This window comes from Equus caballus, chromosome 19, assembly GCF_041296265.1.
Source record: "Equus caballus isolate H_3958 breed thoroughbred chromosome 19, TB-T2T, whole genome shotgun sequence".
Lineage (NCBI taxonomy): Eukaryota > Metazoa > Chordata > Mammalia > Perissodactyla > Equidae > Equus > Equus caballus.
This window is the reverse complement of record NC_091702.1, coordinates 4,934,888-5,006,976: the sequence shown is the minus strand read 5'-3', so window position 1 is coordinate 5,006,976 and position 72,089 is coordinate 4,934,888. Positions and strand designations below refer to the sequence as shown.

The window sequence follows — 72,089 nt, the reverse complement described above, 5'->3', positions numbered from 1 at the left end:
CCCTGCTCTTCTCCGTTCCCTTGACCTTGAGAAGAAAGTGTGAGCAGACGTGGCTTGATACTTTTCACTCCAACCCCATCCTATCCTCCACCTGTAAAATGAGGAGATAAAGTGGATGGTCCTTAAGGGTTCATCCAGCTTTGCTTTTCTAGACTCAGTTAATCATGACTGTGGACAGCAACTAGCTTTCACTTCTGTGTGTAATTACTATGTGCCAGGTACCGTGCACACTTGGCCGCATTAGAACAGAATATTTGGAGTCAAAATGTCTGGCTTCTAGTAGCCTTGGATTTTGGTAAGTCACATGTCTTCTCCAAGCTTCAGAGTTCTCATCATTTAAACACAGGTAATTATGCCCAGCAAGTTTGCGTCCAGGGTTAAATGAGATATTCGGTGTAATTTGCATTATAGTCTGCCAAGTTTCAGAGAGGATTTGAGATGGCTGCCCTTTGTCAGCTGCTGTTATTAGTACCTCTTTTTTTTAAAAGAGCTTTTTTGAAGGATGATTGATATACAAAGAACTCCACATATTTAATATGTATAACAACACCCATGATGCCATCAACACAATCAAGATAATACACAAATCCAACACCTCCCGGAGTTTCCTTACGTCTCTTTTGTTTTCCTGTGGTAAGAACACTTAACACGAGACCTACTCTCTTTGCAAATTTTGCAGTGTACAACACTGTGCTGTTAACCGTAGGCACTATGTTGTACAACAGATCTCTAGAACTTACTCCTCTAACCTGATTAAAACTGTATACCCATTGAACAACAACTTCCCATTTCTCCCCCACCCCCACACCCTGGAAACCACCAAGCTGCTCTCTGTGTCTATGAGGTGACTGTTGTAAATTCCATGTAGAAGTGGAATCATGCAGTAGTTGTCCTTCTACCTCTGGCTTATTTCATTATCCGTGTCCTCCAAGCTCTTCTTCCATGTTGTTGCAAACGGCAAGATTTCCTTCCTTTTTTTAAAGCTGAATGATATTCCATTCTGTGTACCCACCACATTTTCTTTATTCATTCATCTGATGATGGAACTCCTACAACTCAATAACAAAAAGACAAATAACCTGATTAAAACCTGTACAAAGGATTTGAACAGACATTTCTTCAAAGAAGACGTACAAAGGCCGACGGGTATTTGAAAAGATGCTCATCATTAATGATCAGGAAAATGCAAATCAAAACTATGAGATATCACCTCACACCTATTAGGATGGCTATTATTAAAAGAAAAAAAAGATAAGCGTTGGCAAGGTTGTGGAGAAAAGGGAACCCTTGTCCACTGTTGGTGAGAATGCAAATTGGTGCAGCCGCTAAGGAAAACAGTATGGAGGTTCCTCAAAAAATTAAAAATAGAACCATCGTATGATCCGGCAATCCCATTTCTGGGTATAGAGCCAAAAGAACTGAAATCAGAATCTCGAAGAGAGATCTGCATTTCATGTTCATTGAAGCATTATTCACAGTAGCCAAGATATGGAAACAACCTAAGTGTCCATTGACAGATGAATGGATATTATTACCTCTTTACACAACTCTGCTCTCAAAACAACCACATCAAAGCAAAAAAACACTCAAAACCAGCCCCAAAATGTTTCCCCCTGCGTCCACCATGGCAAGTGCTGGCCCACCTGGGAACACGGAGGTCGTCGCCATCACAGTTGTCAGCTTTCTGACTCCAGGTGCCAGTAAGTGGCCTCGTGTTGTAGTGTGGCCCCTGGGACTGCTGGGATCTTCAGGATGACCAAACGCAAACTGAGGAAGGCAGGGGAAGAACTTCGCCCTAGGCGCCTCACAAGTTCAAGGTTCATTCACAGCACAAGGCACATTATTCCAGACAGTATGCATGTAAATGTAGTCTTGATCTCCTAATATTTGAAACATGCTAATAAGGTGGTGTTCATGTTCAGTGGTGCTCGTGGAAATGCCACACTTTGCATGATGTTGTCCCCTCCAGACGGAGTGTGTGCCACGCCTCCCACTAAGCAGGTGCGAGTTTCTCTCATGGCAGGCTCAAATCCTCAGAGATGTTTGAGGAGAGGTGGGGTGTAACAATTTCCTAAAATCTAACTCAATTTCTTTGAGAGCCAAGCTTATTGAATCATGTCACTCAGCGGGAGATGCTGACAGCCAGGCCAAACAGGGAAGAGCAGATTAGTCTCGTTTGAGAAGTAAGAACCTCCTAAGCGTGTGTCTTAACTGATGGGATCTGACAGCCCAGCCTAGAGGCTTCAGCTGGAAAATGATAGAGAACCGAAAGCTGCTAAAAATGCTCTCCAGGTGTCGCCACCTAAAGTAGCCCCAAAGCATTAGAAATGATTTAATCAGCCCTGGTATCCAAATAGTAGCGCTGGAATTTTCCGCACATCCACGCACGTTCTCACACTTAATTTCTTTAACTTTTCCCGGTCTTTTAAGATAAGCTGTGCATGTAGACTAGGAGCGTAGGCTTTGCAGTCAGCCCGACCTGAGCTGCGATCCCTTCAGCACCTACTCGTTGAGTGCTCTTTACTTCTTTGCACCTCAGTTTTCTGATGTAAGATGCAAAGAATACCTGCCAAACCAGGTTTTCCAGAGGATTAAGAGAATGACCCCTAGAGGGTCTAGCCAAGACTCTGCCTCCCCAGTAAGTGATCATAGTGGTTCCCTTCCTTTTGCCTTTCACTGGGGCTAGAGTACCTTTTCTTGGTTGACTTTTTCCGAATATTAATGGCTAAAATAATTAATTTTGGGAGAGTGGAGTCTATTTTGACCACATTATAGAAGATAAAGAATGGTTGGAACCCAAGTTTCCCTGAAAGGTATTTGCAAAAGGAATTAAATACAAGAGGGCAAGTGGCACATTCATTATGTGAGCAGTAAGGGCTTATGTGCCACGCACAATGGAATGAGGTTTTCTTGGCCTGAATGTCAGTTTGCCTCCTGGTCAGTGCATACGACATGTGCCAGGAGTCCACCTTTCATAGGGCCATCCATCTATAGGGTCCTTCACCTGTCCTCTAGACAATTCTAAAGAGCAATCATGTGAAATGAGCCACAATGAGCATGAACAACTCCTACCAATTCTTAGACTCGAAGTATAGATACCCAACTACTGTTGATTGATTGGTAATAGAAATATCGTTCATGCTTTCTACTCCTGTCTCCTGCGGCCCTTTGCTAAGTTCATACTATAATTTATGAGACTCTCTATTGTCTTACAAAATCCAAGCTCCTTAGTAGATGAGCTCTTCCCTTAGCAGATCCTTGGTCATCTCTTGAGCCATCTTCATTGATGCCCCAGATACCCCATAGCTTCCAGTCACTCCAACCATTTGAAGGGCCTTAAGAATGCCGTGCTCTCTCTCATCTGCATGCCTTTGAAAATGTTCCACCTGTAGCCAGAGCTGGCCTTTCCTGCTTTGTCTATCTGGCTGCATCCTTCTGTGCTCATCCTCAAACACGTAAATCTTCCTTCTCTAGGATTCTTTCTTGTCTTCTTCTTTATTGGCATGTCGTCCTAGCCCATGGCTGCCTCAGGACTTATTCTGTGAATTACGGATTTTCGTTTCACTCTAGACTCTAAGGTCCTTAGTGTCAGGAACTGTGACTTCAATCTCTTATCTTCTCTGCTTAGCTTGGTTCCTGTCCTATGGCACATTAGCAGTAAATGTGAAAGGAAGGAAGGAAAGAGTAAAGAAAGAAAATTAATCCCCATTTGTCTTTCAAAAGTCCACTTCCGGTGAAGGGAATCCAAAGCCATTCTCTTGCTCATCCTTAGCTAAAGGGCAACAAGCCCGAGTTCTTGCTCAAAGAAAACCCTGCAGTGGAGAATATTTTGAATACCAAAGTTAGTTTTATGAGACAAGGTTTATGTTTAAAGGTGAGACCAAGTTTCTGATATTGGAAGCATGGAATCTTTGAGAAAGAAAGATACTAGTGAGAAGTAACACAGCCTGGGCATTAAGAACACCCTTCATGGAGCCAGACGGCCTTCATTCAAATCCTACCTTGGCCACTGAGAAGTTTTATGAACTTGGGCAAGTTGCTTAAGATCTCAGTTTGCTCAGTGATGTGGCTGGTCTGCTTTGTCTTCTGCTCAGGGAGAGTGTGCTTCTGCAGACTGCAAGATTTATATTTTAGAGCCTGAAGAAAGGGGAACAACAAATGAAGATTTTACTGTGTGATTTGCCCTGCTTTCTTTCTTTTGCCAAATATCTTAAGAATTTCCTCACCCCTAATTCATCACCAACCATATTTTTACTCCTAATTTGCTATCTTTTGAGCACTCACAGTGTCCCAAGACAGACAGGGTGTGGCCATACTCTCTACATCTCCATCTGTACTTATATCAGAAATTTTATCCTATTACATAAATAGACTCATGTGCAAACCAGCCCAGCCCTTCCTGCGGTCCCTGTTGCTCACTTGGTTGACTCAGCAGAGATATTCTGAGCAGGTTAGCATTCCTACTCGACTCAAAGGCTCCTTTACTCGTAACTGAAGTCCGCTTTGATGCAGAAAATAATATCTCTTGGTTTCCTAGAGCACCGAGTGACCCAGTAGCACACTGTAGGGCTGCATAGGCCATTTTCTCGATGAGAGAAGAGAGTTGTTTTGTATGGCTGGGTCCGGAGAACCATAATCACTGTGGTTGCAGGCTGGGCACTTCCAGCTTTCTTGTTACATGTGAGATCATGTGGAATGGTCACACAAAACCAGTCTTTCCCATGAGCAGCTGATTTTGCTAGACTCTGACCAGAAGAGAGGCCTTGGCGTGCATGTTTATAATTCCTTCGAAGATGTGCTTTTCATTACCCTTAGATGATTCTACATGTTTCATTTGTGGATTACTTGTTTTTATCAGGATGCTAGAGGAAGCTTGAACCTGTTCAGTAATTCTTTCAACAAACATTTATTGAGAACCTGGTGGTGATGACTATTGTCTCCAGGCCGTATTTTACCTTCACAACCATCCTCTAAAGTCAGCACCCCATTTTATAGGTGAGTCAACTTAGAAGGCTCCAGTAACGTGCACAAAGCCAAGCAGCTCCCCGGGGGCAGAGCTGGAATTGGAGCCCAGGGCTGTGAGACTCCCAGCCAGCACGCTGAGCCACCAAATGACAGCCTCAGGACTTACACGGGTGATGAGGACTGAAATACTAAGTGACTCACACTGCCTTTAGGGACCTCATACACACCAGTACATAGACCTGAGGAAGAGTGATAAGTGCTACCTGGAGCAACAAGCTATAAGGCCCCAGGCTAGGGGAGAGTCGAGTCTGCCTGGAGGGAAGGCAGCAGATGCAGAGGTCAGGGAGAGCCTCACAGAGGAAGGCCTTTGATCTTGGCCTTGAACTGTAGGCAAGGATTCTCAGTGGGGAGAAGGATGGTCTGCTAAGAAACAGCGTGAACAACTGTGTGACTGTGTTGTGTCCAGGGAGTGGTGATTAGGCTGGTGTGGCCAAAGTGCAGAGCGGACATGGGAGAACAGGTGAGAGCTGGGATGATAAGTCTTTATACTGAAGGCAATGGAGAGCTGTGTCAGTCAGAGCTCTCTGCTTGTACACAACAGAAACAGTCTATGGGAAGCTGAAGGAACTCCTCACAAGTACACTGGGGGTGACAGAGTTTACAGGGAGCCTGGGAACCAGCGTGGAGACTGACAGGATGGCTTGGAGAACAGCAGCTCCAGACAGCCAGCAAAGAGAAGTACCCACAGGAAGGGTGTGGTCAGGACACGAGAGCTCCGACCATGCTCCTGTCCTCTGTTGCACGTCGAAGATCCAGAGTCTAGAGGGGTAAAACCCAACCGGCAGAGCTTCGTCCCCTGTCTTCCCCATGCCTGAGAGGAAAGGGCTGTGGAAAGAGCATCCGAGGCCCTTTCACGTTTTCATACAAAAGGGAAGAGTAATAATCTAAAAAGAAAGGAGAGGGACTCTGCTGGGAGGGGAAAACGGATGTGAGGTAGATTTTTTTTAAAAAACTCTATAGAAACTCTTGGTGGTTTCAGAGCAGGGCAGCCACGTAGTCAGACCTATGAGCTGGGGCCGCAGGACAACCTGCAGCGTGGGCTAGCACGGGGTGGAGGGAGGGGACGAACTCCCAGGGAGCGAGGGGCAGCGCTCCACTGCATGGGGCCGAATGGCCACCCCGGGCAGCGTTACAGCCGTCTGATGAGGATTTTATTGATCCGAGGAGGGATTATCTCAAGGCTTGTGATTTTATAAATGAGAAAATAACACACACTCCAGGGAGACTTAGTGGCTACATTAACAATTAATAGGAAAATCTGACAAAGCCGAGGCTCGGAAGCCATGCTTATCGTCAATAATATAGAGCTGGGAGAGTCGGGCTGCGCCCAGATACACTCAGAGCAATTTTCCATGAACCTGCCGCCTCCAGCTTGAAAATACTTCACGTGTGAGACTGCGATTTTCTCTGACATGCTAGGCTAGGAAGAGGAGGAAGTTGGAAAAGTAAACTGCTCTTTTTGTAAAGGTGAAAATGTCATTACTGTGAAGAACATTAGTCTTTCTAATCAGGTATTAGATTTTGAGCTGAGATTCCAGTTCTGAAATCCTCAGTGTTATAAGCGAGCATGTTTGAAAACTCGTAAATCTGCGATAACTGCTTTCATCTCATTATTTGAATGGTATTTGTATTATTTCGGCTCATTCAGTGGAGCCAATCACTTTTCCCAACTCTGAAAACAGCAGCAGTTTCCAGGTGGAGGCCTCTGGCCTCGGGCCCGGCTGGCTCTGAGGCTCCAGCGAACTTATTCTGCCAGCCCTGCTGCCTCACGTGTCCTCTGGACAAGCCCCACCTGCTAGGACCTGCTGGCGATAATGAGGCCAGTTTGTGTGTCGGTCCATCAGGTTCACTGTGTTCCATATTCTGATACCAAATCTGATTTCCAGAAGACTGTAGGAAGAGGGTAGGGATTGTCGTAGTTTGGGTCCCCCAACTGCAGACCCTCAGACAAGAATTTGGGAGCAGGCAGTTTATTTAGGAAGCACTGAGAGAGGATATGAAGTGAGAATAGGAAAGGAGGAAAGACAATGAAGGGTGCATTAGTGTGGAGGACAGCTGTGGACAAGGGGAGCTCCATCCCACCAAGGACCCTCAGCGACACTATGTGGGACACACTTCAAAACCATCCCCCTTGAGGGGAGAGGAAGCTGGGGCATTTACTCACCAACTCCTCCCTTGTTGAGGTCACTCCTGGGGTGCTGAAGACAGTAGTAGGGTCACTCCAGTACTTTGGGCCTACCCCCATCCCAACGCAGGCGGGGCATGCCCCTGCAGTCAGAGAATGCCCTCCAGAAGCCATTTGCACATGCAGGAACCATCTGCAGGCAACTCCAGGGTAGGCCCAGAGGATACAGGCAGGGCACAAATGGCAGGTGATACAAAATGAACTGGGAAAAATTAATTGCAGTGCCTGAAAAAAGAACCAACATGGCAGGAGTGTCCTTAAAGAACTTCCCATTCTGTCAAATGAGGTGGATTGATTTCATCCTGAGTGAGGCACGCAGCGCAGATAATCAGCCATGGATCATACTCTACAGCACTTACAATTTAATAAAAGAGTTAGGATGTATTTACAAGTAAATCTAACACAAGAGACAAAGTGAGAGAGATCTAACAAGCCCCATGCAGAGAGCAAGAGGGGGAAGGGACGGTCTCCAGGAAGCAGGGGAAAAAGCTGAGAATGACTTCTTGGAGACGACTGCACTTGGCCTTGACGTTCACAGGTGAGGAGGATGGACATTCTTGCAGAGGGAACAGAATCATCACAGCACACAGAGGGTAGAAAGTGAGGGGCAAGGTTTGGGTGACCGTAACCTGACCCTGGGGGAGTGAAGATGAGCAGTTAGAGGAAGGTTAGAAAGTTCTATTGGGCCCAAATCGTGAAGAGTCTTAAATACCAGGCTCAGGATGTTGACCTTTGCCCTCGTAACTGGTGTACCCGGAACATGGGGGTGCCAGCAACCCTGAGAGGTATGCTACCTTTAAAATGAAAATGTGTTTTTGCTACAGCAGAGGCACACACACACAGAGTGTGGACTGTTCTGATGACGTCCTTCAGATAAGCCAAGTGGGTCGTGTGTCATAGTGGAGGGCAGTGTACAGCTTGCATGGAACTAGCAGAGAGCAGTGGAACGGGGGACAGGACAAGACACTACTTACTGCAACCGGAGAGTGCTGCCTGTGTCTAGATGAGCAGAAGCAGGGCAATGGGGCGATCTCCACCACCACCTCCAGCGCTAAAGGCAGCCAAGGACATAGTTCAGACATGGGATGCCACCCAGCCAATGCTTTCACCTGGGCACCTGCCTCTGCCCCAATTTTAACATCTAGACGTGTGCCAAGAAATCAAAGAAGGTTGTTAACCATCTCAAGGCAATGGAGAACCATTTCAAGGTTTTCCAGAGGAGAGTAAATTCTGACCTTGGCTCTGTCAAGAGCATGAGCGGTGACATGGGTTCTCCATAGTTCTCATGGGTGAGGGGTTTCTGTGCAAACAGACCATGTTGAGGCCATTTGCCATACTGCTTATGGATGTGGCAAAGGAGGAAAACGAATTGGATATTCTAGGACCAGAGACAAAACTCTCTTTGATAAAGGTGTAGGAGAAAGAATCCAGAGTCTTACATCAACATTCATCAAGGTGCACTGGGCAGTTACATGCTGGACTCCTGTACAAAGGGCCCCCCCAAGTGCTGGGTCAAAAAGACACTTAACACTCTGGGACCTTGGGAAGCTACTTACCTCAGTCTCAGTTTGCTCATCTGTGATATGGAGACAATAAGAGCTACCTTGCAGAGTAATGGTGTGGATTGAATGAATCAATTTGTTAGCGTTCTTGGTCCTTGGTAGAAGCTTAATAAATGAGAAATCATAGGTATTTTTCACCAGGTGCCCTCAGGAGCAGATCTTGAAAGCCATTCAAGACAAACCTCCTAGGAATTCTGGGTGAAGTCAGGATATCCCTCAGTAGGCTGTGGTCTCTCTATAAAGAAAGTTCCCGGCACCCTGCAGTTTATATCTGTCACTTTGGGTGTGGTTCTTATGGAAAATGGGATGTGTATCTAGATATATTCTTAATTGGCACTGTGTAGGACTGAAATTTATAAGAATCAGTGCACTGTGCAGTGCTTGCATTTCCTCTTTAAAGATCACAGTATATTGTCGCACACACTTACTCCTTTGTTTATTTCATCCTTTATGCTACAATTGTTTTTGAGGATATTCTATAAATGTTAGGTGTGAAGAAGACACAGAAAAATGTAAAATTTCTTTAAGTATCTTACATCTATATGGAAATACAAACTCTCTCTCTTTATACACATATATAAAACATTTCTTATTTATACATATTTATACGTAAATATAAATAAAATATTACTTATACAACACACGTATAAATTATGCCAGTTAAGTAACGTAACCAGTGTAGACTAAGAACAAAGATGAACTGTATGGTAATAAATATTGTAATTGTTTAGAAGTAGAAATGATTGTTCTGGCTTGAAATAGTTAAGAAGGGGCCAGCCCAGTGGTGTAGCAGTTAAGTTTGTGTACTCCACTTCTGCAGCCCACGGTTCACCGGTAACCAGTTCGAAAGCTCCGTGCAGACCTACACACCACTTATCAAGCCATGCTGTGGCAAGCGTCCCACATATAAAATAGAGGAAGATGTGCACAGATGTTAGCTCAGGGCCACTCTTCCTCAGCAAAATGGGGAGGATTGGCAGCAGACATTAGCTCAGGGCTAATCTTCCTCAAAACAAAGCAAAAGAAAAAAGAAATGGTTAAGAAAGTTTCATGGAGGACATAGGGCTTAACTTGACTTTGAAGAGTGGCTGAGATAGCATCATTTAGGGAGAAACACAAGCCTGGCTTCTACATGAATAAGTGAGGAAGCTGAACCAGAGAAGAGGGCTGTGTTAGTAATTAATGGGAAATGAGGCTGCAAAAGCAGCAGGATTCAGGGTGCCCAGGGTTTCAATGCCAGACCAAGTAATCTGGCCTGTAGATCAAGTTTGTGAACCAAAATGCCTTGATTCTTGTCCGACCCTGTTCCTCAATATGACCACCACCACACGTTTGCCTTGAACATAGCATATTAATTTATGAGTGAGAAGGGTGCATGTATTGTATAAATTTGCAGTTTCTTGGTACCCCCTTCCTCTAACTCACAACTGCCCACATTCAAACTTTTTTCTTTTGCACTTATTTTTAAATATGTATCAATTTTGCCCTACTATGTCCTTGGAGCTCTAAGATTACCCTTTGCTTAAAGGAATCGAGGTCTCACGCTACGCTATTCAGCAAGGAGCGAGGGATCCACGCAGGGGTAGACAGGGTTATTTAGGGCCTTGGAAAACCCATTCCTGGCTCCTCTGCTGACTGCCATGAGTGACTTAACCTCTGAGTCTCAGTTCCTTCCTCTCCCAATGGAGGTAGTCACGTTCTGCTTGCCACCTGATAATGTTATTCTGAGGACCAAATAAGTTCATGACTATGGAAAGGTCTGGCAATCCAAACTCCTTTTAACACTATTCTTCTGTCTAAAAAGATTCCTCTTAGGGACCAATCACTGGGGAATTGCAGGGTGCTGGCGGGTAGGGTAGTCCGGGAGGCAATGATCGCCCTCAGTGAGAGCTGAGGAAACCAAGATTCAGAGGGAAGTTACCCAGGCCTGGTCAGCAACAGAGCCAGGAAGTGGGTCTGGGTTTTCTGACTCCCTGTATAACCTTGTCAATTTCCTTGTCTATCTCTATCTAAAAATATTGTTCAACTCAGGTGCTGAAAGGATGATGGGAATTGGAAAGAAAAAGAAATCAAAGCATGGCCATTCCTTCCTGTGTCTTCAGCTGCCATCGCACTCCCCCATTCCAGCTGCCCTTAGCTTGCATAATCATGGCCAGCTTTAATCATGCGTGGAGAGGTGGCCCTACCAGCAGCTGACCCGATGCCCCTCTGCTGTGCCCAGATGCTAGAAAGGATGGATTTACACTTAAATCAATATTTAATCTGCTGTACCTCTCTTGACTTCATTTGTAAAATTGTGTGTAGATCTTGGATAACAACACGAGCCTGTGAGCTGAATCAAAGCCATTTATAAGACAATAAACTCAAGAAGGAGACATGGTGATACATGCAGAAGGAAAAGAGAGGTCTCCTTGGCAAGGACCAATGTATTTCCTTATCCTCCCCCCTCTTTATTAGAGATACGGAAAAGGGAGTCAATAGGGATTTAATTGTGCCCTGTTGCAAATGAGGCTCAGGATTCCAATAGGAACAAAGATGTTAGCAATACTGAAGAAAAATATCCTAGTAACAGGACTATGAATTCTTTTCAGTCATATATCATAATGCTTCACATGGTACTTTCATTATTTGAAGGAGAAAAGGCCCCATGTATGTCATTTTTCCATATCATAAAATAAGAAATAAACACATGGATACTAAATGAAACTTAAACCCAAATAATTCATTTATTATGCAGAACCTGAAATCTATGTGTACCTTTCAAAGTGCACCTGATTCAAAACGCCTCGTCCGATGCCATTTAGATTGTTAATTTCAAACTAGAAATGAAATTCTCAGCCTGATCCTTTAGAAAGATGTTGAACTTCAACTTCCCAGTCTGAGAAATAAATTATTATCTGTGGAATGGAGATGATGAAGTAAGTGAGCTTGAAGCATGAAGGAAGAATGAAAGGAGGAAAGAAGAGAAGAAAAAGGAAAAGAAGAACAGGAAAGGGAAGAGAAGGGAAGGGAAGATGGAAGGGGAGGAGAGAGAGTACCTCCAGTGACCCGAAGGAATCAGAGTCTGTCGATAGTAAGCTTTTACATCTTTCCTATTGGCAAGATCAGACACGTTTTTAATTAACAGATTTCAAGGTTTCAAGTTCAGTGAATTGGTCTACTTAATTTAAAAGTATTTTCACTCTCCCTATGCTAAAATATTGTCTCACATTCAGTAATGTTCTACACGACCATGTTTTTGACTGACAGTAAAATCACAGTAAGGACTCGTACCATAAATTCACAATTAAGCGACTCCATGAGGCGTGTGAAATGAGCAGCATTTCATCAGTGGATTCTATTGCCCGCATCTAAGCAGCAACAAAGTGCCTCTAACCCTGCGATGCCTTCAGCATCACTTGTTATGTTGATAGAACACTTTAGTTACATGCTTCTAAATGCACCACTCATAACTAGTATTTTCAATGTTACTCACGGTCACTGGGGCTTTTGGAAGTCAAGTCAGACTTGGGACAAGGAGCACATTTTGATAGCACATCTGTTACAAAGCATGAGCACTGGATTTCTATGGTGGTGAAACGCCTTCGCACGATCTCCTTCAGCCTCTGCTCCCAAAGCCCCCTCAAATAGACTAAGTGGAAGCATGGTGCTTGCTCCATAAATGCAGCTTCAAGCCAAGTGTCTTTCTTCTCTTCAGTCCAATGACCCCCGCTAAGCCCATCCTATATCAGAATTTTGGAACTCTTTACTAGAACAAAATCATTACATTTGAAAATGTGCAAAATACCTAACTTTTCACAATTAGTACTCTTATAATGGCTGTGAGTCCTTGAACTGCTATTAATTCATTGTAATGAGCTGAGATTTTGATATAAGCATACAATTAGGAACACCATTCTCTGTCTCAAGGGCAAATGTTATGGTACACATGGGTGGTCATTTGTTTTTAAATTAGTGCTTACATACCCCTCTTAACCCCGATGACACTTGTCTGATTATATAAATGGGGGAAGACAGTGTTGGACAAAGCCACTGTGGTCAAAATAACGAGGAGAGCACATGGATAAACCACATGAGCATCACAGCCATTCATCTATGTCCTCTCTAAGAGCACACATTTCCACTGTGAATGTCTGATGATGTTATTTACGTTGTCATTTTAGGTTTAACTAAACAGTCAATTAGAAAGGCATGAACTATGCTTTAACTGACCTTCGGTATAAATTAGATTATACCATTCCGGTTGTATTCATCTGAAGAGATTAAATCAATACTTTCTTTAAAATTCACTCCCAAGAATTTTTGTTGACATCTGAATCCACTCACAACTGTTTAGCACTTAGTCAACGCATGTTTATTGACTGAATAATATGTCTGGTGCTACAGAAGATGCAAAGATAAATAAGACTGTCCTTGGGGAGTTTATAATCTAGAAGGGAAAATGAGATGCACATAGAAACCCATGATATAAAGCAGAGCGTGCTACAAGAAAGACATAAGCAAAGTGCTGCGAGAGCTGGGAAGAGGGCTTGGCTGGTGCCCGTCAGGAGGCAGAGGTCAGAGAAGGCTTGAAGGGCAGGGGGCTTGTGGTGGATGTGGAAAAGAGGGCTGGACTTTGATCCCCAAGTAAACTTGCTTCTTTCCCCTTCCGGAAACCATTTGGGCAGGACCAAATATGTTCACGGATGTTTTGGACAGGGCCAAATGTCAAGGACCTTTCGGCATGGATCAAATGTCTTATGGACATCTTAGACAGGACCAAATGTCTGCTAATCACATGGAGACAGCATGGAACCAAGAAGGGAGCACTCACCCAGACCTGGAATCAAGGGTCTGCTTTTCAACCAGTTGTGTGACCCTGGACAAGCAACGTCTCATCTCTGAGCCTCAGTTTTCTCGTCTGCACGATGCCATGCCGGTATCACAGGGTTGTGGTGAGTTTCCAGTGAGATAAGCTACATGAGAGAGCTCTGTAAACTGTAAAGTGCTGCCTAAATATCAGTGAGTGTGTGTGTCAGCACCAGCAACATTAGCAGTTGGTTTCTGCCCTAAACGAGAAATCCCCCTTGATGCAGCAAAGCTCTTTTATTTTGTCATCAAGGCTCTTCTTGCTGCTACTTCTTGGCTATGTGACCTCAAAGAAGTCCTTAGACCTTTTTGAACTTCATTTCTCTCACCTACAAAGTGGGCATTAAAATTATGCCTGCCTTGCCTATCTTAGAGGGTTCACTATAACAATCAAATAAAACAAAGAGATGTGAAAACAAATTGCAAACTTAAATCATCCCATAAATATTCATTGTTATGACCATACAGAGGCTCCAATCCTACAGTCCTAACCCGGGCTCCTTGATTGAGTGCCTAATCCTTGCTCCTCGGGCCACTTTCCTGGATGTAGCTTGTCACCTGCTCTGACCTTCCAGCTGTCAAGCCTTCTGCTCATCCTTCAAGCCTCGCTTGCCTCTGGTTCTAGCTCACTGAGTACTGAGACAGTACACGCCCCTATGCCGGAGTGCCCTGCTCTACCCTGCCCATCATTTCAGCAATCCTACTTCAGAATCAAGCTACTCCTACTCCGTGGCCCCAATCCTGAGCTCAACCAGGCCACAATATTGTCAGGTCTAGGCAAGTCCAGGTCTCTTTCCCCTGGGCGTTTAACTCTCTGTTCTGTAGACTTTCAAAATTCCCAGCTGTTTTCATCTCACTTCACGCTTGGAGGGTTCATAGAGGGCAGTGGTTCTCAACACTGACTGCACACTGGAGCCACATGGGTGCCTTGAAGAAACAACAACGCCTGGGGCCCACCTCTAAAGATTCGGATATCATAGATTTGGAGTGTAGCCTGACCATCAGGATTTTTCAAAGCTACTCGTGTGATTCCAATATGTAGCCAAGGGAGAGAAATACTGAGACAGGAGGTTGTTCCCAGCCAAGCTGTAACTGGGATAGGAGTGAGGGCCTTCCGCCTGCATTGGGTGTGAGGCCAAAATCTACAACAAAAGTGAGTCCTAAGAAGCGGCGTGTTCTACACTTACATTACCAATCCTGCAGCCAAATCTTCGGGAGACTGATTCAGAATGTCAGCCTGGGACAACTGCGTCTCCAGGTCTCAGGTGGCAGAACTCAGTAAAGACAGGGATGGTCATGGCAAGGCTAAATCCAGACCTCCAGCTGAGTGTTGTTTATATTCCATCCTGGCTTTGAGAAGAGGGCCCTCATTATTAAAGATAATGGGTATGGTGTTCCCTATAGCAGACAAGAATAGAATTTTTATGAGCCCAAAGGTCGATTTTTAGCTTATGCTTATTCGTGCGCATCTACAAGTTGGGGCCCACTTTGGACCCAGAAACTCTTGGTCTTCCCCATGTCCAAAGTCTTTGATAAAGAATCAGAAATGAAGGCGGCAAGGGCCACAAAAGCCAACTGTTCATTTTCCACCTGTGGAAGCTGGGGCCCAGAGAGGGCAATGGCTTGTACAGGATCAGACAGCGATCAGAGGCTGAGTCAAGAGTAGAGCGCAGGGGCTGGCCCGGTGGCACAGCAGTTAAGTTTGCACGTTCTGCTTCTCGGCAGCCCAGGGTTCGCCGGTTCGGATCCTGGGTGCAGACATGGCACTGCTTGGCAACCCATGCTGTGGTAGGCGTCCCACATATAAAGTGGAGGAAGGTGGGGTGTTAGCTCAGGGCCAGTCTTCCTCGGCAAAAAGAGGAGGATTGGCAGCAGTTAGCTGAGGGCTAATCTTTCTCCAAAAAAAGAGTAGAGCGCAGGGCTCCTCTCACATCCAACAACAAGCATGGAGTTGCCTTGGGTATCACATATTTAAACAGAAGTCAAGAACTATGTAGCAAATTCTCTTCAAACGGATTATGTTGTTCAGAAAATTTTTAAGCTCTTCCTCCATTTTGAGACGTAGAGCAAGATACTTGATTAAGAGTCGGGGCCCAGCAGGTGAGAGCCAGCTGCTTGCCACTTATTTAAAGGGTAAAAAGAAAAGGAATCGGAGTTTTTCCCTGGATTTTTGTTTTCAGATAGCAGGAGAGGAATCAGTGAGTTCCAACAGCTGTGTCCTGTGATTTCTGGGAAGCGCAGTCAGCAGGCTGGGACGCGTTTCTCACCAGATCCAGGGTATCGGTCTAAGGACTCACACTAGAGTCATGCTGACTGCAGCAGATATTTAATATTTCCCTGTTGGTGAGTGTCAGGCCAGGGGTGAGCCACCAGAAGACCCATGTCCCTGGAAGACTTTGGTCGAATAAGCAAAGCAGTAACAATAATGCATGGCATTGCCCTTTACAGTTTATAAAACACTTCAAGGCATTGTCGTAGCTATGTCTTAGAAGTATATAAATCTTGTGAGAGTCAAAAAGTAGGTAGAAACAACTCAAGCTATTTTAAGAGGGGAAAAAAAGACCCTTTATGAATGCCCTGTGATTTGGAGATACCCATTTCTTAGGTGTCAAAACTCAGTTCAGCAAGATCATGTGACTGTCAAGGCGACACGAGAGTAATGACAATGACAACGGTTCTTGTGTCCCATCCAGAGCCTATTTTACTGCCACACCTCAGAGGCTTGAAGCAGAGCAAGGCAGGTGGGGTTGAAGAGGCCAGGAGGCCGAGTTGGCAAGAACAGCCCTAAGAAGCAGGTTTGCAAGCCCCAGCTGCAGGACTGGGTGCGAGGCATCCTGGGCTCCTGGGTGGTGAGGTGGGTGGAGATAGGGCAGACCCTGGGGCGGCGGGCAGCCTTAGTGGAGGCAGAGGGCCACTACTAACAGTGCCTCTGGCTCCTCTGTGGGCCTAGGGTGTACCTGCACTCAGGGCATCTAGCCAGCTGAGCTGAGTCTGGCTCTGAAATGACCACTCAAATATAGCTTTGACCCAATAAAATAACTTAATGGGATTTCTCACTCTGACCAGATGGCTGCTGGCCCGGTTGAGGATGACAGACCACACCCCTCTGCCGCAGCCTCGTCCTCCCCTCGCTAGAGCGCAATGGATTGGCTGGTGGCAGGATTTGGATGATGCTGCCTATGGTTTGTGCCTGTGTTAAACGCGGATGAATATTGTGAGACTCACATAAATTGTTTAACATAACGAATAAAAGTGTTTCTGCACCTTTTCTCTGTGTTGAGAGAATGGTAAGATAGAATAATGGACCTCGCTTTAGGGAAAATCAGATATATTGATCTTTTCATTTGTTTGGATGCTGGGAGCTTTCATACTCTGAATAGGAAAGATGAGCAAAACTCATAACCAACTCCATGCCTCGTGCTCGACAGCATTCTCCTCCAGGGCCCAGTGATCTTGGAAGAAGCCTGAAGCCAGCTCTCCTGGTCCTGTGGAGATGGGCCCTTCCCTCACATTTAAAACGAGTCGTTATACACCAATGATACAAAGGCTCTGATGTAGAAAACGAAACCCTGCATTTGTGAAAACGGGACGTTTCTTTAGTGCAGACTCTCGTGCCTGACTGTCTGGGTTCGAATTTGACTCGGCCGCTTACCATCTGTGTGCCTGTGGGCACGTTCCCTACCCTTCCTCTGCCTCAGTTTCCTCGTCTATAACGTGGGAATTACCTCACAGGGGGGTTGAGAACACTAAATTCATTAATTCATGGAAAGTGTTAGAGGGCCTAGCACATGGTATATACTCACCAAAAGTCAGCTTTCTTACTATTGTTACGTGATAATTCCTTCATTCTGGATTATTTTCGTGGTCTTCTCCCTCTGCTTCTGTTTGGTCCCCCTCTGTCCAAGTCCTTGCTTATCCAACCTATTCCGTGTCTGCTTGCTCGCGGAATCTCCCCACGAGCGGCATGCAGTTCCCTACCCGACAGTTCACACCGGGAAGGTCCTGGTGCAAAAGGAAGTGGACATGCTTATCGCTCACATACGATACCTCTCCCAGACCACGGGTAGCTGACACACTGCCCGTGCATGAACTGTCTAGATGCGGGCGGCGGGGGGCACAGAGGAACACACAGAATTTGGCGGAAGTTATTAATAGGTTTCAGAATGAAATTAGAGTGTAACAGTTAACAGACTTCCACTTCATAAAATAATTCATCATCTCGATGGGCATTTTTCTCCCAAAACCTGTGGGTCATCCCAACCTGGCCTTGGAAGTATCGCAGAGTGAGGAGCCCCCTGTGGCCACTTTAGTGTGTGCTCATAAAAATGAGTGGGAAATTTGAAGATCAGGATTTTTAATAAAAACTTTTATGGAAGCACACAACAATACCAGGAAGCATTGTTATAAGCAAAATAACATCGTCCTCACATGGTATCTATTTGTTGACCTGAATTTGTATAATTAAAATGGCAAAATAAAACTCTCAATATAATTATGATTTGGATGTTTTTAAAATAAGAATTTCTGCCAAAAATTAAATAAGCTTATAGGCATCATATTTCTTTTGTTTCTATAAAAAATATTCACTTATACATGATATTTTTATAATAAGAGATAATGAGAAATTCTGGACACTGGTACTGACATGGGTACATGCCTGTAAGTCACTCAACTTTCTAGTTAGGGAATGCTGCTTTAAAAAAGTAGAAGATTGCCAAGAATAATAGCTTATCTAATTGAAGATCATTAGAAACAAATGAGAGTAGATTTGTGAGTTGGGCTAATGATGCATGTGTGATGTGATATCCTGGTGTTGAAATATGGTGAATAGCTGTCTTTCACATCCCTAGTAGTTGTTGTTTGCTATTATGTTTATACTGTTTCCATTTTTTTTAATATGTATATGTCTTATTGGGGGTAGTGAGGTTGCAAAATTGGTTCTGTGCTTTGGGAGAATTAATCTAATAACCAAGTATGAGTTGATTGAAAAAGCAAAGGAAGATCTTGATAGAAGATGTTTTGATAAAGGGAAAGGAAAAGCCTGTAAAGAGAAGGTTTAGTTTGTTTAATATCTGATTTAAAATATCAGGTATTAGGTGTTGATTCAGTGGAATTATGTCGTTACGAAAAAGATGAAATGTCAAAGGAAATATATTTTTAAAGAATGCTAGAAAAATATATTAAACTTCAAAGCTGGCTTAACAATTAATAAAACTTTTGAGGATGTCTTCTACATAGGGAATTTAAAGCACTTTATCATGTGTATATTTGCAAGGTGATGCAGTCTGAAGAAATAATCCAGGAGAAATCTAAAAGAAAAAATAATATGAAATCATCATGAGTGATTTTCATGCAAATGTGTCCGCCTGTGTGACCCCGTAGCACTGATCCAGTGACACTCTCTTGTCCCACCGCTGGTTGTCCTTTCTCAGGAATAAGACCAAGCATGCCCCACATGCATCTCTCCCCTGTGAAAGTCCATCTTCTGCCCAGGACCTCCCTCTGGCCCCCACGTGCACTCCCACCAGCATGTGCTGGGCTACAGCCTCTGCAAGCCGAGAGAGAACCACGGCCCAGGAGGGCAGGCTCTCAGAAGGCATTCAGGGCACAAGCGTGGCCTCTGGGCTTCTTTTCTTCTCTGGCTCCTGGAACAAAGAATAAAGGAATAATTGGATGATAGTTAAAAGTTCCACATTTAGTTCAGCCTCATAACAAATGAACTGACATTTTTTTTTAAAGTTAATAGTTTGGGATGGTTGTAATGGCTCCTTGTAATAGGCAGTAAAAGAGTTTTGTGGATTGAAGCCAAACTCACCTTCAGTGGAAAGCACAGGAAAGTAAACGCTCAGAGAACTTGTATACTGGAGAAGAACGGTTCATGACATTTCAACATGATGAAGGATGGTGAAATGCCATTTGGGGATTAATTCTTAACCCATATGAGCTAGAAAGTCAAGAGAGAGAGAAAACTAAACCTGTTCTTTTATCTGGCTTTGGAATGGAAAAACAAAATCCTAGGGGAGCTGCGTTTTCCCTGGAAAGTGAGGCCCTTTGCTGAGATCATGCTCTGATTAAAAAAAAAAAAAGAGCTTTTTACAAAGTGAACTTTAACATACACCTTCATGTGCACTTCTATGATTCTACTGAATACCTTTATGCTATTTCTGCAAGTATATTATTCACGTTGTTCTAAACTTTGGCATCTAAAATTACACATATTTTTGACAATTCAAAGAGGATAATTGTAAGTTTCTCTTATCTCCTCTTTTTATTAGGCAAAATGTAGTGAAGGCACATTTATTATTTCTGCAAACACGATAGGTACTCAATCATGTCTGCTGCTCCTGCACACTCTGCTGCCCCCGTGAAGTCCCCATGCTTCTGATTGCTGCTCTCCCCGGTAGGTTGTCTCCAGGCCCCAGGGGTGGCTTTATAAGGCTTGGATGGAAGCTCGGTGATTTAATTGCAGCCATTTTAAGGTTATGGCCCAGAAAATGCTAATCAAAAAAGTTAATAAAATGAATAAAACGAAGGTCGAGAGGAGCACTTCTTAGGTCAACTCTTCCTGGCTTCGTGCTCAAAATGCTAATCAGTGTTTATTCATTTGGCAAACATCCCCAAGTACCTACTATGTGCAGAGTCTGTCTGAGGCTGGAGACACAGAGATGTGAATAACATAGTCCTTGCCTGAGGAAGTCTACACGCAAGCAAGCGCAGGAGGTCAACCTCTGAACAAGTTATCATAGTGCTGTGTGAAAAGTGCTGTGTCACAAACAAGTGTGACAAAGTTACATCAGATAGGAATATTCCAATGCAAAGGACAGAAAGAAAAACGCAAACAGCAAAGCTGATTTATTAGCTTACACAACTACAACAGGTACTTCTGCTCCAAGGTGAAAATGGATCCAGCAGCTCAGTGTCACAAGCTCCTGGTTTCTCTTTATCTTTCTCTCTGCCATCGACAATTATAGATAAGTTATGGGCTGAGTTGTGTCCCCCAGAAATGTGTGCATTGAAGTCCGTACCCCCAGTACCTAGAATTTGAGTGGATTTGGAGACAGGGTCTTTAAAGAGGTAATTAAATTAAAATGAGGCCATATAGGTGGGTCCTGATCCAATCTGACTGGTGTCCTTAAAGAAGAGGAGACGAGGACACAGACATATACAGAGGGAAGACGAAGCGAAGTCACAGGGAGAAGATAGCCACCTACAAGCCAAGGAGAGAGGCCCCAGAAGAGCCCCACCCTGCCCACACCTTGATCTCATACTTTAGCCTCCAGATCGTGATAAAGTTAATTTCGGTTGCGTAAGCCATCCAGTGTGCGGTACTTTGTTATGGCGGCCCTAGCAGACCAAAACAAGGTACCATCTCAGGCTCCGTGGTGGCCCCCTGTCAACCTTGGCACCACCGTTGGGGCTATGAAAGTCCATCGGCAGTTGCAGACTTCACAACTTCTCACTCTTACCCAAGTGCAGTGAGAGGAAGCTTCCAGTGGCTCTCCACAAGTTGTAGGATTCTCACTGTCTCCTGGGCCTTTGTGTGAACAATTCCTGTGCTTGGGGAAAGGGATTCATGGATTGGCTTACACCAACTAGCACCCACCCTTGAAGGTGGGTGGCGTCAATTCCATCCAAACCACATAAGGCGAAGTCACTAAAGGAAAATCAAGGTATGTTGGTGAGGTGTGGCTATGGAGACAACCAACAAAGCTCCACAGAGGCATCAAGTCAGTTCACCCGGACAGGCTGGGCAAGGGGGTCTTAGAGAATGACTAGACAGTCACGTGGTAAACAAGATCTCCAAAGACAGTCCAGACAAAGGAAACAGCACATCTGAGGACACAGATGGCACAAAAGGGCCTGTTGTATTTGGTTGGGTCATCAGCTCGTCCCAGTTTGCCCAGGACTTTCAGCTTTTAGCACTGTAAGTCCCACAAGCAAACAGGTACAGGAAGTCCCACATCCCAGCCCCTCAGTCCTGGACCAACTGGGATGGTTAGAGAGTTATGAGCAAGGTTCACGGGGCAAAGTGGCTGGAGATAAGATTGGGAGGGTTTTTGAGGCTAATTTGGAAGAACCTTTCATGCACATTAGTTTGGACCAGAGAGAAGAGCTGTAGTGTTCCTCTGCCACGTTGAAAACATAAGTTAGTAGCTTGTTATTCTGTGGAGGGTAAAGGGACTCTGTTAACAATCGGAATTCCATAGACATTTTGCAACTGGACCCATTTCAGGAAGTTCATGGAACTTGAGGGCTAGAGGGCATTCAGGAATAGCAGAAAGTCCCAGGGCGACACTTCTGACTTGGAGGCACTGATCCCTGGAGTCAAAGGTCAGCACTGTGCTGGGCACATCCTGAGGCTCCATAAATGCTGCTGGATTCTTGGTTACCAGACTTCCCTTAGGAACTGGAATTCTGTCTTCACCCTCAACTACCCTCTCTACATAACTGTCTCTTAAAACTGTCTCTTTCTCTTCTTTTAACTTCTTCATGCCTTTGTTTCCACCTGCCCCCGGGGGCTTCAGACTCACTACACCTCCCGTGGACTGCTCCCCTCCCCTCCACTGTTAGTCTTCAGCCCACGGCCGGACGTCTGCGGAGGGTGCTACCGGTCTCCCAGCTCTAGCCTGCACCGTGGAGCACACTGCAGCCCTGATGAGAGGGCCTGGGAGCAGAGTGCAAATCCCACACTTAGAAAAATTATGTTTATGTATTTCCACATGTATGAAAATACAGACACAAAGTTTCTAGAAGTACATACACCAGACTCTTGATAGTTGTTATCTTGATGGTGTCTGGTGGGAAATGGAGGGAACTGTTACCACTGTTGGCAGTCTGGGGAGCAGCCCACCAGACCTCTCCACTAGCCCCAGTGCCGATGCAGGTACAGCGACAGCACTCAGGGCTGCCCCAGCCTGGCTCCCACCCCACCTCCGCCCAGCCTGCCTGTAAATTGCAAAGCCATCCTACCACTGCGGCATCTGCAGGGTCTCTGGAGCCTGTCACTCTCTATTTCCACTGCCGTCACCCTGTCGAAGCTCTCATTAACTTGCCCCTGCTCTGCTCAATAGCCTCCTAACTCACTCTCACTTCTTTCCTCTCTCCCTCTATGCATCTGATCTCCCACAGCGTCCAGATTAATCATCCTAAACCCTAGATCTGATCGTGTCATTGCCTTGTTCAAAAACCTTCAGTGCCTCCCCATTGCCTATAAAAGGAACGCCAAACTCCATGATCTGGACTGAAACTAAACTTCTGGTCATTCCCTTGGGAACTTGTCTTCCCCTGAGCTCTAGTTCGTATTGATTTCTCTAACAGGAATGCCATCCCACCTAGGCATTTCCATCCATTAACATTCCTCTCCTCCAGATATTTGCACAAGGGTGAGAAAATGTTCACGCAGGATGTTCGTTGTAGTCAAGTCAAAGGCAGGGAAGAAGCCAACTCTAGTGTCCACTGGTAGGGGACTGATTGAGTAAGTGGTCAGGAGCCAGCGGCCGCAGGATGCAGCTCAGCTGTGGAGATGACAGAGTTGTGGTTTAGCATAGAGGCCTGGGGAAAAGTCTACAGGATATTGTCAGCCAAAAGAGTAGGCTACATAATAGTTTATAAATTTTTTTTAGAGCACACATATTGTAGAACTTTCTGGAAAGACATCATCAAATAATAACAGAGGTAAAGTCTAGGTGGTTGAATTTCATTGATGATTACTTTCTCCTTGGTATTTTTCTATTTACTTCAAATTTTTATAAACACAACCACAATTATAGAAGTTACATTTATTGAGGACTACTTGCCAAGTATTGTGCCTGGTGTTTTACATCTCATAATTCAGTTAGTCCTTGCATCCAAACTTTGAGGGCAGTTACTATCACCCTCAGATTACAGGAGAGGAAACCCTGGGTCGGGGGTGGAGAGATGTTTCCAAGGTCACGTCACCAGTGAGAAACAGAGAAAGGATTCAAATTTCTGTCTTTCTCACTCCAAAGCCCACATTCATAAACATTATGTACATAATAATGACGCATCCTTTTTACAAAAGAATAAAGCTGCTACAATGCGTTCTCCCAGTCTTACAAGGTCACATTCAGTTACTCCACTGCCCAAAACCTTTCCTCATATCCAGAAGTATGACACGGTAGGAAGATGAGAATAAATATATATATATATTATTTTTTAATATAAATAACATCATTCTATATATTAAATTATATTATGAATATATCTGGTTGTTTATATTTCAAAGTGCATCCTGGACATCTTTCCATGTCTGTCCATGTCAATAATTCTCAATTTATTTAACAGTTTCATAGTAATCTATCATAGAGATGTGCTTTGATCATTTAACTGGCCCCTCTCAGATGGTCCTTTATGTTGTTTATAAATTTTGCCATTGTAAACAACATCAGAATGAGCATTCTCATCTACATCTGTGTCTGTGCACATGTAAGACCATTTGTACAAGATGTATTCCCAGAAACGGATTTGCTGAGTCAAAAAAATGTGATTTTTTTCCTTTTCCTGTACCGGAATTAACAAAAAGTTTTCACTGTAGTGAAAGAATCTGTCTAAGCACCAGCTGGTTGGACTCTTGTGTGGCCCCGTTTCCCACTGACAACCTCCCCAGGTGTTGACAACTGTCTGCACACTTGTCATTCCATTATCTCCAAACTGACTTGTGGAAAGAAAGCACACTGTACTGTGAATTGGCTGAGTTCTGGTGAATTCTTGGCCACCAAGTTGCTGTGTGACCCTGAGCAATAAATGATGCCTCTGGTGACTTCCATTTCTTCTTCTATAGATAAGATCTTTCCAGCTCTAACATTCAGTGTTTCTTGTCTCTAAAGACAAGCATATGTTTTGTTATTCTGACTCAGATTTTGAAAACTAATATACGTATCATAAAGGGTTATCCTGCCTCATTGGAAGTTCAAATGGTAGGTGAGAAGGCCCTATTAAAAGCATTTACAAAGGTCTGCAGTAAAGAGTTCATTATGGTTCATTAAATCCCCTCCCGCCTTTATCCACTTCAGTTACTGTATTTCCTGTAAATGGGATTTGCGCCAGGGTCACGTTAACACCATCCCACATTCTGCTGTGCTATTACCCACTGAGCGTGAATCAATTGAATGAAAGAGGCCTTTCCAAGTGTATTGATTTTCATTTATCTAAACTCATCTGTTTGCTTTACTGCATGCTCACACGTAGGACAAGGCACAGCTAAACTTCTCCACAGAGTTCCTTTTGTCCCCTTAACATTTAACACTAGAATATGCGTATGATAAACACTGGCATAAGAATTTCAAAATATTCACTGGAAATAGTTTTCTGTAGGTGATGTAAGGGCCGGATCTCTTTCTCACATCAGAAAGAACCCTGCCTCAGCAGGGTACTACAGCCTTTCTCGCTGCATGAGCACCCTCCACCTCCGCGCCCCCGGGGCTCAGTGCGGGCCCCCACCCCCTCCCCCCGGAAACCAAGAGTGTTGTCAAGACAGTGATTCTTCTGGGCTAAAGCTTCGCTCACTGTCAGGAAACTGAGTATTCTACTGCTGCTCTGTGTAGAAACATTCCTGCTGCTTTGGCAGAGATCAGACCGAAACCGGAAGAAAGGAAGTGCGCAGTAGAGAAACAAACACTTCCAACGTCTTACATTCCAATGTCCTTTTGCTACAAGTCTGGGTTGATGTGTTTGACTGTGTGTGTGTGTGTGTGTGTGTGTGTGTGTGTGTGTGACAGAGAGAGAGAAACCCTTCATCTTGACCCATAGTTAGGATTTGGGAGGTAGAAAGCATCTTAACAACTTTGATTGAATTGTTGTGTTCGTCACTGGATGACGTGTGGCTATCTGGTGCAGGATTAAATGAGATGTCCTAGTCTTATGGTAAATAGGTCTTGATTTCTGCTCAGGGAAATACTGATATTTATTTAACTGGGGAATAGATGCTGGTTAAAGCAAAGCCAAGGTCAATATTTCCTTTGAGTTGCAGTAAACATTTCTATTCATTGAAATAAGATTTTCTGTTATAGCTAATGATGAAACATTATCCAATGGCAGACCAGGAACTACGATTATCAGGATAATTCTAAGGCATCTTTCTTTTATGCTTAATGCTATAAAGGATGATCACCGTGGGTCTCAGCAAGATCTGATGGGAGATATTGGCATAAAGTCCGGCTAAGCCTGAGTCCTCGTTGTGAAGCAGAAGATAAATGAAATTCAGTCATGAAAAGCAGGTTCTTTAAATACACCAATGAGCAGATATTATTGACTTAAATAAAATGAAAAATTAACGAGAGTTTAAATATGAGCTAATTGTTTTCCCTCATGCATTTCCGTATCACTTTCAGTGTTACACAGTTTTGAGAGATTATTTATAGAAACAATTCTTTAGAAAAAAATTTTCCTTTCAAAAATAACCATATCATAGTAAGTAAAAATATTTAAATGTCACTTGGTTAGGAACTAGGAACAATATAGAGGTAGATCTTCAGGAAGATTATAACCTAATTGGAGAAAACAGCAGATACATGCAGACACAGTATTGCGCGGCTGTTAAGAATATGAGAGTCGGAATCTTAATGAGGTGGAATCCCAGCTCTGGCACTATGACCTCTGACAAGATTTTCTGTGACTTGGTTTCCTCATCTATAAACATGGGATAGGGGCCGGCCCTGTGGCCAAGTGGTTGGGTTCGCAGGCTGTGCTTCGGCGGCCCAGGGGTTCACCGGTTCAGATCCTGGGCGTGGACATGGCACTGCTCATCAGGCCACGCTGAGGTGGCATCCCACATGTCACAACCAGAGGCACTCACAACTAGAATATACAACTATGTACTGGAGGGCTTTGGGGAAAAGATGGAAAAAAAAGAATGGGATAATACAAATGACCTCATAGGATGATAGTAAGAATTAAAAGTCTGCAAAGCACTCAACAGGTGCCTGACCAAAGGAGAGCCCTCCGGAAGCGGCAGCTTTGTTAATGATGTATTACTGAAGTGACAGATGAAACACTCTTACGGAGGCGACTCAAGGAGCTACACAATTACTGGATTTGGAATAAAATAGATTATTTTGTCTTAATTTCAGAGAAGAGAGCTCTCACAGCTGGGTTGCATGGTCAGTCAACTCTTTAAAGAAGACGTAGGATTTGAACTAGAGGATGACAGAGGAATGGGATCTTCTTGGTAGATAACACTAGAGGTGATGTGCATTAAAGCTACCAATAAAATAGATCACTGCTGTGTCATCTATTCAGCCACGGCCCTGCGCACATCCGCCTTGATTTTCTCTTCTTGATTAATGACCATAGACATTTCCTGAAGGTTTTTCTAAAATTTTTGCAACCATTTCTCCTGCGTCTCCTTTGTTGGCACCTCTGCTGCCTGTTTTCTTTTATTTCCCCTAAATGAAAAATAACTTTAAATAATAAGTAAATAAAATAAGAAGAGTGAAAATCACCCAAAATCTAATCTTCCAGTTAATACATTTAATATACAACCCTCTGTTAATATTTTGAGGAAAATCCTTCCAAATATTTCTGTATGTCTCTGTCTTTCTATTTCTCTCTTCCTCTCCCTGTGCATGTGCACATGCACGTGTGCACGTGCACACACGCACATGTCTAATATGATCTAAACCAGGTCATACTGTACATGCTTTTTGTAATCTCATTTTTTCACTGAAAAATATGCAATATGCTATAAATATCTTGCCATGTCAAAGAACAATTTCATTATATTTAAATGGGTTTATCACATTGTTGTAAAAACATTTACGCAATTTCAAAAACTCTTCAATGGGCATTTTGGTTGTTTCACACGATGAAATGAGCGTTTGAGAGATAGAAGAGCCATGAATTATTTGCTTTCCTGGATGAGATGACTACATGTCGGAAGACGTCATTTTCCTCTCCCTCAAATATACATATATATCTATAGGTGTGGGGGTATTTAGGTAGAATTCAATCCCAATCAAATTCTTAATAGGATTCTTGTCAGAATTGAATAATATCTTCTGAAAATTCAACCGGAGAAAAAACAGTTGTCTACACAAAACTCAGGATGCAAATGTTTGTAGCAACATTATTCGTAATTGTCAAAAGCTGTAAACAACCCAAACGTCCATCAGCTGGTGGATGGGTGAACAGATTGTGGTATATCCATATAATGCGAATACCGCTCACCAATAAAGAGAGACAAAGCACTGATACATACAGCAAAGTGGACACATCTCAATAGCATTATGCCAGGAGAAGGAAGCAAGACTCAAAAGCCTACCTAATACGTGACTCCATTTATGTGACACTCCGGGAAAGGAAACTGTAGAGAAAGATATCAAACCAGTGTTGCCGGGGTTGGCAGCCGGGGGAGGAAACTGGCTACAAAAAAGGTGCGAGAGAACTTTGGGGGTGGTGGTTGCTATAGGACTGCAGAAGTGTATCCAAATTCATAGTACTGTCGACCTAGAAAGGGAGAATTTTACGTAAATAAACAACCAAACAAAACACACACATATACTTAAAAAAAAGGTGAACCATTAAAGTTCCCTCTGGAAAGGAGTTGTCTCTAGTCCTACAAGATATTAAAATGTATTTGAAAGCAAAGAGTTAAAGCAGCGGTTTATGTACAGGAGGATAGACTGATCCCCAGCGGAGAAGATATGAGCGCAAAGCCGACCCAATTCCACATGGAAATGAAGTGTGTGGGGGAAAGAGGCCTCGTCCCAATAACAGGGAGGAGTGCTTCAGGAAGTTGTCACATGGTAACTGGTGATGCGCTTTCACTTTAGATCTGTCCCTCACATGCAATAAAATGTTTCATAGAGATTTTTACATGATCAGTATCAAATTTTAAAAAATAAAATAATTGGCCAGGACTCTAAAATTTAGAAATATTATAAACAAGTGACAAAAATAGATCCAACTGTCTAGAACATATATTCCTATATAAACAAGATTTTAAAAAGAAAAGCGATGAGTAAGTAGAAGGTATTCCCAGTGAAGACAGCAAAAGAGTTATATATTTGTACCCTACAATGCAACACAATTAATAAGAAAATCTTAAAACTCTGCAATAGAAAATTGGGCAAAGTACTTCATCACATCAGCCACAAAAAGGTAAAAACTACCAAGCCAAACTTATTGAAATATTTTAATATGATAAATATAAAAATGCACACTATTTTGATCATGGCACGCTATTCTATGTGCACAATAACATCGATGAGCTCTTTCCTTGGTGCTGATAGTAGGAATTTGTACATCCCATTCAGAAAGACACTTCTGAAATACAAAAGCCTTCCTTCTTCTGGTTACTTTTTACCTTATTAATTATTCAAATAAAAGAAAATGATACCTACGTAAAGGCAGTCATCGTATTTGTAACAATGAGAAAATGGAATCAACTTGAATGTTAACCTTTGTCCCAGATAGAATAGCGTGCAGTCACAGCAATTTTAATTATGCAATCTATAAAACAGCATGAGAAGCGATTGTTATAATCCTCAATGACACATGCAACACTGTGTGCACATTATCTACACAAGTGTGTTTTTAAAGAGATGTAGCAGAGAAAGAAGACGGAAAATACCGCTTAAGGATAACAGCAAACGCATACAGAGCTCACACTGTGCCAAACAGTATTCTAAAACCTTATGTGTAGTAGCTCGTTGAATCCTCACAACTCTATGACTTCCATTTTTGCCAGTTAGGAATTCATGCTACAGGGAGGTTAAGTAACTTGCCTAGGCTACGCAGCTGTGAAACACAATTGCCAGTGGTTGAACGCAGGCAGGTTCTTAACTGTTCTCCTCTGTTGCCTCAATGTGCTGTACTCCTGAAACACAGAAGCAGATGCGGTTGTGTTGCTGCCACCCCTGACTTTTATTTTCCAGTCTTTCTGTAATATTCCTAAGTAAACATGCACTTTAAAAATGTTTTCCTGGGAGACATTTGACAGCTTCAGGGGAAGGATGGAAAGTGTGAAGAAGAAAGAAGGAGTGACAAGCACCAGTCTATGCCAAAGGAAACCGCCCGCAGGCCCCAAGGCTGAAGGGTCCGCCGGGTCTTCTGATGTGAGCAGCTGGGAAGCCAGCAGGGGCTCTGAGTGGTGTGTCAGGGCAGGGGACGGGGAAGGGCTGTGCTGCCCTTCGACTAGGTCTCCCGCTGCAGGGTGAACGGGGAACCCAGTGGAAGACCAAGTGCACCCTATGGAGTCCTCTCTTACTCGCCTGGGCTCACCCCGTCAACACCATAGGCAGCGAGGATCCTGAGTCACTGCTCCCAACGCATGGGCATTATTTTTATCATATAGAAAAATAGAAAGAATACTGGGGGTGGTTCTGTTTTCTCAGTGGACTCAGTAAAAATCATATCACCCCAGGTCCACTTGGAATAGTTACACCAATTGTATGTACGGCTATAGGCCAAATTACTTAGTAAAGTCCATTACAAAAGTATTGACAAAAATTGTGTAATTTATCGCCAGTTATTGAAAAAGATGAGACAATTTGCTGTCAGTGCTTTAGGCTGCAGTTGAAGAAAAGATCAGAATTATAAAAATTGCCCATATTTTTAAAAATACCATTAGGGAAAAAAACATTGACTCTCTTACTTTGTTATCTAAATATAAAGTATGCTTCTTTTTTTTGGCAGAAAAGCCAGCAATTCCTGTAATAAAAGTTACCCTGGAGGATATGTAAGAATAAGCTTAGAAAAACATGAATAAAAGAAATCATAAAGAATTACTTGGAGCTATAGTTGTTGATCACGAGGATTAGGTTTGACAGGAAAACACCCCTTTGGGAAACCCTATTAATTCTCACAAGCCAATTTTGCTGCACCTGTACAATTGTTGCAGTGCTGAAAACCTATTTTTATTGAATTTGGGAAACAGGCTTCTAACGCCCCAAGATCTACCCTACAGGAACCGTGACTACAAGATTCTGAACACGCAGACAAGAAAAAAAACCCACCACGAAAACATCAAAAATCTAAAAGTTCATAAACATCGAAAGGATGAAGCATCTGGATTTGCAGATATTTTACTCTTGATTTATCCATATACTGAATTTCAAAAAGAGACTTACTGAAATCGAGAAGAAACTGGCATGGTTAATATTTCAAGTGCTAAGTAATTGATGTAACATATTTTGAAAAGATCATCTATTTTGTGAAGAATTTGATTCCCTTCTTCTCGCCCACCCCAATTGTCTTCCAAGCTTCAGTACAGATAGCCTCTTATTCCAAAATATAGGTTAGAATTGTCTCTAAATAAAAAATGTCTGGTAGCTGATGGACACCAATTCACTCTAAAAGCAGGCTATTCCTTATCTCTTGTTAAGTGTATTGATCTCCTTTGAAACATTTTTCCGTAATCACTAGCCTCCACTCTCTGATGTCCTAGAGTCCTGTTATTACAGATACAAAATCAAAATACCCCAGTTCATAAAGGACCTCTAGCACCTCAGCGATTTGGTTTTAGGAATGTGATCTCAGCTTTGCCTGGTTTCTGACTATTTCATAGACTCTGTCAGACCATAGAGCCTTTTAACCTCAAGATTTCTGAAAGCAACAGTATTAGGGAAGATGGACTGTCTGCAAGGTGTGCTCCTGGCGGTCTTTGATCAGTAGGCTTGCATGATCCCAAAAATGATGTGCCAGTACATGCTGCAACTGGAAAAGCAGTAAGGCCCTGATTCATAGAATATCTTTAAAAATTAAGTGTATTTGTATTGGAAAATTGCAAAATTAAGTTTTGCATTTCAGAGAGCATAATCTCCAACACTCACTACTTCAAAATCTTTCTAAACTATATCCAGATTCAGTGTTTTAACAGTAATAGGATAAAGATGTCCAGATACAGAAATAGAAAGTATAAATGGGGTCCAAGACTTGTGCTCACAGAGCCAGACAGGTAACATGAAGGAGTGAACCCAGACAGATGTTAGATAAGATAGAGGGGGAAGCTCTAAGACACAGGAAGAACAGGAGCATTCTTGCCCACCTAATGGCCAAAAGAAACCCATCCACTGGACAAGTCTGGCCCCTGAGGATGCCAATCAGAGACCTCCAGTGCAGACAATTAGATCGAATGTGTCCTATACCCATCCTGGGATGTCTTTTGGCTGTTACTTTTGAAATTAAACCTTGACCACAATGAGATACCATTTCACACTCAACTAGGACGGCTATGATAAAAAAAAAATGGGCAATAACCGACAAGTGCTGATGAGAAGGCAGAACAATTAGAACCCTGACATATTGCTGGTGGGAATGATGCAGCTGCTTTGGAAAACAGTTTGGCAGTTTCTTGAAAAGTTAAACATGGAGATACCATACGACCCAATAATTTCACTCCTAAGCATATACCCAACAGAATAGAAAGCATACATCCGTGCAAAATCTTGTACACTCATGTTCATGACAGCATTATTCATAGATAAAATTCAGAAACAACACAAATGTCCATCAACTGATAAATGGACAAACAAAATATGGTACATCATACAATGAAATGTTATTCAATCCTGAAACAGGAATGAAGTACGGCTATGACATGGATGACCCTGAAAACATTATGCTAAGTGAAAGAAACTAGACAGAAAGCCACATGCTGAATGATTCCATTTATGGGAAATGTCCAGAATACGTAAACCCATAGAGATAGAAAGTAGATTAGTGGTTATCAGGAGCTGGAGGAAGAGATGAATGGGAGATGACTGCTCATGGGCACAGCGTTTGGGGGAGTGAAGAAAGTGTCCTGGGATCAGACAGCAGGCAAGGGTGCACAACTCTGTGAATGGATTAGACACTGCTGAACCATATACTTTAAAAGAGTGAATTTTATTGTATTTAAATTGCATCTCAATAAAAACAACTAAGCTTGGTATGAGCTTATTTACTTTGTGGTTTGACTTTCTCTTAAAAGCTTCTTGCTGACAAATATAGAACACCGCCCTCCACAAACCCAACACGCATCTTTGAGTTTCTTGTTCTTAAATTTTCATACACGTAGTCTCACTTCTGCATCTGTTTTTGGCAACTTCAAAAATGTTTCATTATCTGGGAGTCACTCCAGTTGAAGGTAATTAGGAAAAGAAGAATTTGAGAGCTGGGAATAGAAACAGGAAGGAAGGAAAATGTTATGGCAGGAGTTGAAACTTTTATCATGAGGTCTCAGGAGAAATAAAGGAAGCTGTGGGCAAGCAAACCGGGCAGCGGTCCACACTTCTACATCTGTAGGAAAGCAGATGTGGAGCTGTGTAAGCCGGAGACCTGGGGCTGTGCTCGAAGCTGCACTGGGCGCCTGTGGACGATGTGAGAGGCCTCTGGAAGTCCACAGGGCAGAGTTGGAAAAACTCAAAGAATGTTGGAGTGAAGGGCTGGTCAGAGAACAACTCTGCCTCTCAGTGGGCAGTTCAAAATGACTTTACAGGGGCCAGTCTGGTGACACAGTGGTTGGGTTCCCACATTCCGCTTTGGCGGCCTGGGGTTCACTGGTTCGGATCCCAGGTGCGGACCTATGCACCACTTATCCAGCCATGCTGTGGTAGGCATCCCACATATAAAGTAGAGGAAGATGGGCATGGATGTTAGCTGAGGGCCAATCTTCTTCAGCAAAAAAGAGGAGGATTGGCAGCAGATGTTACCTCAGGGCTAATCTTCCTCACAAAAACAAACAAACAAAGAAAATGACTTTACAGGCATTTTAATGAGACTTCAAGGGAGAATCCAAGATGTTTCATGGCAGTCAAGGTCTGGGCAATCACAATTGGCTGTGTCGTACTCACTAGGATTAATTTATGATGTATAGCATGCTGTCGATATGATCTTGAGGTGATAGTGGCTTGAGTTTATTGTCATTAATATTTATAATGTCTTTAATCTCCATCCCTCTTCTAGAAGGTCTTAAATTCCTCAACTTAAGATTCCCTTACAGAGGGTGTTTCGTTTGTGGTTACGGAGCAAATGCTACCTTTGGTTGACAGAGGCTCCAGATAGCTGACTACAGAGAGTTTCTACAGGAGCAAACCCAGTGATTTAATTTTTATTGAAGGTATCACTATGCACTGTGATGCATGGACCACACTGCAGAAAACAAAACCGAGCAAAACAAAAACTAAATCTATTTATATAAAAATATGGAATTTTCTTAAAGTCTCAACATAAAGCATTGTCATAAACTATGGTAAATATAGATATAGCAATTTTAAAAGTTATTTTATTTGTCATATTGGTTTATAACATTGCGTAATTTCAGGTGTACATTATTTATCAGTTTCTGTATAGACTGCATTGTGTTCACCACAAATAGTCTAAATTTTATCCATCGCCATATATATGTGCCCCTTTACCCCTTTACCCACCCTCCAGCCCCCTTCCCCTCTGGTAACCACTAATCTATTCTCTTTGTCCATGTGTTTGTTTATCTTCCACATACGAATGAAATCATACAGTGTTTATCTTTTTCTGTCTGGCTTATTTCACTTAACATAATACCCTCAAGGTCCATCCATGTTGTTGCAAATGGGACAATTTTGTCCGTTTTTTATAGCTAAGTAGTATTCCATTGTATAAATATACCACATCTTCCTTATCCATTCATCAGTCGATGGGCACTTGGGTTGCTTCCATGTCTTGGCTACTGTGAATAATGCTGCAATGAACATAGGGATGCAGAAATATCTTTGGATTGTTGATTTCAAGTTCTTTGGATGAATATGAGGTAAAGGGACAGCTGAATCATATGGTCCTTCTATTTTTATTATTTTGATAAATTTCCCTACTGTTTTCCATAGCGGCTGCATGAATTTGCATTCCCACCAGCAGTGTATGAGGGGTCTCTTTTCTCCACATCCTCTCTGACATTTGTTATTTTTTGTCCTCGTAATTATAGCCATTCTGACTGGTGTCAGGTGGTATTTCATTGTAGTTTTGATTTGCATTTCCCTGATGATTAGTGATGTTGAACATCTTTTCACATGCCTGTGGGCCATCTATATATCTTCTTTGGAAAAACGTCTGTTCATATCCTCTGCCTATTTTTTGATCGAGTTGTTTGTTTTTTTGTTGTTGAGTTGTGTGTGTTCATGATATATTTTGGAGATTAACCCCTTGTCAAATATATGATCCACAAATATTTTCTCCCAGTTGGTGGGTTATCTTCATTTTGTCTCCTTTGCCTTGTGGAAGATTTTAGTGTGATGTAGCCCCATTTGTTAATTTTTTCTTTTGCTTCCCTTGACTTAGTAGACATGATATTTGAAAAGATGCTGCTATGACCGATGTCAAAGAGTGTACTGACTATATTTTCTTGTAGGAGTTTTATGGCTTCAGGTCTTACATTCAAGTCTTTAATCCATTGTGTACAGTGCAAGATAATGGCCTACTGTCATTCTGTTCCATGTGGCTATCCAGTCTTTCAAACACCATTTACTGAACAGACTTTCCTTTCTTCATTTTATGTTCTTGTCTTCTTTGCTGAAGATTAACTGTCCAGAGATGTGTGGTTTTATTTCTGGGCTTTCAATTCTGTTCCATTGATCTCTGTGTCTGTTTTTATGCCAGTACCATGCTATTTTGATTACTATAGCTTTGTAGTATATTTTGAAGTCAGGGAGTGTGATACCTCCAGCTTTGTTCATTTTTCTCAGGATTGCTTTGGCTATTCGAGGTCTTTTGTTCAATATAAATTTTAGGATTCTAAGTTCTATTTCCATAAAGAATGTCATTGGGATTCTGATTGGGATTGCATTGAATCTGTAGATTGCTTTAGGTAGTATGGACATTTTAACTATGTTTATTCTTCCAATCCATGAGCATGGAATATCTTTCCATTTCAATGTATCATCTTTAATTTCTTTCAATAATGTCTTATAGTTTTCATTGCATAGGTCTCTCACCTCTTTGGTTAAATTTATTCTTAGATATTTTATTTTTTTGTTGTGATTGTAAATGGGATTGTATTCTTGACTTCTCTTTCTGCTAGTTTATTACTGTATTGAAATGCAACTGATTTTTGTAAATTGATTTTGTACCCTGCAACTTTGCTGTAGTTATTGACTATTTCTAATAGTTTTCCAATGGATTCTTTAGGGATTTCTATATATAGAACCATGTCATCTGCAAACAGCAAGAGTTTCATTTCTTCCTTTCCAGGTTAGATTCCTTTTATTTCTTTTCCTTGCCTAATTTCTCCAGCCAAAACTTCCAGTACTATGTTGATTAGGAGTGGTGAGAGTGGGCCACCCCGTCTTGTTCCTGTTCTCAGAGGGATGGCTTTTAATTTTTCACCATTAGGTATGATGTTGGCTGTGGTTTGTCATATATGGCCTTTATTATGTTGAGGTATTTTCCTTCTATACCCATTTTATTGAGAGCTTTTACAATAAATGGATGTTGGATCTTATCCAATGTTTTCTCTGCATCTATTGAGATTATCACTTGATTTTTTTCATCATTCTATTAATGTGGTGTATCACGTTAATTGATTTGCTGGTGTTGAACCAGCCTTGCATTCCTGGTATAAATCCCACTTGATCATGGTGTATGACCCTTTTAACATATTGCTGTATTCAACTTGCCAATATTTTGTTGAGGATTTTTGCATCTATGTTCATCAGTAATATTGGCCTATAGTTTTCCTTCTTTGTGTTATCCTTGTCTGGCTTTGAAATCAGGGTAATGTTGGCCTCATAGAATAAGTTAGAAAGCATTCCATCTTCTTCAATTTTCTGGAATAGTTTGAGAAGGATAGGTATTAAATCTTCTTTGAATGTTTGGTAGAATTCTCCAGAGAAGCCGTCTGGTCCTGGACTTGTGTTTTGGGGGAGGTTTTTGATACTGTTTCAATCTCTCTACTTATGATTGGTCTGTTCAGATTCTCTATGTCTTCTTGATTCAATTTTGGGAGGTTGTATGAGTCTAAGAATTTATTCATTTTTTCTAGGTTATCCAATTTGTGGGTATATAGTTTTTCATGGTATCCTCCTATAATCCGTTGTATTTCTGCCATTTCCGTTGTAATTTCTCCTCTTTTGTTTCTAATTTTATTTATTTGAGCCTTCTCTCTTTTTATCTTGGTAAGTCTGGCTAAGGGTTTGTCAATTTGTTTATCTTCTCAAAGAATCAGCTCTTAGTTTCACTAATCCTTTCTACTGTTTTTTCAGTCTCTCTTTCATTTATTTCTGCTCTAATTTTATTATTTCCCAACTTCTGCTGACTTTTTTCTTTGTTTGCTCTTATTTTACTCTTCTATTAGGTGTAGTTTAAGATTACTTATTTGGGATTTTTCTTGTTTGTTGAGGTGGGCCTGTATTGCTATGAATTTCTCTTATAACTGCTTTTGCTACATCTCATAAGAGTTGGTATGTTGTATTTTCATGTTCATTTGTCTCCAGGTATTTTTTAATTTATCCTTTTATTTCTTCATTGATCTAATGGTTTTTCAGTAGCATGGTGTTTAGGCTCCACCTATTTGTCACTTTCGCAGCTTTTTTCTTTTTCTTTTCTTTTTCTTTTTTCTTTTTTTTTTTTGTTTTTGCTGAGGAAGATTAGCCCTGAGCTAATATCTGTGCTAATTTTCCTCCACTTTATATGTGTATCACTGCCACAGCATGGCTGATGAGTGTTGTAGGTCCACATCCATGATTTGAACCCTCAAACCCAGGCCACTGAAGGAGAGTTCACCAAACTTAACCCCTGCACTATGGGACCAGCCCCTCCCAGCTTTTTTCTTATAGTGGATTTCTAGTTTCATAGCATTGTGGTTGGAAAAGATGCTTGATATGATTTCAATCTTCTTAAATTTATTGAAGCTTGCCTTGTTTCCCAACATATGGCCTATTTTTGAGAATGTTCCATCTGCACTTGAGAAGAATATATATTCAGCTGGTTTTGACTGAAATGTTCTAGATATATCTATTAAGTTCATCTGATCAAGTGTTTCATTTAAATCCACTATTTTTCTGTCTGGATGATCTATCCATTGATGACAGTGGGGTGCTGAGGTCCCCTACTATTATTGTGTTGCTGTTAATTTCTCCCTTTAGGTGTATTAACAGCTGTTTTATATACTTTAGTGCTCCTGTGTTAGGTGCGTATATATTCGCAAGTGTTATGTCTTCTTGGTGGAGTGTCCCTTTTATCATTATATACTGCCCCTCTTTGTCTCTCATTGTCTTTTTTATCTTGAAGTCTACTTCGTCAGATATAAGTATGGCAACACCTGCTTTCGGTTGTTTGCCATTAGCTTGGAGTATCGTCTTCCATCCCTTCACTCTGAACCTTTGTTTGTGTTTAGAGTTGAGATGTGTTTCCTGGAGGCAGCCTATTGTTGGATTTTTTTTTCTAATCCATCCAGCCGTTCTGTGTCTTTTGATTGGAGAATTCAATCCATTTATGTTTAGAGTGATTATTGATATATGAGCACTTAATACTGCCATTTTATCTCTTGTTTTCCAGTTGTTCTATATTTCCGTTGTTTCTCTTCTTTGTGTTTCTGGCTGCCATTTTATTTTGGTGGTTTTCTGTGGAGGTTTTCTCAGGTTTTTTTTTTTTTGTACTGTGGCTCTGCTCTGGTGTTTTTGTTCAATGGTTATCTTGAGGTTTGTATAAAAGATCTTGTAGATGAGATAGTCCATTTTCTGATAGCCTCTTATTTCCATTAGCCTGAGTAAATTCCATCCTTTTCCTCTTCCCCTTATGATTTATTGTTGTCATAAATTATTCTGTTTTGCGCTGTGAGTTTGTGACTAAGTTGAAGAGTTTATAGTTACTTTTGAGGCCTTCCTTCCATTTACCTTTTAAGTTATAATTAAGTATCTGCTACCTTGTTCTGAAAGGGAGCTGAAGTTTTCTGATTTTGGCTATTTATCTCCTTGCTCATAGCCTTGCAGTCCTTTGCCCTTTAGTTGCAGGTATGAAGGCATCCTTAACCATTTCTTGTCGGGGTTGTTTGTGGCGATGAACTCCCTCAGCTTTTGTTTATCTGGGAAAGCATTTATTTCTCCATCATATCTGAAGGATGGTTTCACTGGATAGAGGGTTCTTGGCTGAAAGTTTTTGTTTTTCAGTATTTTTAATATATCATTCCACTCTCTCCTAGCCTTAAGGTTTCTGCTGATAAATCTGCTGAAAGCCTGATAAGGGTTCCTTTGTAGGTAATTTTCTTCTGCCTTGCTGCCCTTAATGCTTTTTCTTTATCATTGGCTTTTGCCAGATTTACTTTTATATGCCTTCAAGAAAGTCTTTTAGCGCTGATGTAATTAGGAGTTCTCTTAGCTTTGTGGATTTGTAAGTCTGGTTCCTTCCCCAGGTTTGGGAAATTCTCACCTATTATTTCTTTGGACAAGCTCTCTGCTCCTTTCTCCCACCCTTCTCCCTCTTGACTACCTATAATCCTTATGTTGCTTTTCCTAATTGAGTTGGATATTTTTCGAAGAACTCCTTCATTTTTTAAAATCTTAGTTCTCGCTCATCCTCCACCTCAAGCAAGTCTATATTTTTATCCTCTAAATCGCTAATTCTTTCCTCCATACATCAGCTCTATTTTTCAAGAATTCTAGATTACTTTTTATTTCATTAATTGTGTTTTTCATATCCAGAATTTCTGCTTCATTATTTTTTTATAGTTCACTCTCTTTTTTATAGTTTCAATACTGAGAGAAGTATCCTTCTTCTCATTAATTTTATCCCTGAGCTCATTGAACTGTCTTTCTAAGTTTTCTTGTAAGTCACTGAGTTTCTTTATGACAGCAATTTTGAATTCTCTGTCACTTAGATTGTAAATTTCTGTGACTTCAGGGTTGCTCTCTGGAGAATTGTCATTCTCCTTCTGCTCTGAACTGTTGCTGTAATTTCTCATGGTGTTTGATGAACTAATATTTCTCCAGGGCATCTGTGGTAGTTTCAGGTCGCAGATTCCTCCTGCTGCTGCTGCAGGAAAGCAGGAACTGTGTTTCTGATCCCAGCTTCTTTGCTGGGAGTTGTGGGGTATTGTGGGGTATCGCTGGTGCCAGCCAGGAAAACGTTCACCTGGGTGCGTACATCTGCCACCGCCTCATCTTCCAGTCCCGCCAGCCACTGTGCTTGGAGAGTGGGGCTTCTTCAGAGGGTCTGAGCCTGGGCCACTCTGTGGGACTGCAGCAGCACTGTGCTCCCCTGCTGGACAGGAGAGCAGCCACACGGGGGCTCAGGGCTGCTGCTGCCTGCTCCACAGTCATGCCAAGATGCGCTCCTGCCTTCGGGGCCACAGTGGTATCGTGGGCACTCACGCCAGCTGGGAGAGTGGTCATGCATGTGCACAGGGCTACCAGCATGCAAGGCAGTGCTCAACTATCTCTACCCCCTCCCCAGGGATATCCCTCCCCCTTCAGATATTTAGCTATGTGTCTCTCAGGCGTCCTGTTGTGTTGTGTGGGGGGTCACTGAACAATGAATTTCCATTTAGTTGTAGTTCAGTGGTGGAGAGATAAAGGGAACAGCCACTCTGCCATGTTGCTGACATTACTCCATATGTAGCAATTTTTTAAATGATGGTTACAAAGGTTTTAAATGCTTGAGGAAATGCATACATATTAATATAATGTTAAGCCATAAAAACAGATTTTCAAATTTTATATAAATGCTAATGTCATAAAAAGTTAAGAATAGAGACTAGAATTTAGTGTTGAAGTTTTAATAGTGATTATCTCTAGAGAGTAGGATTACTAATGATTATTGTTCTCTTTTAAATTTTTCTGAATTTTCCATAGTTTCTCATGTATTATTTTTCTAACTTGGAAAAAAACCCCCAAATATATGATAAATAAAATTCAAAAAATCTAAAAGCTGAATCAAGCAATGCTGAGTTTCCCAGGTGCCATTGTCATGGTTGTGGTGCACAGAGAAGAAGGCTAAGACAGCAGGATTCTGTATTCAGGAAGTGGAATAGCCTTTATGTCATAAATTTTGCAATATTCCAAGAAGGCTGTTCTTTTTTCCCCCTACATATGGTCAGATTGAATCTGTATATGGTTAGAAAAGTTGCTTAGCTTTTTAAAAATCAAGTCATTTATTTTTCATAATAGTAGGCAAGGTTGCCTAGCTTTTAAAAATTTTTTATTCAATTACATTTAATAGTGGATATTTAGACATGGGAGCTGTATCTTAAAAGAAAAATTTCCCAAACATCAGGTCGCCCCTCTACCCACATTTTGCAAATGACAAAACTAGGGCCCAAGAAGGTTAGACCACTGGCTGGAGGGCAGAAGTTTGCTCAGTGAGAGAAGGAAGGCTAGGCTCAGCAGTCCTGATCTGGCAGCTCACAGGATCCATGGAGCAAAGGATGACAGATGAAAAGAGATTCATGGGGCTGGCTCAGTGGTGTAGTGATTAAGTTTATGCTCTCTGCTTTCATGGCCTGGAGTTTGTGAGTTCAGATCCTGGGCATGGACCTACATACCACTTACCAAGCCATGCTGTGGCAGCATCCCACACACAAAACAAAGGAAGACTGGCACAGATGTTAGCTCAGGGACAGTCTTCCTCAAGCATAAAGAGGAAGACTGGCAAAAGATTGGCTCAGGGCCAATCTTCCTCACCAAGCAAAGAAATAGATTCATATAGGGGCCGGCCTTGTGGCCTAGCAGTTAAGCTCAGTGCGCTCCACTCGGCAGCCCAGGTTCAGTTCCCAGGCGCAGACCGAGACCACTCAGTGGCCATGCTGAGGCAGCAACCCACATACAAAATAGAGGAAGATTGGCATGGGTGTAATCTCAGGGCAAATATTCCTCAGCAAAAAAAAAAAAGATTCATATAATTTAAAAGTTAGTTTCTCTATTCATTGCAGATTGCTTGGAACAACTTGCTATTTTCTGGTAACTAAAACAAAAGCCTACAAAAAAAGGCATGTATTTTTTTTGTCAGAGTAAAAGCTAGGCAGGAAAAGACTCAGCAGCTATGAGGGTATGTGTGGAGGAGATGAAAAGTGCTCACAGCGCCTGTGACTCAGGTTCCAAGTGCTCCCGTATGTTGGGTTGCGTGCTCCATATGGGCTGAAGTCACTGAGCCTCTGCAGTGCGCCAGCCTCTCTGCGAGTCTCCCTTCTCGATACCGTCTCCCTGAGCCTCACAACCACACTGTACAGAAGATGTTTCCATCTGTGTTCCAGAATTGGGGAAACTTATTAGGCTCATAGAGGCTTTGGGAATTTCTCACGATCACCTAGCTAATAACTAGCCAACCCGGAATTCCTGTGTAGACCATGCGACTGGAGTCCACCACCCTCCTGAACAGAGAGAACGATAACTGCCGTTGGCTGAGCTCGCAGCCTCCGATCCCAGCACCCTTGAATACGGCACATTCCCCACTTGTAGCTGCTTTAGGTGGATTGTGGTCAGAATGAATTTTCCTTAGAGGTTAGAATTAAAGAAGGCTCCATCCTGAAAGAGACAAGAATGGACGATATCTCTGGTTTGGTACAGTATATGTGTCTGTATGTATAATAATCTCTTGCTTCACTTTTCTCACAAATTTCTAGAAAATGTTCCTCCCTCAGAAGATGCCATCATTAGTATTTGGTCGTAAGAGTTTACCCAGTAACTCTTTCACATGTTTCTTCAGTGCCAAAACAAAGTGAGATAAATATAATTTTCTTACTGTTTCTAGGCTGACAATTTCAATCAAGGCTTATGGAGAAGGGGTAAAATGGATGACGGTTTGGGAGAATCTACTCATTTCTGTATAAAATACCATATACCTCTCCTTTCAGGGAAAAAGAACAGTACCGTCTCTCTCATTTAACAAGAACTGCTTCAAACAATGCCCCCTTTCTCTTTCCCATCTTCTTCTCTGGCTAAACCAAGCTCTTTCCTTGTGTAAGGTTGCTTGTGGTGACCTGGCAAACAAAATCCACCCTGACATCTGTTGTGACCCACAGCCACAGCAGCTGGGATCTTATTAGAAATACAAATTCTCAGGCTTCTCCCCAGACCCTACTGCTTCAGGATTCTGGAGATGGGAACCCAGAAAATTGTGTTTTTAAAAGTCCTGCAGAGGATTCTTATGTACCCTAAGTGTGAGAGCCACCCACATATAAATTATTTCCTTTTTTAAAAAAGAGTTTTAGGTAATATAGACCAGAGCTCTAGAAAGATCACTAAGAGTGAATCTAGTCATATAGTTCTTGCATATTCAATAATTAAGCTTAGCAGGTAAAATGCAAGATGCCCAGTTACATTTGAATTTCAGATAAACAAGACTTTTTTCAGTATAAGTGTGTCCCATACAATATTTGGGACATAGTTATACCAAAAAAAAAAAAAAAAATTGGTTTATCTGAAATTCAAATTTAACTGGGTGTTCTGTATTTTTATTTGCCGAATCTGGCAACCCTATCACCAACACATGCTTCTTCAAGGGGGCTCTGCTCTGCTCTCTTCAAGAGGCAGGAGTGGCTGCTGGTTGGTGGGCCCAGTGGCCTCTCTGGTTTTGGTTCTGCAGCAGGTCATGCTGGGAAAACAGCACTGTGTAATCCATGCCTGTGCCTTTTATAAGCACCTGGCTGCAGGCTGTGACGTGAGAAGACAGTAGCTGCTACACTTAACATTACTTGTTTATTTTGTATCACAGAAAAGATAAAACCTTTTCTCCCTTTTAACCTAATAGCCTATTAGGAAATCACAAGATGTCCTCCCCATTAATCCCTCCAGGGAATTTCAGAAAATCAGGCAAAGTGAGACAAAATAAGACGGAGGTTGGGGAGTATGATTTGTACCACAGCAGAGTAGCAGCCAGCATGCCCTGACTGAGCCAAGGCTAAGTTTCTGGCGAAGCTGCATGTGCGCATAGATGCACATTTGGATGGGCGGGTGGGATTCATAAAAGCTTAGAAAATGAATACTTACCGTATTCCTACTCACGTCAGGCATTGTGCATGAGTCTTTACATAAATTACATTTCCTCTTGATGTTATTACAAGAACATTCTTCGAGAAAGAAATGTTGGAGACGAGGGAGATCAGCACTGAGGTCAGCGTCGCTCCTCCATCCTCTGTCTCGCCCACCCAGGCGAAAGAAGGCAGCCAGCTCTATTTACTGCCCATGCCCTTCCTCCAAGGGGGAGGCAGGAATACCTTTCAAAAAGAGAGAAAATCCATCCTAAAGCGTAAGGAGTTTGGAATTAAGTTAGGAGGTTGCCCTGAGCAGGAATCCTGGAACAACGAGCTCCTGGAGCCTTGGATGACTCCATGAGATGCAGCAGGAGTCAAGAGAGACTCGGCTGAACGTGGCTCGTGAATTTAATCATCCTGTTGAGTAGCCCAGCCTACAGGCACCAATCATAAAGCACTGGGAAAATTATGGCACACGTATTCCTTGTTAGGTAGTTCACATAAATATGTACTTCTTTTTACATAAATCTGTACTTCGTAGCCAGTAATAGAAATAGTTGACATTTTGAGTTTGTTTTTCTAGTATATGTACACTTTCGCTGCTAAGGATTATGGAGAAAGACATAAACAGCCAAATGCCAACACCCCTTTCCCCACCTCTGAAATTCGAGAGAATTTGAATGGAGACATGCATGGGTTGACATGGAGACCAAATGGCCTCTTCTACCCTCCAGCCCCCACCTCGGGGCAGGTGTAAGTGACAGTGGAAAAGGGCCTGCAGTCACATTTCTGGCAGCGCCCAACAGTGAGTAGGACATTTTTGTTCAGTTACAAATGAGCAAACGGCCAGGCAGTGGGATGAGGGGCAATGGCAAACAGAAGGGGAGAGGACGGGAGCCTCGGGGGTCTGGACTGGCTGTGTGGATTTAAGGAGGAGCAGGTCAGGACTCCCACACCATTTGTCACTTACCATAAAACTTAAGCAATATATTTTATCCGTCTTCAAAGCAGCCTCCCAAGCAATTAGTTTAACTGCAATTTGGGGATCCCTGACAGAGCTCCCACAGTTTTTCACTAGCCATTAACCAGGCAGCTGTTTTGGGGGTTTTTTCCCTAAAGAATTCAAATTTAGTAATCACTTTTATGGGTACTTAAATTGCCCTTGTTATTTCCGCTTCCCTATGAGAGATGCTGTTTTTGTGTTTTCTAAGTGAAAGACAGAGGGTTGATTGACACAGCGATCTCGCTTTCTTCACTGCGTCTAGATAGAAACCAGTTCAATCTGCAGCGAGCAGTGGGAGAAGTGAGAACAATCCAAAGTTTCCAGAAAGCTTGTGAAGCATGAATTACTTTGTAACTTCTTGCCTCCTACTTCTACCAGATCGAGACACGCTGGTATTCAGAATTGATTGGAAATAAATTTTTTGATAAATTTGATAATGGTTTTCAAATATACTCTGTACCAATAACAGTCTTGACGTACTGTATGTGCACGGCTGTATGTAGATTTACATATGTAAATAAAAGCAAGTAAATGTATGTACAAAGATATATATATACGTAAGTAGATACACACATACGTATATGTGTTGGTAATCTTCTGGCACATTGTAGCTGCTCAATAACTAATAACTATTACTATTACTGAATACAACAAAGCCCCATCACGATGTGATCAGTGGAATCAGAAAACCCAAATGTGGGGTCACTTTCTTGTGCAGTGAATTAAAAAACACAGTATTTTCAGCTGGTTTGTAATGTCCCCAGAGGCGTGCAAAATGAAAAGAGTGAAGCTTCTGTTGTACCTAAAGAGCATGCTGTGCACTAAGACAACTCCAGAGAAGTCCCACTTGCTCTTGCATTCAAAAGTGGGGGTGGGGAAGAGGCCAGAGCCCATCGCTAATCACAGTCCACGCGAGCCGGCTTAAGCACAGGGTTTATACTGCATCCTGAGTAGTTGAAAATTATGATGCATGCAGGTTATATGTTAGCTGATAAACCAAATCATTCAACTAACTAGTTACCTCATTTCTCAAATATTTAATACAAATGAAAAACTTACTATTAACTACAGTTAATAATACTGTATTGCACATTTGAAAGTTGCTAAGAGAGTAAATCTTAAAAGTCCTCACCACAAGACACAAAAAATTTGTAACTATGTATGGTGACGGATGTTAACTAGACATTGTGATGATCATTTCACAATATATACAACTACCAAATCATTATGTTGTACACCTGAAGCTAATATAATGTTATATGTTAATTATACCACAATTTTTTAAAAGTATATTCTAATGTTTACCCTTAGGCTATATCAATATGGCATCATTAAAACGGGCTGAAAAGTGAAAATTCAGTTAAAGAGGGAACCGGTGCAGTTAGACCTCCTGTGGCAGGGGTAACGGTGGCCAGAGGTGCATTTCTCATGGTAGCCGGGGTGTTCCAAATGCACAAATGGCAGTGGCCGACAGATGCCAAGAAGCTTTTCTAACTTGGAATCAGAATTGGGTGGGTATGTCATCATGTGGGGTGAAGGGACCTCATCTATATTTTGTTGATATAACTCAAAGAAAAGTTTCTGTTTTCTTAAATACAGACATTTATCTTCTTTGAAAAATAAGATGAGAGGCTCTGTTTAAATATTGCTCATGTTACAGCTTCTGTGGATAAACCCTGCATAAACAGTTGCCTAGGCTGATTAAAATCACATATTATATACGAATTAAAACTATTGACCATTTAGGGGAACCATCACAGAGCTCGACAATGCACTGGCACAGAATTCCATCAGTGTTTTCTGCCTGAGCCAGAACAAAATGACTCCGATTCTTACAGCTCATTAATTTCCAAGCTGGGTTATTAAAGATGATAACGTTTAGTTTTTCAGTGTGTTGGGTTCTCCTCTCCCTTTTGGTTTCTAAAGAGTAAATGGACATTTTACATCCAGGACGTGGATAGTAATTTCACAGCTCTGTCTGTAACACCCTATATATTTGACCTTGAGGAACAAGCCTCAGCCTTCTCTCTCAGCCAAACAGAAGCAGAGTTCTCAGAATCAACACTTGGTTCCTAAGGAATTTCAGGAAATTCTTTTTCCCTTGCTCCCTCACGCTTCCTGGGTAACCAGCCTTTCTCCTCATTGTCTCAGAATGGTGTGAGTGTCTGAGAGGCAGGGAGCAGATGAGACAGGCTGAGGAGCCAGCCCGCCTGGGCTCAGATCCCCAGTCACCCACTTACTTCTCTGGGTAACTTTGAATAATTACTTCATCTGTAAGGGCCACGTTCCTCATCTATAAAATAAGAAAAAGTCACATAGTACCAGGCACCTAGTAAGCATTTAATAATTATTAGTAGGAGGAAAACATTCCAGAAATCTCTGAAGGGCTACATTTTGGCGGAGTAGAAAGAATGGTACTTTGAGAACATAAAGTGATTTGTTGTGAGATTTGGGGCCAGTCACCAATATCTCTGAACACTTACTTTCCTCTAGGTAAAATGGGAAATGTAATTACCTTATGGGCTTGTTAAGGGGGGAAATAAAGTAATACACTTATAGGAAAACTTGCTGAAAGAGCACGGGCTTCGGCATCCGAGAGAGGGTTTGAATCCCGGCTCTCCTACTTACTAGCTCTGCGATCCTGAGCCAGTTACTCTCTTTCTGTCTCCTTATTTGTGAAGCAGGCATCGTAACACCTCCACTGCAGAGTTGCCACGTGAATTTAGGGTTAATTTTTATGAAGTTCCTAATGCGTAGTAGGGACTTGATAAATGGCAGGTGCATTATTGTGTGAAATGTTTTGTAATCTATTAGCACTATGCAGATAGAAGCTGCCAATTTCATCATGACTAGTTTTGCTCTTCTGGAAGATGGGTCAATAAGCTCGTACCTCCAGCCCCCATCTGTAGCCTGCAGAAACCTTTAACAGTTACCACTTCCCAGGAATGCCAGGTGTATGTACCGTGAACTTTGAAACTTTAACATCTCATTACTTTTGAAGTCTCAGAAACGCAATGCCAAAAGAAGACATCACCTCAGGAAAGCAGCCGTGTCAATGATCTGCTTTCTGCAGCAAGAATCAGAAATCTGGGCTAACGACGTGAGGATTTATTTATCTCACACAGGAGAAGATGCCAGAAGGCAATCCGGAGTGGGTTCCATCGCTCCAAAGCACCATCGGAGGCAGCAGGTCCTTCTGTCTACCTGCTGTTGCTTCTTCTTCAGGGCATAGCTTCCATCTTCGTAGCCGCTGTGCAAACACATTCCAGGAAGGAAGAATGTGGGCAGGGCAGCAGCTTCTCCTTGTATCTCATGGACCAGAGCCAGGTCCAATAGCCACTCTAGCTGCAAGGGAGTCTGGAGGAAAGGTTGACTAGGACGTACCGTTGTCCTGGATGAAACTGGGATTCTAGAAGGAAGCGAGCAGCTAGCACTGTCTGCCACAGTGGTCTGGACTCCTGAAGGGTGTGCTAGTGAGGACGAGCACTGGCCCTCCAGGAGAGCAGGTGTCTGCTCAGGCTGCTTCAGAAGATGACTTTGCACTGAAGACTCTGGTAATTCAGAGATTCAGACTGTCTTCCTTTTTTTATGGTAAGAGCAGATAGCATAAGATCTATCTTCTTAACCAGTTTTTAAGCATGTAGTGCAGTATTATTTCACGTGGAGTAAGGCGCTGTTTGCTTTTCTTGCTTTGCTTAGTGGGAAGTGGGAATGCAAGTCTACAATTGAAAGAAGCAGTTCATATCTATGGTGATTATTTTGTTTTGGTTTGGTTTAATCATTTTTGCTTTTCTGAGGTTTGCAACTGCCCCAGATCTCCCGGCTGACACCCTCCTCACAGTGGCTCTGTCCCCCTGGTCCATGGCTAGAGTTCTGTCTCCCCAAGGGAATTTGTGGACATTCCCATGGACACCAGCCTGGACCTCTTCAGGGCTCTCAACTGCAGTGTGTGGAAATCCTGGGGGGCCAGGCATGGCTCTGGCAGAGCAATGAGCAGTGGCCCTGCACCTCACGGTCGGAGCCGCTTCCTTCCACGTGAAGAGGGGGGCACTTGACTGAAATGTAAATCCTACTCAAATAAACGTGGCCCAACCCCATACAGGCCATAGGTATTGCTATGAATTCTCTGAGAAGGGAAGATAAATCAAATACATAAAACTGAGATTGGAGCCGTAAATACAAAAAATAAATGTTAACATCAGGAACAGGTCTGTGTGATATAAGCGTTCCTAAGAAAAGTGTCTATTCCTGTTTGCTAGAGGGATCTCAAAGGGAGGGGGAGTCACCTTCTCGGTGCAAAAGTATCCCTCAACACAAGGGAAAATAAGAAGTGTGCTCTACTGCTCTTGACCCAGTGGTTGAAGTTTTCGTATTACTTCATCTTTTAAGGTCTCCGTTAAATTATGGATGCTATAAAGAGTAAGTGACATGTTGATTAGACTTTATATTCCATAACATTTGATCTTAAGTAAGCTTATCAAATTAACTCTAGGAAATTCCACAAAGTTGACGTTTTCCTGGGAGTGCGGATCGGGCTTTCTTCCTGCATCCAAGGACCTGGCCTAATATGGGCAGCCTGGCACAGAGTGGGCATCAGTGCTTGTTGGCTCAAATTGGTGGAGGGGATGGGGGGTGGGAATGAAGGAGGGGAGGGTCTGAGGAGGCCAGAGCTGACAAGGCAGATAGCTCCCTAGGGGCAAGTATGGCAGCTAGGAGGAAACTAGAACTATCTGGAGAGAAAGAAGGCTGGAGCAGCCCCGTAGAAAATAAGCATCTATCGCGTGTATTTGGCAAGAATTATACTGCCGCTTGGTATCATCAAAGTGGAGATCAGGAACCAATTGTGCAATGCCACACACAGACACAAACCACCATGAAGAGGATAAATATGGGTCATCAGGTCCAGTTCTAACATCTGCCTTGGATTTATTTTTAAATAAAGCAGGTCTTACTAAAGTAATTAGCCTAGCTGTGAGAATTTTGCCACTGATGCTGGAGTTCCCAAGATAATAGAGCACATGTTGAATAAGAAGATAGCTCTGAGCCTCCATGTTGCCCTGGGGTCCTTTTTTAGGACATGCTTATTGCCCAAATTCATAAGTTTTGAGCTAATTTCACATTTTAGTTGCTCTTCCTTGTCTGTGCACAGTGACAGAATGCAAGCCATAATACTGATGAGTTTCACATTTTGATAAACAATATAAAAGTCCTTTCTGTCTTTTATTCTAACCATACAATACTTTTAGAGTATGTTCTTTTTAAACTCTGTTTAAAGATAGAGTGCTGACACTCACGTCTTAGAGAATAGGAAACAGTTTGCCCTGCCCTTTCCTTCTGCATGTCCAGCCCCTCCATCTCTGTGATCTGTGTCCTATGGAATGAGACTACTGACTCAGAAACATTTATTTATTTCCGGAGATTTGTAATGTAAGTCTAATATAAAAGAGTCAACATCCTGTGCTAACTCATTGCATTACATACACACACGTAGACAATCAGTAAATTTATCCAGCAATGACTTGTGATAAGGAGATAATTAACCATCCTCCTCTTTACAGTGGAAATGCCTTGCTCTCGGCACTCGGAAAAATAATTGGAAAGAATAGAAATAATTGGCTAAGCTTTTTGGGAAAGCAAAGTGGTGGATGTATCAACATTGTAAGTATGTATGCTCTCTGACCAGCATCACGCCCAGGAATCTGTCCTACTGAATTGCTAGCATGTATGTACAACAATGAATGCTCAACCCTGCAGTACAGCTTATAACAGCCAAAGGTTAGGAACAAAATCTAAATGTTTATCATGAGCAAAGTGATCAAATAAACTACAAGACAGCCACACTCTAGATTATTCCAAAAAGGATGGTGAATGGTACAGAGGTAGTAGAAAGAGCGGCAAGACACATCGATAAACAGGGTGGTACTATAACCGTGCACATGACGTGGGCTCCTTTAAATGAGCAATCTGCATATTTGTGCATTTTTGCGTATGTTTGTAATCTTGTAGGAAGGAGGTTGGAAAGATGCACACCAGGTCATCAACTCCGGTTCGTTCTGGGGATTCTGGGGAGTTGAGGGGTTGAGTGTGAGGAGGACCGTCCACATTTTGCTGAGATAACTCTTTGTAATTTGAATCTTTTACAATGAGAATGCAATGCCAAATGCTTTTGAGTAATTTTTAAAAACATCTTGGATCTTTGCTTCTTCAGGTTTAAAAATAAAACAGTGTGCACTATTTTTACTTTCAAATAATAACCAGCACCTGTGAGTACTATGAGTTGATGTACAAAAAAATAATATCAGGAAGATCAAACAGAAGTAAGAGTAATTAAACAAATTCTTAGAGCTGGGTATGTTACCAAACAGCACACACACACATGCACACACACTTACACACTTTGTTCGACTTCATTCAATCACTTATTGAAGTGATATTTAGAATGTGCCTACAACTTGTTAGTGCTAAAATAAATATACAAGTGCTAAGATAATGCTGTGCTAAGATAAGTGTACAAGTACATACACAACAAAAATATAAACACTGGGAAATAATGAACCTGAGATTGAACTGATGTCTATTAAGGTCTTCCAGAGTGTGGATATAGAAGGGAGCCCTCATGTACAGGAGGAAATGAATTGTGTCTGAGATGCGCACTGCAGATTCCACAGGAGAGGGTTTGGGTATCCTAGGGTGGACTGAGAGAAATGACTCTGGGTTATCTACAATAAAGCTGGCGCAGTGACCAGTGACACAGAGAGATGCCACCAAGGGAAGGGGGATAGACTCAGTAAGTGGATATGGCTCCACGTCAAGAAGTTTAGAATCTGATTTTTCACATATTTCTTAGCTTTACCAAGTAAGATCCTGGCTTAAATTTCAATTTTAAGGGAGTCATTAAATAAGAAGAAGTGCCATTATTAAAATTAGTGGGAGTTTAGAAGTAGACATTTTGCAAGTTCTGGGCAGGCAGACAGAGAGCAGTGTCACGGCTGGGCCCCAGGCACCACACCTTCAGGAGAGGCAGACTGAGCAAGCCACGCCGGGGCTTAACTCCTTCCACACCAAGTGAACGTGGAGAAAGAGTGTCTGTAAATGTGCTATCACGTGCTCTCCACAGCTACATTATGAGATAGCACTTATCATATAGTGAGGCTCTAATATGTGATAACTAATATGTCACACCAGCTGCTTACACAGACTATCTTACTTAATCTTCAAATTACTCTGGAGGTACGTATTATTACCATGTTACAACGGAAGAAACTGAGGGCCAGAAGGGTTGGGAAAATTGCTGATGTCAGCACACAGCAGAAATAAGATGCCAAACAATGTGTGTCTAATTTCAAAGCCAGTGTACTGTCTCCTAAAAGAAGAAGATGAAGAAGACCAAGACGATGGGAAGGAAGGAGGGAGGGAGGGAGGGAAAGAGAGAGAGAGAAAAGAAAGAAGGACGGAGGGAAGAAAGAAAGAAAGCACTATTTTCAATTACATTGTTTTACGTGTTAAAAACTGAGGACCAGAGAGGTTAGTTAGTTTGCCAAGGTCAGCTAGCAAGTGGCAAAAGCCAGACGGAAGCTCATGCCCCTGAGTGCCCTGCCCACCGCGCGGCGGCTGGCTCGCCCATGTCGGGAAACAACGAAAGCATGATAAATCTGACAATTCATTACGTGCTCATTTTACATCTGCATGTTTTCTCTAAACCAGTGCTGGAAGGGTAGAAAACTGGTTCAAAAATATTTTTTTCTCTCTCCCTGAGAGAAATAGTTTTTTCAATCAAGCTATAATGCCAAAGTAAACAAACTATGTATTACACGTTCAAATTACACAGAGCAATAAATAATTCTCAAAGGTAATAGCAATGATTTCCAAAAATTCAACTGACATCCCAAATTAGATCTACAGAAGATCAGCCAATTAACTCTGCCAACAGCTCTCTCTATTTTGCTATCCTCACTTGTATTCTAAAATTTTGTTTATATAATTACTTCAGAACCATTGGGGAAGTAAACTCATTTCTATCTTTTTGGGAATAATTGTCTTGTTCAAAGGGCAGCAATTCTAGCTATGAATATGAAAAAGATGCAAAAGAAGAATAACCAATAATTTGTTTTACCAAAAGAGAACGCTGCTTCAGCTTGCAAGGAAAGAAAGGGTCTGGAAGGCTAACCGGAAATCATCGCAGCATTTCACTCAGATGATTGGCAGAGGCAAAGGAAATAGCATTGGCCTCTGGGTTCTCCTTCCTAAGGCGATAACCCCCAGGTCTGGCTGGAGGAAGAGTCTGCGACGCGATGGCTTCCCTATGTGGAAATTCAGGAGCATCTCCCTTTCCGCACTGGGGAGAAGGACAGTGTTGTGTTCTTACTACACAGCTTCAAAATTCCCTTTCCTCAAGACTAAATCATACATTGCCTGAAGAAATAATCAGTTACAGAAAAACATCGAGGGACCAATATGCTCACAGCAATCCTATTTGTCCTGGCAACAATTGGAAATTACTAAATACAACAAGAGAACGACTAAGTAAACTGTGGTGCAAACGTGTGCCATGTTTCTTTGATCCTTAAATGCCACTGACTGCAAGGTGCAACCTCATTTTGGAGCCTTCGTTAGGGGAAAAAGACACAGTATATTATATATTCACCAAATATTTTTGATTAACCAACACTGCACTTTATCTGTACAATTACATCCTCTCAGAATTGAGGTTGGCGTCTTCTTTATTTACTTCTCTAGGATGAAGTTCCGTCTGAGTCCCGTGGCCCTGGGCTTGTTATGTTATGGAATATAAAGTCTAATGTGGCTCAGCAGAGGCACGCAGCTTTTCTCCCCCAGGCCCTGTCTCTAGCCCACCCCGTTAATACGTCCGTGATTGACCATTTAACTTCTAGGCATCTGGAAAGGTCTCCGAGTTCTGTCTGCGTTTCCTCTTCGGTTAAACTGGTAGTTCTTTCCTCTCCTGAATTACTCACATCATGTATTAAATAGCTTCCCTTCAAAGCAATCTGGAAATTTTTGACAGAAGTGTTCAGTGACCGAGGGGCAGAGCATCACAATGCATAAATCAGGCACGTCTATTCTCCCAGCTTTTAAAATGCCATGATCTGCTCTAAAGAATTTGGTGATTCCCATTGCCTTTAATGCACCTGAGGGTGCGGCAGGCTCTCTCCTGTGTAGGCAAGAACTTTTCCTTTCAAAGCCCTGTCACATTATGATAGTTTTGAAGTCATTAGGAAATCACTGGGAATCATATTTAAGTTAAAATTTCAGTGCACCTGGTGTTGTGAAGTCGGCTGAGCTGGTGCTCAAGTGGGCAGGTGCTTCTCCACCAGGTGGGGTCACAGTCTCGGCTAAGGACCACTGTCGACCGTGCACTCCTCTGCCGGGCCACCTGCGTGTTCCTTTGACCTAATCACTCTGCATATTCTAATTTGAAAAGCATTAAAATGCTAATAAAAAGATTCTTAGAAATAAAAAATATCAGTAACAGAATCTCAGTCAGCCATTTAAAAAACTTGTGTTTAAAGAATTTTCAATCACAAGTGAAAGTGTTCACTTACCAGGTGTTGGCCCTGGGATGAGTTACTTAACCTCTCTCTTGAAATGATATTATCTACAGCAGAGGGCTTTGGTGAAGACTAAATGAAATGAAGCAGTGGTTCTCAAAGTGTGGCCCCTGGACCAGCAGCATCAGTGTCACCTGGGAATTTGTTAAAAATGCCCATTCTTTAGCCTCACCTCCAGGTGACTTTGAGGCATGCTAAAGTTTGTAAAGCACTGAGATAAAGTATTCAAGACACCTAGAGCGCAGTAACAATCATAGCTACCGAATTCTAAACATATAGCACGTGAAGGGCACCATGCTAGGGGTTTTCCGTGCCTGACATTACTTACCCACCACAACAGTCCAGCGCGGCCCCAGACGCTCTCTGTAGGTGAAGGACCTGAGGCTCCCTCAGCTGGGGAGCTTCAGGTCGCCCTGCACTCAGCTTTCTCGTCTCCAGACAGCGACGTCATAGGCCACAGACTCAGTCACCTGGTCAATCGCATGCTTATTGGTCTCGTTTAGTTTATCCCCTCATTTTATAGATTTAAAAAAGTGATTCCCAGAGAAGGAAAATGACTTGCCAAGAGTCAAATAGTTAATGGAAGAGCCTGAAATAGAACTAGAATCTTGAAGTTTCTACTCCGGGACTATTTCCATCCATCACACCACACTGCCTCTGATTTCAATGTGGACGCTCTGGTTTAAACCATCAAATGGATATACATGAAATGTCACTCTCAGAATATGTGTTTCGTTCCAGGAGAAAACACTTTTTCCCCCGAGAATACTCAAGGCCCTCAGATATGTGCCACGGCATTTCAAACACTTCTCTCCAGTGCCCACTTGTATTAAGATTTATATTGTAGACATTCCTTAAGTATTTAGCATACTGACTGTATCAGAACGTTCTTGTTTCCTTGAAAACAAGCATAATTATTTCATGCCCTAAAGAAAAAAGACCAAAAATGTTGTTGACCCCAGTATCCGGTAATAAGTTGCAAATTGTTGGCAACTTTTTAGTAGTAGAATATTTACCTAAAAAGCAAAATGTTGTTTGGAGGTTCCCCTCAACCCCATTTTTCATAGTTTTATCATATACTCATGCACTCAATTGCTTATTTACAAATTAAAAGCTGGGCTACTTGTGTGGGCTATTTCAGGTTCCAGTCATAAATTAGGTCTTTAATTTTTCCAAGAACTTGTTTTAATCAGTAAATTATTAGTTATGTTCTTGATAGAGATATACAGAGGCAGTCATCTTATTATAAAGTTTGAGATTGTACAGAAAAACAGTCTGTAAATTCAGCGTTTTCCTGGCAAACCTCAGCACTCAGAGACTGGGCCGAGGCGCGTGGTACTTTGCACTTTGGGGAGGCAGCTGTGCGGCTCAGTGTTCAAACCAGAGACTCACTCGTGGACCAGGACACCTGAGAACGCAGCGCGAGAGGCTGCAGTCTCGCCCACTGCTGTGACTTCACATGGTCTACTGCCCCTAGCTGGGAACATTTATTTCCTTATCTATTAAAAAGGACGGTCAACAGTTGCCTGATTCTAAAGTTGGAAACTAAAGAAATTCTGTAGCTTCAGTAGTTTAGGATAGATTCATTTACTTTATAATTCCCGTCATCCCAAGCCTTCTCATTTTCCCAAAAAGCACATTCACATTTTGTTGCTGATAAAGAACACAGAGGGGCGTGTTTACTTGCCGCCTGCCCAGGATAAGCAGATAAACGGTGTCTGCGTTTGAAAAATAGCCCAAGGCTGTAGACTTCCATTTTATGTGTTAGTTACTTATGTGGTGTTCTCACAGGTTGTGTAAATACCATATACTCTGACCAAGTCTTAGAAGCTCCTGCTAGTAAACCACGTGGTACAGCAAAGTCATTCTTTTTTTCACTCGAGTTGTGCTGCTTTCTCAATTTCATATATAGCAATTCTAAAATTTAATCATCACACATTACAAGAGCAGTAAACGACCTTCTTTCTGTTTTTCCTAGTCGATACCTTAATTCATTTGAAAACTAGTCATATCAGTGTAGCACTTGACGTTTCTAAAGCATTTCCTACACATTGTTACTTGGTCCTCACGTGTACCCTACAAGCTGGTGTGATGGATACAGGCCTTCAGGGCTCCAGACTTGTTCACAGCCCCACAGAAAGTTTTGACTCAGGTCTCTGGATAATGAGTCCTTTTCAAACTTCAGCAATCCATCATTTTCTATATGTCAGGTCACTTTTCCTTCCACTAATTATTCCCACTAACAAACTTGATAAAGAAAATTTTCAGTTTGTAGAAAGCCAATGAATGTGAATTTGAGAAAAATTTAATAATGGAGTTAATGTGAAATTACAAAAGGGAAAAAGAAATCTCCTAGCCACCTACCAACCCAGTCTCAAATTTGTATGAGATGAAGACACACCAACCAAGTTCCTGGGAGGGGGAGGAGAGGAGATGTAGATTTCAGGTTTATCTGTAATGCTGCTCTCTTGGGGGTGTGGGGAGCAGATCCTAAATGCGGGTCTGTCACGTTTACATATGGGGGGCCTAAGGGTGATTGTTCTGTTGGGAATGGAAGCGGTGAAGGACCATAAGTGACGTCTCTTATTCTCCTCCCAAATTTCTAACCAATTGAGTTATAGAGGGCAGACATACTGCGACCAAAATCAGCTTTATTACTGACAAGACCTGGATGGATGCACGTGCCTTAAATGTGTGGCCAGCCACAACAGCCTTTCTAACATTTACCTCTTAATTAGACAGATTGACTTGCCCAGGTGCAGGTGCGTTTGGGCAACTGCAGGCTCCCCACACAGGGGCAGACGGGTCCCAGCAGGCTGATGCAGGAGGGACAGAGAACACTAGCAGAGAGGCTGACTGTAGGAAGAGACGCTCTGCAGGGGGCTGAGGGGAGCCTGGGCAGTTCCTTCTCCAAACTCCCCAACCAGAGAAGTCATGTTTTCACCCCTGGGGAGACACTGGAAGTGTCCCCGTACTTGTCCTTCCTGAGGAGTGGACTAGTCATCGCTCCACAGAAACACGGAGCAGCACTGGAAATGAAGTGCTCCTCCCTGACGTTAGGCAAGATCTGGGGACAGGTGAGCAGCATCCCTTACACACAGGTGGCTCCCCTAGGCTTAGTGCTACTTGGAGGTGCCTCCCTTCATTTGGGAGGCGTGGTGACATGTTTTCTTCTGACAGCTCATAGACTTTTTGTTTGCTTGCTCCCTTCCCTTTGGCCAAATCCCAGACAGATGAAGCAACATGAAACTGCAGCCTCTTCCAGTTTGAATCCCTGGAATAGATTTTGTTGTCCTTTTGTTGGTCTTACTTTACGTGATGAACAATAGTAAAGACTTAGGGACATAACAATATAGATTTGAAGCCGTGGAATGACATCTTGCTTGATATTTACAGATGCTATTTTTCCAAGGCATGTACATATTCCTCTGGCAATATCATAAAATTTCGGTCACCACTATCACCACATCAGGAATCATGGAAGCCACAAGGGGCTCCCCCTGGCCTCCTGGACTCAGTGCTGCTGGCTCGGCCTCAGCCCAGCCCTCACCTACGATATTCTGAGTGTGTAGCCACATGAGTGCCTGTTAATGGCAAGGCTCTCAAGAAAAAACGATAATTGAGAATTTCACTCCTGAACTTCCTTTTGACCAAATAGCACCAATTATACCCTTTCAAAATTCAATTAAGAAATATGACCTTCTCAATTTGATGTCACCAACAGCCATTCAGAATTGACAGAAGCCTCTCTAGTTGCATAAAAGTAATTCACCTAGCATTTACTGAGTAACCTGGAGGTGCCAGGCACCACAGATAAGAGAGGAATAACACAGGCTTCCTATCTTTGAGGAACTCAGAGTCTAGACAGGGAGAAAAATAAATATAAAACCAAATAGTTAGGATAAAAAGTGAAAGATAAGTTGGTGCAAGAAGTGAAGGACCTTCTATGCTGAATTAGGAGTTTGAACTTGACCCTTTAGCCACCAGCAATTCATCATAGGCTGTTGGGAAGGGAGTGACTGCTCAGATTTGGGTTTGGGGACCCTTAATTTAGGGCCCTGGAGAACCATGGACAGACGAGAGAGACAGGAGTAGCACAGCAAAACTCTGGGGGAAAGATGACAGGAGCCCAAATTCAGGCAATGAGAAGGTGAAATGGCCACTTTATTTTCAGATTGTGTTTAGTGAACTTGAAGTTCTGTGCAAAGGCTACAAGTGTCATGAAGAAACAATGTGAGGAGTCTTCAGCCTGGGGGCTGGTGAAAAATTGTTCTGCCCAGGTTCCTCTCCCATAGCATATCTCACATCTGGAGCCAGAACCAGTTCTTTCCTGCTGTGGAATTAGAGGTTTCTACAGTTTTAACCCGTCATGGTGGTTGCTGAAAATATCAATATAATTTTAAAGTATATTTGCATTTAAAATAACTTAAAACACCAGAGATTATAATAAAACTATATACATTCAATAGGAAACTGATTCTAATAAATCTGGGAAGGCAGCTTAACACACTAGCACTTTATATGCTTATTTTTAATCCAATGATTCCTACATTTTGCTTTGTATTATAGCTTATGCATACAAGTCTGATGAATTTTTTTGTACCCCCCCAAACTGCCTGCCCCAGGGCCTTGCTTCTAGTAGAGATTGTGTACCAACCAGGTGCCAGATACTGGGAATCCATCGGTCCTGGGGAGCCTTCCGTGAACAGCATGAAATAATCCCCATCTTCCCCGAGTTAACAGTCCGCTGGGGACGTGGGAAATTTCCATAAGTGTGAGGAAGCTGGTGACAAAGGAGGCATGGGAGATGCTAAGGAAGCCCAGAGCACAGCGTCTCACCCGCAGTGAAGGGGCAAGGAAGGCTTCTCCAGGACGTCAGACTAAAAGCAAGCAGAAGTAGGGAGAAGAAGAGGGAGTGAGGAGTGTGCCGTGCAGAGGGAGAGTATCTGCAGAGAGAGGAGGACGGAGGAGGGAGTGGTGCATTTGCTCCCTGGAAAGAGGCTTCTGATGGCTGAGGTGCAGAGCCAGATGGGGATGCAGTGGGTGAGGGCAGCACGACGAGTCAGGTCCAGATCACGGAGTCCCCTGCATAGCGTCAGCACAGGGGCTGGCACAAAGTAAGCACTAGAAAATGACCCAATAAGTGAGTCACTGTACTTCAACTCACTTTAATATTCTGTCTGCCCAGATCAATCTATGAATTCCAAGCAGTATGATGGAAATCTCAGCATGATTTTCCAAATAATTTGGCAAGATGATTTGAAAATTTATACAGAAAAGAAAAAAGCTCCAACCAACAATTATGAAGAAGAACAAGTTTGAGGGATATGCCATGTCTGAAATCAAAGCTTCTTATCGGGGCTGGCCTGGTGGTGTAGTGGTGAAGTTCATGCACTCCACTTCAGTGGCCTGGGGTTTGCAGGTTCAGATCCTAGGCGTGGACCTACACACCGCTCATCAAGCCATGCTGTGGCAGCATCCCATATACAAAATAGAGAAAGATTGGCACAGACATTAGCTCAACAACAATCTTCCTCAAGCAAAAAGAGGAAGATTGGCAACAGATGTTAGCTCAGGGCCAATCTTCTTCACCAAAAGCAAAAACAAAAACCCTTATTATTAAGCCGTAGTAATTTTAACGGTGCAGTTTTGATACAAGGTTAGATAAATTGGTTGACTAAACAAAATAAAGAGTCCCAAAGGAGACCTACGTGTAAATGTGGACGTGGCCATTGACAAAGCCTGCACTGCAGACCAGGAGAAAGGAAGGGCTCTTTAGCGAATGGTGCTGGACCATTGGTTTTCTACAAGGAAAAGATGACGGATCTTTATTTCTCATCATACACATAAAATCAATCGCAGAAGCATTAGAAACCAAAGCGTGAAAAGCAAAACCTTTAAATCTTTTATCAAGTAAATTGAATGTATTTATGAGCTAGGGCTAGAGAAGAATTTCTTAAATACAACACAAACAAAAAGCTCAAATGCAAAGGACAAAATTGATAAATTTGACTATGTTAAAATTTAAATTCTACGCATCAAAAGGCACCCTTTTAAAAAGTGAAAACACAAGCAACAAATATAACTGACAAATAATTTCATATCCAGAGGATAGAAAGAACTCCTGCAAATCAACATCAACAATAAAATATAGAGAAAAAGGACAAGCGACAGAGGAGAGAGAAGGAGGAAGGAAAGAGGGAGGGAGAGGAGGAGAGAAGAGTTCAGGAAGGACCAGAAGAAGTGTGAATGCCAGAAACTGAAAGGATGTCAGCCTCACTAATCAGGGAAATATACATTAAAACCACAATAAGATAGTATTTCACACCTAGTAGATTGGCAACAATTTAAAATTCTGACAATACCAAGCGCTTGATGAAAATGTGGGTCATCTAAACATTGCTGCAGGTGGCGTAAATTCTTACAACACTTTGGAGAACCATTTGGCAATAAAAGCAAACTTTCAAAGATGCATATCCCACAGCCCACCCTGGGGCCATTCAGCCACTACCTAAGTGTCCTGGAGAAACTCTCCTGCTCGCCCACAGAGAGGCACGTGCCAGATGGCCAGGAAGTGTTGTTTGCAATAAAAAATAATAGAACACATCAATTGTAGTTTAGTCATACAGTGGAATACAGCAGTTAAATGGATGAAACACTTGCTTGTATCCAACTAGACAACTCTCAAAAGTATATTATTGGACCAAAAGTAAGTTGCAGAATCATACAATAAGACATGATTTATTTAAATTTAAGATATGCAAAAATAGTACATATTATTTAGAGGTACTTAAATATGTAATTCCAGTTTTTAAAACTATGCATTGAATGGATGAACTACAAATTCACAATTGTAGTCACTAAGGCAGGGAGAAAGAGGGGAATTTGTTCGGCAGGGAGCGCACAGTAAATATATCTACTGTGTATTTATTGTTTTATTTTCAAGCTGGGTGATGAGTGGCATATGGATGTTTGCTATATCATTCTTAGTATCTTTTTATATGCCTGAAATATTTCATTATTTTGTTAAACCTGATAAGCTCAATTCAGATAATCTTCTGTTTGAATCACCGGTTGCTTAAACACACTTACTCGCATTTCACACAAGATGGATTTTCACATTTCTTATTTCATTTTACCCTCCTAGTAGCATTATTTTAGATAGAGGACAAAGTGAGACTTAGATTAAGTGACTTTCCCAGGCCAACTAATGGAAGGACAGACCAGGCCTGGAATCAGCTGCTCCACACTCACCATGGCTGCCACCAGCCCGGCTGCCCCCAGCGTCAGAGAAAGAGCTGGTGCCACGGAGACAGGCGGAAATGCTCGAGTGAAGGGAGAGAGGGGCTCCAAATAGCGCCCTCCACACAGAGCCGAGCAGAGATAATGTTTCCATGGCAGAAGCTGTTGGTCAGTAGGGTGAGACTGTCTGCCCCACAAGTGACTGCGGAAATACAGGGACGGTGGGGCGGCCTGATCGCCCCCTCTGCTCACATTTCAAGGCGCTAATCCTAACAGTCCTTGTCACCAGCATTGCAACGCTCCAAATCCCCACTCAGAGCGTGAACAAAGATTGATCTCTATTTGCAAAATATTGCGCCTGTTTGATGACAGCATCCCACAAAAACAAATTAGGTGAGCTCGGTAGTAATTCCTGTGTGAGATGTGAAACAAACCTGGCATTAGGCAGAAAGACGTGATAATGGTTTCAAAGTGGAATAACTTACGGATGTCTGGGAAGCAGCCCCTTTTTCCAGCCCAAGCACCTTTCACAGGCACACCGGTGTTCCCACAGGCAGGCCCAGAACATGAGGGATCAGAAGACGGCCATCATCATAGAGAGCTACAAATGTGCATGAGAAAGGCCTTTTTACTTCTGTTTAGCAAAGAGAAATGCACACAATATACCAATTGATGATACACTGAAATTCTTATTTGCTGACACACTCTCATGACTACTAGGCTCGTGGAATTAGTCACCAGAATGCATTCAGCTAGTTCAAATGAACTCCTGAAAGGAACTGCACGTTCGTTCATAAAGTACTTTATAATGAATTATTAACGAGGCTTCAGTCCAGCCAATACATGGTTTATGAGCAAATGGAGATCGCCCTGCACTGAGCAGTCAGCACGGCTCCACCTGACAGCTGTCCCATTCTGAACGAAGGGACAAGCCACTGCTTCGCTGCCAAGGGGGAAGCCCAGCAAAGCTGTGGCTCGCTTGTCTCGTGTGACTTCTCTGAGCGTCGGTGCTTGTTGATCTTCTATCATAAAAAGGTGAGAATAGCCAGAATACTTTGCGTTAAACATTATTTTTATTGAAGACTATTTGTTCATTGCTTCTAAATATAACTGGAATTTCACCCTGCCCCATGGCCTCATGTACAGCTAATATGCTGCACGTTCCCCTGAACTCCAGGCTCGGGTACCCAGTGGCCTACTCAGCATCTCCAGGAGGATGCGCAATGAATGCCTCAATCTCACCACATCCAAAACAGAGCTTTCCACTCCTACCCCCCAATGCCTTCTTTAGCGGCCTTCCCCATGTTGGTTAACAACAACTCCATCCTTCTCATTGCTCAGGCCAAAAACCTCGGGGCTTATCCTCCTCAATTCCTTTCTTTTCCTCACATCACATCTGCGTATCCTTATATCCAGTATTTCAGAAAATCTTAGGTATCTTCAAACAGCGGGTATTTGACCACACCACATCTCAGCACCTCCTCCACTGTGACTCTATTTTAATCCACCATCATTTCCTGCCTGGATTATTTCAGGAGTCTCAACACTCCTGCCCCTCTTTCTGCCCTTGGCTCCCCTTCAGCTTATTTTCAACACAGCAGTCAAAGTGTCCCTTCAAACAACTAAGACAATCATGGGACTCCTCTGCTCAAAACCCTTTCCACCTCTTTCAGCACGCAGGCCAGATCTGAGCCCCCATTACCAGCCCCACCTCATCTACTTCCGTTCTCTCCCCTCACTGGTCTCTCTGACTAAACCTGAGACTGAATGAATCATGGGCTCTGTTTCTGGGTTTCAAGGTCAGCGCAGGCCTGTGGGAGGGGCACAGGCCCAGGTTTCACCCAGTCCAGCCACTTAATATCTCACTGAGCCAGATTACTTACTTTCTTGATTTCCTCACCTGTGAAAAGGAACTAACACATACAGTGGTTACATGATAAAATAAAGAACATAAACCACCTGCCAGGTACTCTGTGATCAGTACAAGGGAGTTGCATTTATTATCATTTCTTTGTCTTCAGTGGAGGTATTTGTTTATCATAGTATAGTTTTGAAGCTTATATGGAGCAAAAACTATTTTAAAACCTTTGAAAAGCAGCAGTGAACACCATTGAACATTTCACCTGTCATCCAGCCTCTTGGTATCTGTGATACAGTACGCTTGCTAACTCATCTATTCATTCATTTGGCAAACATTTCTGGAACACTTACATTGGGCCAGGCACTGTTCTTAGCACAGGAGACATGGGAGTGAGCAAAACAGACAGAGATTCCTGCTCTCCCAAAGCTTGAGTGTTAGTGCAGGGCAACACAAAATAGTTAAGATAGATGAGAGAAATATATAGAATTTGGAGGTAAGCGCCAAGTGAAAAAGATAAAGCAGACAAAGGGGATACAAAGAGTTGGGGTGAGATCTTGGGCTGGAGAGTCAGGCACAGCCCCACTGTCTCCCTCTCAGACCATTGCTGGGTCCCTGGGGTGGCCCCTCACCCTCTTCTTCTGGAATCCTAAACACCCGCAGCCCCCAAGGCTCTGCCGCAGCCCCTTCTCCGGTCCCCTCCACTGTCTGCAGGTGATCTCAGGAAACACTTTGACAGCTTCATTTATTTCCTCCCAGGGACTGGCTTCCAAATGTTCACCTGCTCAGGGCAGACTCCCACTGCTGTCACTCCTGGACATCTCCACGTGCACTTCCATAGTCCACTGTCTGCAGTGAACTCATTCCTCTGCCCCTTTGCCCAAGCCTCCTCCTGACCCTGCTCCCAAGCTCGACACCTCAATGGACTCCAACTCCTCCCTCTGCTTTACTAGCTTAGGAGAATCAGACATGTAGCCAGTCAAACCTACTTCCGTGAAGTCTCTCCAATCCTTCTCCTCCTTTCCAGCATCTTCACATCCGCTAACTCAGCATTACCTCTCTCACAAAATTGCCCTTGAAAAACGTTTCTCTGTCTCTACCTCCCCTACTCATCTTCCACTCTGCTGCCAGATGAATTTCTTAAAAGTGGAGTTTTGATCATGTCCCTCATTTGTCCCACGATGTTCTCCTTTTGCCTTTAATATAATCCCTAGTCCTGGCAATAAACATCCTCCACAATCCACCTCAATCTTCCTTTCTATCTTCATCTCACGGTCCACGTCCTCCCCAGTGCTCAAACTCCACTCTTTGTTGCCTCTCTCACACGCACTGCTCATTCCAGCCCAAGCGTCTGCTCACAATGACCACCGTCAGAAAACCCTCACCCTCCCTTCAGTCTGTGCGAACCCCACTCATCATGTTAGCTGGTGGTCCCCAAAGTGATGTATGTGTACTACTGGGGCTACAAGAGATAATCCATTTAGGGGCAGAATTAGAAAATAAAATTCCATTTCCGCTTATTTTTTATACTGAGCTTTACTAATATGCGATATGCAAAATGATGCTGATGCCTCATCAGATGGTATGTTAGACAGGAGGTGTTCTGAAGGCAAGAGGACGTTGCCCAAACAATACGTGTTGGGGTGCTCTCACTCTTTCCCAGTTCCAGCAGATGGTGGGAAATTTCAGTCTAAATGGGCCCGATTAAGTGGTTTTATGGATTATATGATCAGAAAAAGGAGAACATTATTATTCTTGACTCTGAGCTGAGCTATGATGATAAAGTCTTTTTACCATGCAAAAGTTCTGTAAAAAGAGTTGGCAAATTTAAAGCTGACTTGGCATTTTCTTCTTTCAAAAAAGATAAGCGTTCTGAATTCTCTGGCCTTTCCTGTGAGGAACAATGGCTGTGGGGACCCCACTCCCCTGCAGATATTTTAAAATATAAAAATACACACCTTCAAAAAAGGTGGTATTTGGATCATGAGTGAAAAATTAGCTGTCCAGAAACATTTTGCTATGGAGAAAGCCTTTGAAGAATAGTGGTGCAGTGGCACTCTCGTTACTACAATATGCCATTGCTACGGGTGTGTGTCACCTATTAAAAGGTCTCATCTGACACTTCAACATCTTGGAATTTAATTTTCTGACCTGCTTTAAGATTTTCTAAATAAACAGTTCCAATGGTTTTTTTGGAACCCATTTGTACGTGTGTGCGTATGTATACGTGTGTGTGTATATATACGTGTGTTTGTGTGTATACATGTGTGTATCCCACACCAAAACCTTCTAAATAGTTTCCCAGAACAACTTTGGGCGAAAGTACATACTCAAGGAAGGTAGCCGATTAAAAAAAAAAACAAACCTTCAGTCTAACTGGTGAGAGGGATGAAAATAGACTTGGTAAGTGCAGCCATCAATACACTTTCCCATTTGGAGCCATACATCTCGAGCAAATGTTCAATGGCGCGTTGTTGGTAATTGCAAAAAAAGATGAATTAACCTAAAAGTACACCACTATGGAAATGGAAAAATAAATTGTGGCCTATTCATACAATGTAATTCCATACAACTGCAAAAATGAGGGACTAGAGCTGAGTGCAATCATATGGATCATTTTGCAAAACACTTCTTGAGCAAAACCAAGACGCAAGTTGCAGAAGGATACACAAACATTGAGAGACCATATATATGTCATTTAAAAACCTATAAAATAATATCAAATGTTGAGTTTATTGTTTTAGATAAGTCCATGTGTGACAAGAGTAAAGACACAGGCGTGGGGTGAGACCCACCGCATTCAGAGAGCAGCTGCTCAAGGAGGAGACAGGGAGGGCAGGGTGAGCGGAGGTGCCACACGGCGTCCATGGTTATCTGCATGTTCGGTTACTCACACTGCGTGGTGGATGCATAGATTTCCCTTTTATTATTCTCTGTGCTTTTACATACCCCTGAAATATTTCATAATGAAAAATGTTTTCTGCTATTGAAGATGGTTTTCTTTTAAAATTCCTTTGAGAAAATTACAATGACAAACTTGTAGACTTATAGCCATGGCAAAAACATCTTGAGATGCTCTATTAATTAGGGCAAGTTGGCATGAAACTGCTGTGGCTTTCTGAAAGAGTGGGTTATCATATTTTTCTAACCATTGAGGAAACTCCCTGAGAATGTTAAATATAAAATAACAGAAAGCTAGACAACCTCCAGGGGTATAACCTCTCAGGATGTAAAAGCAGGTAGAAATGCAGGGGACGGCGTAGGAGCAGGTCAGTATTTTCTACTGTGGACTTGAGGCATCTTTCTATGTTCCTCCAACAATTTCCAGTACCACGATGTCTTCCATATCCGTAAGAAAATCAAACAAAAATACAGTGGTATTGATAAAGCAATCCATTCTCATTAAATCAGGTCAAGGTTGATTTCAGATTAGATTTTCCAAGAGACCCAAGTGAAAATTTGGTAGAAAATCCACGTCTGAGCCAAGATAGTGAAAGCTCTCTGTTTGTTTAACTTGGGGAAATATTTCTTTTCAATTTATTTAATAGATGACTTTCATTTAAGAAACCAAACTCTATAATACTAACATTGTTCACCTATGTCTTAGAACTCAAGAAGCAGTATTTAATAAAACAAAACGTGACCAACTTAGCAGAGTTAGGACAGGTTTAAAAGCTTGTGATTGCATTTCCAACCTAAAGATGAGGTGAAAAAATGAAGAAAACGTGGATTCAAAGTCTACCGAAAGAGCCCTGTTGGCCTCTGTCAAATAAAGGAGGAAAAGTAATTAAAGACAGCTTTCAGCGTGGTGTGGAGAGGAGAGGCTCCGGGTCAGAAGGACCCGATTTCGTGCACGACCAAGACGAGTCATTATGACTTTGCCTAGTTTCACTTGCCTCACTTATAAAATGACAATAATAAAATTATTTTGAGGATCGAGTGAAAAAAAAACCATGTGATCTCATTATTATATACCAGTATTCATTTTTTAAAATGCCAATCTGCCCCAAATGTCCAAAAGACCCCAGCATAAGTTCAAGAGACCCCAAGAACTCAATGTCATTTTCTGAATTACTATACTCATCGCCAAATGATTTAGAAAAAGAGATCACAGAAGACTCACTTTTCGTAGATAAAAGACTAAAAAAATACCTTTTTAGAAAAAACAGTTTTTGTTGGAAAAAAATGACTAGCTTATTTCTGCTAATGGCTTTTTCTTTCTTTTGTAAAAGTAAAATTATAAAGGCCGTTAGTGCCCCAGGTTTTAAAAAATTTGCGTTTATATGATAAAAATATATGGTCACTTAAAGAAAGAAGCTACATGGGGCTGGCCCCGTGGCCGAGTGGTTAAGTTCGCACGCTCCGCTGCAGGCGGCCCAGTGTTTCGTCGGTTCGAATCCTGGGCGCGGACATGGCACTGCTCGTCAGACCACGCTGAGGCAGCGTCCCACATGCCACAACTAGAGGAACCCACAACGAAGAATACACAACTATGTACCGGGGGGTTTTGGGGAGAAAAAGGAAAAAATAAAATCTTTAAAAAAAAAAAAAAGAAAGAAAGAAGCTACAAGCCTTGAGATTGTAAAAACAATATCTTGGGCGATACCTCGAGTCTTAGGGTCTAGACGGAAGGTAATGGGGATTCATTCGCTGCAAAGACAGAGAGCAGACCCTGGAGGAATTTTCAGTCATATAAAAAAGACGACTACGTACATGAAATTAAAAGCCGTTGGGTCCAGGGCCACCACGCACTGTTGTGCAGTTGGAGCACAGCACAGCGCCAGGCGGTGCAGCTCACATAGATATGACAGGGACAGAATGGAGCTCACTGCTGGTGTTGGGTACTGGATACTGTGCTATTGCCAGATACAAACATGAGGAAGGCACAATCTTCCTGATCCAAAAAACCCCAGTTCAGTGGAGAAGGCAGTACAACAGACACACAAGCAGCTAATTACAAAGGACGGTGGGCGTGCAAAGACAGAGACAGGCCCAGAAGAAGAGAACCTGACCCAGCCAGCGAAGGCCTCTGCTGAGACTGCCTCCCTGAGCCGGGAAGCATGAGCGGCAGGCAGTGGGCAGACGTAGGAGAGGGGCTCTCCAGGCAGATGGGCAGTAACAACGGAGGCATAGAGGTGACAAAGGCGCCTGGCGCATCCACCCAGGGGCAAGCAGTTTGGTGTGACTGGAATGAAGCATCTGACTGCTCAGAAAGCCAGACTGCCTTCGCTATGGTCTGGGATGATAGCCACAGATACGACCGCCAGCTCTGGAATGCCCAGTCGGTGAAGACGTGTCCTTCCCACACGCCTGTGCAGACCCTTAGCCTAACCTGGAGCTCGATGGCTGCTCAGGACCATTTTTGTCTTCCGTTGCACCTTCCACTAGACTCATGAGTCCTGCTGATCACTTTCTAGTTCTTGGTTTATGAGAACTGCCTTGCGTCCGTACCACGGGCTGCCGTCAACTAACTCTCTATCCCAATGAATTAGACCTATAGCTTCCTTACGATGTTTGAAAACACACCATCAGCATTAAACTCATTTTCTTCCACTTAAAATAATATGTATTTGTGTTTATATAATTACATAAGTGACAGAGTGCATCATAATTTACTTAACCAATTTGCTCTTGTTAGATATTTTGCTTTTTTCAGTATTTACTACATACCATAAATAATGAGATGAACAACCTTATATGAACTCTGTGATTTTAAACCTTTGTTCAGATCTGTGATTTTCTCCTGAGAATAAATTTAGAGAAGTATAATTGTTGAGAGGAAAACAGATGTGTATTAAAAAACACTTGATATACTGCCGGATTGCTTTCCGTAAAAGATGCTCCAACAGACCTGCCCACCATCATGTAAGGAAAGTGCCTGTTTCTCCACCTTCCTAATTAGTGTCAATCCACACTGCAAGGCTGCATCGACGAAGTGGCCCCACGTCCTCCTTGGGCACAAACAGGCAGCACAGAGAAGATCCCACCAGAGGACAGATGTTCTCATGCTGATTAGAAGAAATACACTTGTATATTGAGAAGTGAAGCGAGCAGTGGAAATTCGATGGCAGCAAGCAGTCAGAGGCGAGGTCCTTCCGGTGCTGTTCACCCTAGAGCAGTGTTTGCCCCATACCAACAGCAGGCATGACCTCTTTTGCCCACATTTTAAAATCGGGAGATTTAACATGAAAATCTAGATTTTTGGCTTCTCTAGAAAAATACTGGGACATCTAGAAACACTATGCCCACAGGTACAACCAACTAGAGCTAAGAAGTGCTGGCTCCTTTAGCCAAGGCAGCTACCTCCAGGTGACCGCGTCCATGTCCCTCCTACCTGACTTCACTCATTTATGTGACCTGCCTGGTCCCTGTCAGCATTTGAATTTGAAACCCCACCATAAGTCCTGCTTTTTCACTGGAATAATAGTAGAATTCTGTTGGAACATAACAGTAACACAGATTTAGGTAAACTGAAGATCCCTCCACGGCCTCTGAAATCTATCAACAATGGTAGGGTTTGCTTCTGCGCTGGCCCATCCTATCCACCTCTACGTTACAAGGAGATTTTACCGCAACAAGTTTATACAAATAGATGCATAATTCATGTATGAAATAGGCATTGCTACCAATACAACTGCTAATCTATTATCAGAAATATCTGCGACAATAGACTTCAAACAAGAAATACCAGCATTTTGTTGGTGCATACTTTCCAATTTAATTCAAACTCAAACTGCAGTAAGCTTACTTGGAAAAATAATAGCCAATTAAAAATTTTTAGATATCTAGGCTGTGATCTGAGCACAAAATTATATTCATTTCATTAAGTTCAAAAGTTTAATTAGTCATATATCTGTGCATGTGTCAGAATCCTGCAGGTAGTTATGCAAGACCGTGCGGAAATTAAAGCCTGTGAAATAGGTGTTCTGAAGTCTTTTCAGTTGTTAACGTAGATACAATCATGCAAAGTAAAGATGGCAAAACCCTCAGGAGAATGCTGAACAAACGATAGGAGTATAAGCACATAACTCTGTCCAAAGAAACGGGCCTGAGGCTTTATTTTAATAGATCTTAGTTAAACATATCAGGAGGATTTATGCTAAGGCTTGCAAGTAATACAGAGTTCTTCTAAAGCACAAGGCATGGACCTTAAGATGTCCTATCTAAAGTGATTAATGTGACAAGAAAGAATGTTTTAAAGATTTGTTTTATTTCAGTGACTTTTAAGATAAAAATAAATTTCTTCCTCCTGAAGGCATCTATTGCCCTGTGAACATGCATGTACAATGGCCATGGACGCCATCCAGGAAGGATTTAGAAGTGTGTCCGATGTGGTTAGCTTCAAACACCATTGTGTCCGCTAGTCCAGCTTTCCAAATCTCAATGTCCACTTTAGTTTTTTATTTCTTAGTTGTTTATCGAGAGGAGTTTCAAACATAGACAAAAATAGCTAGAGCGGCATAAGGAACCTCCGCGTACTCCTCCACCCGCCTCCGTGACAGCCACTAGCGGCTAGTCCTGCTGTGGCCACGGGCCCACCGCCTCGCCCCTTCTTTATTAATTTGAAGCAGGTCCCGGACATCATAACATTTCAGCCATAAACGTTTCAGGATATATCTCCAAAAGATAAGGACTCCTTTTCTTAAACATAACCACATTACAATTATCACATCCGAAAAAAGAAATATTTCCTCAATATTGTCAAATATTCTATAAGTGGTCAAACTTCTAGTTGTCTCATAAATGTCATAACTTTTATGGCTTATTTTTTAAAAGCAAGTTTTAATAAAGGTACTTTTGTAGTTGTTGCTTTGTCTTTTATGTCGTTTTATATTGATAGATTTCTCCTCCATCTCTTTTTTCTTGAAGTTCATTTCATAAAGAAAATGAGGTTTTAAAACAAAAAACTACAGAAAATACAATTCAGTTTTTGTCTTTCAAAAAATTAGCATCTGAGATTAAAATAGGAAAAAAGAGAAATGAATGTATGTCAGTATATGTGTGTAAATGAGTATGGGTAAGTGTGCTTCAGCATCTTTTTTAAGAATATTTAACAATGCGTCCCTCGTTTACGCTTGCATGCACGCGTTTCTTTGCTCTTCCACGCACGCGTCCGTCCGCGCACCCAACAGCGCTCTCTGAGCGTTCTGCACGGCGGCGCTCCTGCAGCCAGCGCGCCTGCCACGCGAAGCAGGTCTCTGCTCCCTGCCCTCAACCTGCTGCTCACTTAAGTCAGAACAGCTAGATCAACGCTGTGGCCTCCCGACGGCTCTTCCTGCTTCCACATCGGCCGCATTCCCACCTCCAGACCTCTGCATTTGTGGTTCCCTCCACCTGGAAGTTCTTTGGTACTCACTCGCCACCTCCTTCAGGTGCTTCTTCAAATGTCACTTTGTTGATGAAAACTTCCCTGATCCCCTTCTTAAAATTATGACACACACACGCTCACATCCGGTTCTCCCCGTGGAACTCCCTAGCTAAGTTTTCTTCACTTTTTCACACGCTCTATCTTCCTTGTTTATTCCTTTATTATCTCCCTTCTCCTCACTAGAGAGTATGCTCTATGAGGACAAAGAGTTTGTCACTGCTGTATTCCTAGTTCCTAAAACAGTATCTGGCACATAGCAGGTGCTTGGTAAACCCTGAATGGATAGATGAAAGAATCAGTGACTCCCTCCCCTAGAGAATTAGGGAGCCCTCTGGATGATACCAGGTTAGGCATAAGTCTTGCCCTTGAGACACCAAAAGACACAATGATGCTTTAAAGATATGTCTAATAGAGTTATGAACTGAACTAGGAATGGTGGTGTGCAGTAAGGTGCTTGGTAAATTGAGACAGCAGTCAGCTAAATCACGGTGTGCCCAGGATGCTCAGACATGTGGTACAGAGAGGATGCCTGAGAGGAAAGAGGCATGGTTATATGTCGTTTG

At 42.4% G+C, this 72,089-nt stretch overlaps 1 long non-coding RNA gene across 2 annotated transcripts; it reads right to left on the bottom strand.

The window, feature by feature from the left end:
• Positions 1–17,957: 17,957 nt before the first annotated feature.
• LOC138919051 (uncharacterized) lies at positions 17,958–54,787 on the bottom strand. Of its 2 annotated transcripts, XR_011428946.1 has the most exons (5): positions 54,387–54,785; positions 43,506–43,732; positions 29,364–29,455; positions 27,899–28,083; positions 17,958–19,265 (listed from the first exon to the last, which is right to left on the bottom strand). It is a non-coding gene; the product is annotated as an uncharacterized lncRNA (long non-coding RNA). The 2 variants fall into 2 exon arrangements; XR_011428945.1 differs by lacking the exons at positions 17,958–19,265; positions 27,899–28,083; positions 29,364–29,455 and adding an exon at positions 40,649–42,041 and having other exon boundaries at positions 54,387–54,787.
• Positions 54,788–72,089: the final 17,302 nt, after the last annotated feature.